The 72,089-nt window shown below is 39.0% G+C and overlaps 1 protein-coding gene across 1 annotated transcript; it reads left to right on the top strand.

The window, feature by feature from the left end:
* The first annotated feature begins 36,305 nt into the window (after positions 1–36,305).
* LOC109436745 (DLA class II histocompatibility antigen, DR-1 beta chain) lies at positions 36,306–45,604 on the top strand. The gene is made up of 6 exons (XM_074332740.1): positions 36,306–36,509; positions 40,162–40,431; positions 43,410–43,691; positions 44,369–44,479; positions 44,961–44,984; positions 45,258–45,604. Exons 1-6 carry the CDS (start codon positions 36,410–36,412, stop codon positions 45,269–45,271), a joined length of 801 nt encoding a protein of 266 aa, XP_074188841.1. The 5' UTR covers positions 36,306–36,409; the 3' UTR covers positions 45,272–45,604.
* The last annotated feature ends 26,485 nt before the right edge of the window (positions 45,605–72,089 follow it).

The following is a 72,089-nucleotide window of genomic DNA, read 5'->3' as shown; positions in this document are numbered from 1 at the left end:
TTCTTATAGTTTATTGTGTCTTTCTCACTCTTGCTGAGGCATCATCCAGTAAGGTATAAATTTTTTAATTTTTTTCTTCCAGTACATTTCCTCTATCTAAATTTTAATTTAATACTAGGAATCCTTTCTGACACTTGAACACTGAAAGGAAGGGTCTCTCTATTGCCTTTTTTATTTACCAGTCTTTGTATCCTTCTTTATTTACTGACCTTCCTCTCAACTGGAGAGTCTGGAGGTCACAAGACCCCCCTGGCAATGGATAAATTTCTCTGCTATTAATAGTTATTTTAGTTACTGATGGCTCCGTAATATGGCAGTTCTTACTATGTCCCTTGGAAAAATAAAGATTGTGACTGGCTTTGTGGGGTTGGTCATGGGCAGATCAGCTGCACTACGTCGTGTAACTCAGTGAAAGGCACTGATGTTTTCCTCCACTGAGCTTTTGGAACTGAATGTCTCCTTCACTTCACGACTCTGTGCATCCCTGGTGAACAGTGAAGAGATTCTGAGAATGTTTTAGAAAACATTTTCCATGATAAAATTTTGGTTATTTCTACTTTTTTGTTGCTGCTGTTTATTTGTTTGCTGTTATAACCTATGCTTCTCTCAACACCTTTGTGCCCGTCTTCTGGTCCACATGTGTAATGTGCCTGTAGAGCATATGCTTAAGGCTAGAACTCCTGTGCATTGTATGTGTATTTACAGTTAACTAGATATAACTAACTGTATGAATTTACATCCTCATTATAACATGTAAATTATTCCCATTAATGAACTTTCTTGCCAATACCTGGTATTGTCAGACTTTTCCATTTTGTCCATCTGTTGAATATTAAATGGTACCTTCTGGTGGTTTTAAAATGCATTTTTCCTGATTACTAATAAGGTTGGGAATCTTTCTCACAAGTATTGGTATGCTGTTTGGGGGTTTTGTTTTTTCTATCATTTAGCTCTAGCCCCTCTAGTCACATTGAGTTCCTTATTATTTTCATAAATATAAAAATAGACATATGTATAATGAGAAATAAGTTTATAGGATTTAGATTTTAGTTTTTACAATCTCAATTTTCTGTGTCAGTTATTTGTATTAAAAATGATTTCTCTCAATTTCTGACATTTTTGAGATTCCATTGTACATATTTCATCGATGTCAGTGCATTGGCATTGTAACCATTACCATTACCCTTCCATGTAATAAAGACACAGCATTCATTAAAGTACCTTAGAATTGGTATAATTTTTAAGAAATGTATAACAAAGGAAATTTATCAATATTTTAAAATGGTTTTTGCTATTGTATCCTGGTTAAGAAATGTTATCTTACCTAAATTCATAAATGTAATCTTCTAAATGTTCTACGAGAAGCTTTGATTTTTTCCTGTTCACATTTAAGTATTTATTCTGCATGGATTTAATTTTTGTGGATGTTAAGTGGTATGGATCCAATGTTAAGTTTTCCCTCTGAATAATCAATTCTCTTGGGATAATTTATTATCCCATTACACCATTTTCTTAGTCAATTCTAAGGCCAACTCCAAAATATATAGCATTTCCAGGTATAAGTGGGCTGGTTCTGGACCCTTTGTTTTTGTTCTTTTGTCTGTATGTCTATCCCTGAACCAATACAACTCTCTTATTATGCCCAAGTTTGATAATGAGCTAATAACTAGCTGGGAAAAATCTTACCAAACAGTTTCTTTGTATGTATAACTTGGTTAGTCTTATTTTTTCCACCTTTATTGAGATATGATAGACAAATGAAAATTGTATACGTTTAAAGTGTACAGTGTGATGTTTAGATATATGTATACATTACGAAATGATTACCACAATCAACTTTAATAATATATCCATCACCTCACATAGTAACCTTTTTTGTGGTGAGAACACTTAAGAACACTTATTCTCTTAGCAATACTGTATTATTAGCTACATGCTGTACAGGCTGTACATAGGTCCCCAGAACTTATTCAGCCTGTATAGCTGAAACTTCGTCCCCTTTGAACAACATTTCCCTATTTTTCCCACTTGCAAGTCTCTGGCAACCACCATAGTACTCTCTGCTTCTATGGGTTCAATTCTTTTTAGACTCCACATATTTTTTGAAGAAAGAAGGAAATCATGCCATTGAAACAACATGGATAAAGCTGAAGGGCATCATGCTAAGTAAAATGAGCCAGACACAGGAAGACAAAAACTGCATGAAATCATTTTTATGTGGAATCTAAAATGTTGGCTTCAAAAACATTTATTCATTTTCTTTGTGTGTGTGTGTGTGTGTGTGTGTGTGTGTGTGTGTGTGTGTGTGTGTGTATCACATTTCCTTTATTTATTCTTCAGTCAAGAGACAATTGGGTTGTTTCAATACCTCAGCTATTGTGAATAGTGCTGCAATAAATTTGGGAGTGCATATCTTTTTGATGTACTGATTTCATTTCATTTGGATAGATACCCATTCGTGAGATTGCTAGATCATATGGTAGTTCTATTTTTAATTTTCTGAGGAATCTCCATATTGTTTTCCAAAATGGCTGTACCAATTGACATTCCTACCAGCAGTGTTTAAGGGTTCCCTTTTCTCCATATTCTCACCAACACTTACGTTTTGTTTTTATTATAATAGCTATCCTAATAGGGTGAGGTGATATTCTGTTTTGGTTTGGTTTGCATTTCCCTGATAATTAGTGAAGTTGAGATCTTCTCATATATTTGTATACAAGACCTGTGGAAAAAAATTGATAAGCTATATTTCATTAAAATGAAAAAAATTTGCTCTGCAAAAATCAAGATAATAAGATAAGCCACAGATTGGGAGAAACTGTTTGCAAAAGACACATTGGGTAAAGGACCATATCCAAAATATACAAAGAACTCTTAAAATTCAACAATAAAAATACAAACAAATGGGCCAAAAGCCTTAACAGACATTTTACCAATGAAAATATACAGATGGCAAATAAGCATATAAAAATATGCTCCATATCGTTTGTCATCACAGAAATGCAAACTAAGACAACAATGAGATACCACTACACACACACTAAAATGACCAAAATCTGTAACAATGACAACACCAAACTCTGGAAAGATTATAAAACAACAGAAACTCTCATTCATTGCTGGTGGGAATGCAAAATTCTATAACCACTTTATAAGACAGTCTAGTGGTTTCTTACAAAACTAAACCTACTCTTACCATATGATCCAGCAATTGTGATCCTTAGTATTTATCCAAAGGAGTTGAAAACGTATGTCCATATGAAAACCTGCACATGGATGTTTATAGTAGCTTTATTTATAATTGCCTAAACTTGGAAGCAACCAAGATGTCTTTCAGTAGGTGAATGGATAAATAAATTGTGGTACATACAGACAGTGGAATATTATTCAGCATTAAAAAGAAACAAGCTATTTGTCAAGCCATGAAAAGACATGGAGGAAATCTAAATGCATATCACAAAGTGGAAGAAGCCAATCTGAAAAGACTACACACTGTATGATTCCAACTACATGATATCCTGGAAAAGGCAAAACTATGGAGACAATAAGATCAGTGTTTACCAGAGTTTGAGGGGGAGAGATAAATAGGCAGAGTATAGAGAATTTTTGAAAATATGCTGTATAATACCGCAATGATGGATACATGTCATTATACATTTGTCCAAACCCATACAATGTAAGAATAAACTACAATGTAAACTATGAACTTTGAGTGGTTATTATGTGTTGGTGTAGGTTTATCAATGTAACAAATACACCACTGTGATGGGGGATGTTGATAATGGAGGAGGCTATGCCTGTTTGGGTGCAAGGAATACAGGCACGTCTCAGAGATGTATGGGTTCCATTCCAGACCACCGGGATAAAGCAAACATTACAATAAAGTGAGTCACAAATTTTCAGTTTCCCAGCGCACATAAAAGTTATATTAATACTATACTGTACTCTATTAAGGGTGCAATAGCATTATGTCTAAGAAAAACAATGTACATACTTTAATTAAAAGTATTTATTTTATTGCTAAAGTATGCTAATCATCATCTGAGCCTTCAGTGAGTCGTAATCTTTTCGCTGGTGGAGGGTCACGCCTCAGTGTCGATGGCTGCTGACTGATCATGCTCCGTGGTTGCGAAGGTGGGGTGGCTGTGGCAATTTCTTAAAATAAGACAATAATGAAGTTTGCCACATCTACCGACTCTTCCGTTCATGAATGGTTGCTCTGTAGCATGTAATGTTATTTGATAGCATTTTTACCCTCAGTAGAACTTTTTTCAAAATTGGGAGTCAATCCTCTCAAATCCTGCCACTGTTTTATCAGCTAAGTTAATGTAATATTTGAAATCCTTGGTTGTCATTTCAACAATTTTCACAAATGTTCACCAGAAGTAGATTGCATCTAAAACACCACTTTCTTTGCTCATCCAGAAGAAGCGACTCCTCATCTGTTAAAGTCCTATCGTGAGACTGCAGTCACATCTCCAGGCTCCACTTCTAATTCTAGGTCACTGGCTATTTCCACCACACCTGCAGTTACTTCCTTCACCAAAGTCTTAAGCCCCTGAAAGTCATCCATGAGGGTTGGAGTCAGCTTTTTCCAAACGCCTATTATTGACCTCTCCTGTATTTTGACTTCTTCCCATGAATCACTGTTCTTAATGGCATCTAGAATGGTAACTCCTTTCCAGGTTCCCAATTTACTTTGTCCAGATTCATCAGAGGACTCACACTCTATGACAGCTATAGCCTGATAAAATGTTTTACCTCAAATAAGACTTGAAAGTCAAAATTACTCCTTGATCCATGGGCTGCATAAGGGATATTGTGTTAGCAGCATGAAAATAACATTAATCTCTTACATCTCCATCAGAGCTCTTGGGTGACCAGGTGCATTGTCAATGAACAGTAATATTTTGAAAGGAATCTTTTTCTGAGCTGTAGGCCTCAACTGGGCTTAAAATATTCAGTAAAACATGTTGTAAACAGATGTGTTGTCATCCAGGCTTTATTTTGTTTTCCGTATATAGAGCACAGGCAGAGTAGATTTAGCATAATTCTTAAAGGCCCTTGAATTTTATGAACAGTGAAGGAGGAATGACTTCAACTTAAAAACCACCAGCTGCATAACCCCTAACAGGAGAGTCAGCCCGTTCTTTGAAGCTTTGGAGCCAGGCATTGATTTCTCTAGGCTATCTATGAAAGTCCTAGATGGCATCTTCCAATATGAGGCTGTTTCATCTACATTGAAAGTTTGTTGTTTAATTGAGAACTCAGAAATAAAACCACATAAATATGCACAGATAATTTTTGACAAAAAGTAGAAAACATACAATGGAGAAAAGACAGCCTCTTCAATAAATGGTGCTGGCAGAACAGGAAAGCCACGTGCAAAAGAATGAAACTGGACTTCTATCTGTCACCATGTACCAAAATTAATTCAAAATGGATCAAAGATTTAAGCATAAGATCTGACACAATAAACTGCATCGAAGAAAACATAGTTACTAAACTTATGGACCTTGGGTTCAAAGAGCATTTTATGAATTTCACTCCAAAGGCCAGGGAAGTAAAACTTAAAATAAATGAATGGGACTATATCAAATTTCAAAGCTTCTGCACAGCAAAAGAAACCATCGACAAAATAAACAGACAACCAACTGAATGGGAGAAGATTTTTGCAAACAGTGCCTCCCATAAGGGGCTAATATCCAAAATATACAAGGAACTCATGCAACTGAACAACAACAAAAAAAACAACCCAATTGAAAAGTGGGCAGACGACCTGAACAGACATTTCTCCAAAGAGGACATACAAATGGCAAATAGACATGAAAAAATGCTCAACATCACTAATCATCAGAGAAATGCAAATAAAAACACAATGAAATATCACCTCACCCCAGTCAGAATGGCTATCATCAAGACAAATAGTAACAAGTGTTGGAGAGGCTGTGGAGAAAAAGGAACCCTCATACACTGTTGGTGGGAATGCAGACTGGTGCAGCCGCTATGGAAGGCAGTGTGGAGGTTCCTCAAAAAATTATGAATAGAATTACCATTTGACCCAGCAATCCCTCTCCCAGGTATCTACCAAAGAATCTGAAAACATTTATACATAAAGACACGTGTGTTCCAATGTTCATTGCAGCTTTGTTTACGGTGGCCAAGACATGGAAACAACCAAAATGTCCCTCGATAGATGAATGGATAAAGAAGTTGTGGTATATATACACAATGGAATACTATTCAGCAGTAAGAAAAGATAAAATAGGACCATTTGTGACAACATGGATGGATCTTGAGATTATAATGCTAAGCAAAATAAGTCAGACAGAAAAAGATATGATTTCACTGATGTGTGGTATATAAACGAAAACAACAAAAGAACAAAACAAACAAATGAGAAACAAAAACTCATAGACACAGACAATAGTTTAGTGGTTACCAGAGGGTAAGGGGGGTGGGGGGTGGGGGGTGGGAGATGAGGGTAAGGGGAATCGAATATATGTTGATGGAAGGAGAACTGACTCTGGGTGATGAACACACAATGGGATTTATAGATGATGTAATACAGAATTGTACACCTGAAATCTATGTAATTTTACTAACAATTGTCACCCCAATAAACTTTAATTAAAAAATAAAAGTCTGTTGTTTAGTATAGCCTCCTTCACTAGTTATCTCAGCTAGTTCTTCTGGATAACTTGTTGCAACTTTTACATCAGCACTTGCTGCTTTACCTTGCACTTTTAGTGGATTTATTAGATTTTTCTATATATACAATACCATGCTACCTATGAATAGAGTTAGTTTTACTTCTTTCCAATCTGGATGATTTATTATTTTTTCTTGTCTAATTGCCCTGGCTAGAGCCGCCAATACAACTTTAAATAGAAGTGTTAAGATGAATATCCCTCCCTTTTTCTTGATTTTAGGGAGAAAGCATCCAGTCTTTCACCATTATGTCTAATATTAGCTATGGTTTTTTTGTAGATACACTTTATCAGATAGGAGAAATTTTATTCTTTTTTTGTTTGTTTGTTGAGTTGTTTGGTTTTTATTTTTTTAACCATGAAAGGGTATTGTGTTTTGCCAAATGCTTTTTCTGTATCTAATGTGGTGAATGTGTGATTTTTTAAATTTTATTCTATTGATATGATATATTTCATTAATTGATTTTTGCATGTTAAACCAATCTTGCATCCCTGGGATAAATCTCTTTTGGTCATATATAATTCTTTTTTATGTTCTTGGATTCAGTTTTCTAGTATTTTGTTGAGGATTTTATAAAAGACATTGGTCTATAATTTTCTTGTGATGTCTTTGTCCCGTTTTGGTATTGGGTATACCAGCTTTATAAAATCAGTTGAGAAGTGTTCCGTCATTCTCTTCTATTTTTTGGAAGAGTCTCTGAAAAATTGGTGCTAATTCTTCGAATGTTTGGTAGAATTCAGTAGTGAAGCCATTTGGGCCTCAGCTATTTTTTGTGAGTATTGTTTTGATTACTGATTCAATCTCTTCACCTGTTATAGATATATTCATATTGCTTTCTTCTAGATTCAGCTTTGATAGTTTGTGTCTTTCTGGAAATTTGTCCATTTTGTCTGTTATCTAACTTATTTATTTCCAATTTTTCATAATATTTTTTATAATCTTTTTTATTTCTGTGAGGTTGATATCAATATCCCATCTATCGTTTATGATTCTAGTAATTTCACTTTTCTCTCTTTTATTCTTGGTCAAACTTATTAAAGTTGGGTCAATTTTGTGTTTTTTTTTAAAAGAACCATTTTTGGTTTCATTGATTTTCTGTATTGTTTTTCTCTTTTCTAGTTTATTAATTTTTCACTCTTATCTTTATTTTCTTCCTTCCACTTTCTTTAAACTTAATTTGCTATTCTTTTTCAGTATCTTTTTAAAGACTTTTAAAAGTAATAATTGACAAATATAATTGTATATATTTAAAGTGTACAATGTGATAAATATATATACATGTATACATTCAGACAATTAAGTACGTGAACTTATTGCAATGATATTGCTAACCTTTTTTGATATCAGAGGGATTAACCAAGTTTACTATTAGGTTGGTGCAAAGTAATTGCGATTTTTGCAATTATTATTAATGTTTTAAACCGCAATTACTTTTGCACCAACCTACTATTTGGAAGTGCTGAAAAGGCTGCATGAAAAAGTTAGACAACCTGAACTTTTTGTTAACAATTCATGGCTCTTGCATCACTACAATGTACCAGCTCACACAGCACTCTCTGTGAGGAAGTTTTTAGCCAGTAAACAAATAATTGTATTGGAACACCCTCCCTACTCACCTGATCTGGCCCCCCATGACTTCTTTCTTTACCTGAAGATAAAGGAAATATTGAAAGGAAGACATTTTGATGACATTCAGGATATCAGGGGTAATACGATGACCATTCCAGAAAAAAGAGTTCCAGAATTGCTTTGAAAGGTGGCTAGGTGCTGGCATTGGTGCATAGCTTCCCAAGGAGAAGGTGATATTCAGCAATGGGGTATGTACCACTTTTTCTAGGATGAGTTTGCGAACTTAATTGTCAGATCTCATATTTCATGAAAATGGAAACAAAATGAAGTAAGCTGTGGTAGCAATACTTATAACAGACAAAATAGACTTTAAAACAAAGGCTATAACAAAGGACAAAGTAATCCCACTTCTGGGTATTTATTCAAAGAAACCCAAAACACTACTTTAAGGGGATGTGTGCATCCTTATGTTCATTGCAGCATTGCTTACAATGGCCAAGATGTGGAGGCAGCCTGGGTGTCCATCCCTGGATAAATGAATAATGAGTACGTGGTAGACACGTACAATGTAATATTGCTCGGGCCACGGAAGGGAATGGGTTCTTGACACCTGTGTCGGCATGAATGCACCTGGAGGATACTGCGCTGAGTGGACTATATCAAACAGAGAAAGACAGATGCAATGTGATTTCACTTATATTGGACTCTAAAGAACAAAATAAACAAACAAACAAAACAGAAACAAACTCATAGATACAGAGAAGATTTTGATGGTCTTTTGATGGTAGGTGTGTTGGGGGTGGGTGAAAAGGGGGAAAGGATTAAGAAGTCCAAATTGGTTGTTACACAGTAGTCATTGGGATGTAGAGTATAGCATAAGGAATATAGTCAACAATATTGTAACTATGTATGGTGTCAGATGGGTACTAGATTTATCAGGGTGATAGATGGGTAGGGGCTTGTGGGGCAGGGTGAAAAAAGGGGAAGGGACTAAGAAGTACAAATTGTTACATAGTTACAAAATAGTCACGGGGTTGTAAAACAAAGCATAGGGAATATAGTCAATAATATGATAACAACTATATATAGTGCCAGGTGGGTACTAGACTAGTCAGGGGGATCACTTCTTAAATTATATAAATGTCTAACCATTACGCTGTACACCTGAAATTTACATAATAATATTGAATGTCAAGACAAAGTGGAAAAAAAATGTTCCTCTTTGACTCTAGTAAGATTTTTTTTTGTTTTAAAGTCTATTTTGTTTATTAATATAGCCATTCCATCTTTTTTGTGTTTGCTGCTTGAATGATATAACTTTCATTCCCATCTGTTTACTTTCAACCTATTTGTGCCTTTGAATATAAAGTGTGTCTCCTGTAGAAAACATAGTTGGATCATTTTTGTGCAGTCTGATCATCTCTGCTGTTTGATTGTTTAACCCATTCACATTTTATGTAATTTTTTTTATATAGCTGGACTTATATGTGCCATTTTATTTTTTGTTTTCTGTGTGTCATATCTTTTCATTCCTCTTTTGTACCTTTACTACACTTTTACATTGAGCAAATATTTTCTAATGTAGCATTTTAATATAATTATATATATGATTGATCTAGGGTTTACCATATACATGCTAACTTGCAATAATCAGTTTCAGTATTATGCTAGCTTAATTCTAGCAATATGTAGAAATGTTCGTCCTCCATTCCCTTTCCCTCCATTATGTGGTATTGCAGTTATATGTATTACATCTATTAATGTTGCAACCCAATAATACATTTTTATAATTATTATCTTATCATCTGTCATCATTTCCTTAGCTCATTATAGCTTTGCTCCCATTGCACATATATTTCTATATATTATAAACCCCATAGGACATAATATGGATATTATTTTATACAATTGATTTTCAAATCAGTTAAGAGAAGAATTGAAAGAAAAAGCTTTTATAATGACATAATTAATTTTAGCAGTGCCCTTTGTTATATGGATTCAAATTACCATCTCCAATTCTTGCTTTCACCTGAGGAACTTCCTCTAGTATTTCTTGTAAAGCTATAAATATATTTGTCTAATTAGAACGATGTGTTATTTTCCACCCAAAGAGTGAAGGTCCCTTCCTACAATTCTATGTTAGGTGGCAAAGAGTACTCGCAGTGTACAGGACAACTCCCGAGTTACAGTGAGCACAGTTACCCCAAAAATAATCTCAACAAATAATGTCGCTGTCTTACCTGTAAGAAATGCTTGCAGAAGAATCCAAAAAGGAGTAATATTTTTATCAGTTAATGTTGTTTGGCCATATTGAGGAATTATTTTTGTCTGGATAATCAAAATTTTGATCCTTATTTTTGAAGTAAGTTTTCTAGCCATTCCCTTCTCCTTTCCATAATTATTTTCAGTTACCGAAATGATTAATTACAATGGAATAAATATTAATTGTTTATTAAAATTATCACATTCCAAAGACCAATTAGGTGTTAATGTGGGAAATCATGTCATTCAACCCTTTAATGTTAGTGATGAAGAAATACAAGCTGACAGGTTGGGCTGATGCAAGGAAGAAGCCGTGCGTCAAGGATGCAGGCTGCCTCCGGAAGATGAAAAAGACAAGGAATGGTTCTCTGCCGAACCTCCAGGAGGAAGGTCACTCTACGGACACCTTAATCTTAGACTTCCAGCCTCTAGAATTCTATGAGAACCAATTTTTGTTGTTTTAAGCCATCAAGTTTATGGTAACTTGTTATGGTAGCAATAAGAAACTAATACAGAGCTACTAAAAGTATTATTATTATACTATTGTTACTGTTGTATTATTTCTGCCTTGATATGGAAAATAATATTTACATTCCTTTCTGTTAAAAAGAAAGAAAAAGAAATATAAACTTGAAAGAATAAATCATTGGATGAAAATATAGATCAGGTGCAAGAATTCTGATCTCATGACAGTAAACACAATGCTTTTTTACACTGTATGATAAATATTCACTAACTGAGCTCCAGAGTAACTCTGATTAAGTGAAATATTGCTTTGTATTGGAGGGAAATATTAAGTTGAGGTATGTGGAATCCATAGAGTGAAGTTTCATTCAGCTTTTATTCCAGATACTCTTCTGATTTCACATAAACTAATATTTTTAATTCCTGGATTTTAGGTTGAATCCTAATAATTATAATCTTATATCCCTTAAACTCACTAATTCTTAGTAACCTACTCATTAATTAATTGACCATATATTTATTGAATTCTACGAACTATTCTGGATGCTGAACATTCAGCATTTAACAAAAATACAGGTCTGCTGAGATGACTGAGAGGTAACACATCTAGAAGTGTTGCTTTGCTAGAGCAAAATAATCAGTATGTGATAATAGGACTCCCTCAAATTGTCCTGTGACAGTTAGCAGGTGGGATCATGGACTTTTTCACAATTTCCATCTATTCACCACAGGTACTTAAGCAACACTAGCAGGGAGAGTTCTGCATCACAGCCACTTTCTTCTCTTATAAAACTAAGCAGGGACTTCCCACAGATGCTTGAAAAATGCCAGGTACCCTCTCCTCCCCAACTCAACACTAAATACTTAGATCCTCATTCTCTACTTCACAACTATCAAGTGTGGATTTTTGGCTCTTTAAATGGCATATTATTATTTCTTTCCATGAAATGAGGTTGTCAGTTGCTCCACTCACCACATATTGGTCACCCCGCCTCTCTTCCACCTTCTCAAGACCTGGGATCAGATCAGACCTTCTTAGTAGATACATCAGCTGGAGACAAGTGACACTGTTTCACTCTCTATTCCTATTGGTTGAAAAGAAAGGTCAATAAAGGGAGGGGGTTTTCCAGAAATGCTTTTGTTTCTTAAAATGCCTTAGTGCAAAAAACTGGAATGCCTTCCCAAAAAGGAATTAACCTGAACCTGAATTAACTGATGTGGCAGATTTTGGGTTTGAGGGCTGAGTCTGTAAGTGCTGTCTCTTAAAGGAGAGAAGATGCGTTTCTTCTAAAGGATTCATCCTTCCCTCTTCATCAAATGATTTTTCCTCTCACGATTATGAGACTATTAGTGTTCAGTAAATCTAAAACCTCCATTCTGTCACTACCTTGCCTTATAACAACACTGGGATTAACAAAATGACTTCTTGGTTCATTTTCCCTTCTACATGCAGATATATAATTCTTTTGCTTTGTTGGTGTGTTCCATCCTATATGTCTCCAATTCCTAAGACTTTTCTGTCGGCTGGGACTCTTCTCCCTGCCTGCATCTTTCATTCTTTGTTGTCCCTGCATATCATTTTATTATATTTTCTTTGCCCTTTCTTTCCCTTAATCAACTTCAGTTATACTCCCTTTCCCCTTTTTTATGAGTCTTACTATTTCACCTACATGTAGAACTCCAATCTTTAATTTGTATGGTTCTTATAGATTTGTAAAACATTTTAATAATTTTGAAAACTAATGGTTCCACCCATTTAACTCTCATTGTATGTTATAAACAAATATATAGAAGCTCTTATATAGTGTATTATAGCAAAATTACGTGAGCTTTGAATTCATAAGAAACAAGATCTACAGATCCCATTCATCCGTGTAATGCCAGCACTCTGAAGAATGCCTTACACAATTGTCGCACTAACACATTTTTACTAAATTTATATTCCCAAAAAAGGATATCTTTTTTAAAGTCAGGATATAGTTCATGTATTCCTACTATCATTTTCAAAATGGTATGAAATATTACTTTCACAGTTGTTATAAAGATTAAATGGGATAGTTGAAAAATCGGGGCCTAGAACTATTGATTTCATTTTCTGTCATTTTCCCTTCACTTTGTCGTGATAACCAGAAGGTGGAGAGATGGCTCTTAATATCTTTCTATCTCCCTCTCTCTCTCTCTCTCTCTCTCCTTTCCTCTGTCTTTTCTCTCCTCTCAATCTTCTCTCCACCACAGAGATTAATTTTCTACCAGCAATGAGATAGCACTCTCCTTTCCACTTAATCCTGGCCTGGGGCTTCCCAACAATGCCTGAAAATGAACAAGTATCCTGATTACAGTACTCTACACCCATCTAAATCATGGTTGAAAACCCAAAGCAGGCAAGGAGTGGGGGAGGTTCTTGGCAATCCTCATAGCCATATCCTTTTTCTTCCCATAAACTCCAGACCTTCCTCTTACCACGTAACTCATAACCTGCCCCTACTACACTTTCTCATAGGATCTTGAAACCAGACTAATGCTACGACTCTTTTAGTAGCATTATTTTGTGGAGGCAAGTGATCTTACTTCACCGACTGGTTGTATAGGAAAGCAATTGATAAGTACGGGGAATTTCCATAATGTCCAGCAAATCGACCTGCTTTATCCTACAGGAAAGAGTCTAGAGAAGCAATCTGGGATTCAAGAACTGAATCTTTGGCTATTACTCCTGAAAGAAGAAAAGAGACAGTTCTAAAAAGCTCTCCATTTGCTTTCCCTATTCATGCAATAGTGCAATTTGGTGAAGACACAGGACATGCAACAATATAGCTCTCTAGTCTCACTGTTACCTCCCTAGTCTCGATGCTCTTCATGTACTTATATGGCATCTGGGTTAATAACAGTTTGTTTTGCTGCTTTGCATTTGTACATTTCAGTTCATCACCTTCCTGAAAAGGTGACTCCTCCACCCAGCCTCCGGGGCCTTTCCGACAACAGGTCCTCTCTGCATATCTGCCCTGATCCCAACTGTCCTTTAATCTGGACGTTCACCCCTTACATTATTTCACCCCCACCTGCTACTGCTCTTGCTCATGGGACTCATGATTGTTCCTTTTCCTCTGAGTAACATCCTGCTCCTTCTCTGCTTCAAGTCTCACTTCTGTAAATGAACTGCGTTTTCAAGTTTCCTCTAAATACTCCAACCTATATGAATATGCCCTTTTCTACTATTTTTAAATCTTTTACTTTCCAATTATACCCATTTGTTTACTCATTGTAATTCATAATGCCTGTATTCATCCTTAAAGTATTATTTATTGATTCAACAACTATTAATGATTACAGGCTCTGAGCCAGGAGTTTCTCTAGGAACTGAGAGAGGATGGTGCACAAAGAACATAGTCTCTGACTCATGCAGTGGACGCTGTCTGTGCGTTTCTCTCTTCCCCAGTAGGTAGTGATCCTCCCGAGATCTTCATCTGGGTATTTCCAGCCCCTGGCACACTCTTCTGAGCACAGGAGGTGTTCAATAAGTGTTTGCTGTTTGAATTTCCCCAGTTATATTCCATGCTTCTATAGTTCACGAAGCACTTAGCATAACTCTTGACATTCATAGGTGATCAGGTGAATTTACTGTTTAATTGGTATCATTGCATCAGGAAGAACTCAAGATGGACATTAAAGTTTCCTTTTCTGACTTTAGAAGTGCTTAGGGGGTTGTCGCTCTCGTGCCACTTCCTCTCCCATCCCCTTTGCATTTGTACATTTCAGTTCACCACCTTCCTAAAGTTCACCTTGTTCCCCACGTTTAACCGCCCTTTTCCCTTCAGTGATTTCCAGAGTAGCTGAGGGTGTGCTCCTCTATCATTCTTACTTCTTTTCTTCCCAAACACAGATACCGGAGCCCAGCTCGGGAGAGGCTTCTGGCATCCGCATGATATGCTCCTTGAAGATCCTTGGGAGTTTTTCTGTGCAGCTCAGGACACTCACTAGTCGTGCCCAATAATTTCTTACTGTATCTATTTAAATGTTATACTTGTGACCACCAGTTTATCTTTTTCTTTTTTTTCTTTCTAATCCCTTCACCTTCCCCTCATCCCCTAACCCCCCTTCCATCTAGCAACCATCAGTTGTTTTCTCTATCTCTGAGACTATTTCTGTTTTGTTTGCTCATTTATTCTGTTCTTTAGGTTCCATATATAAGTGAGATCATCTGGTGTTTGTCTTTCTCAGCCTGACTTATTTCACTTAGCTTAATATTATCTAGCTTCATCCACGTTGTTGTAAATGGTAAAACTTCATATCTTTTTCTTTATGACTAGTAATCTTTGGATCCTATTTTAAAAATATTTTTCTACTTAAATGTTATAAAGATATTCTTTAGTATTGTCTTCTGAAGGTTTTCTTGCATTGCTTTTTGCATATAGAAATACAATTCAGCTGGAATTAATTTTGTGCTTGGTGTGACATAGGTGTCAGATTTCACTTTTTTTCCCCAATAAGGATCCCAACTGATCCAACAGCCTTTATCAACAAGACAGTTCTTTCCCAGCTTTTCAACTGAAAACAGTTAAGGTACAAAAGAAGCACAAAAGAACATAATGGGGCCGGCCCAGTGGCTCAGGCGGCTCAGGCGGTTGGAGCTCCATTCTCCTAACTCCGAAGACTGCAGCTGCAGTTCGATTCCCACATGGGCCAGTGGGCTCTCAACCACAAGGTTGCTGGTTCAACTCCTTGAGTCCCACAAGGGATGGTGGGCAGCGCCCCCTGCAACTATGATTGAACACGGCACCTTGAGCTGAGCTGCCTCCCAGATGGCTCAGTTGATTGGAGCATGGGCTCTCAACAACAAGGTTGCCAGTTTGATTCCTCAACTCCCGCAAGAGATGGTGGGCAGCGCCCCCTGCAACTAGCAATGGCAACTGGACCTGGAGCTGAGCTGCGCCCTCCACAACTAAGACTGAAAGGACAACAACTTGAAGCTGAATGGCACCCTCCACAACTAAGACTGAAAGGGCAACAACTTGACTTGGAAAAAAAGTCCTGGAAGTACATACTGTTCCCCAATAAAGTCCTGTTCCCCTGAAAAAAAAAAGAAAGAAAAGAACATAGAACATACTGTATGATTAAATTTATATAATGCTACTAAGTTTGTTCAGAGATGAATATCAGGTTGGGAAGATACACTGAGAGCAGGGAAATCATTGCTATAGGAGTCTGGATTGTGAATAATCCTGGTGACGAGGGAGAGGAGTGTGGATGGGAAGAGGCACATTACGGGCTTATGGGGTGTTGCCCAGTGTTTTGTTTCTTGATCTGGGTAATGGTCCCATGCATGTTGGCATTAAAATAATCAAACAAGTTGTACACTTATGTTTCATGTGTTTTTATATGTGTGTTCTATTTCATTATAAAATGTTAAAAATGTAAAATATTTAATTTCCTGACCAGATCCTAGTAATCAATCTTTACTGAGTACTATTAAGTGATCAGCATTTTTCAATGTGCTGTTAAGAGAAAATACAGTGGATGCAGCAGTTAACTGGAAATATAGGGGGATACAAAGTACCCCTTGCAAGGCTATGATGAGAATTAAATGAATAAAGAATCTGGAAGTACATAACTCAGTGTTCCTGGTAGTGTCCCTTTGTCTGTGCATGAACCCATAGAGCTCTCTCAGGGTGCCCATCTCTTCTATGACAGGAATAGCAGGGAAATACCGGCATCATAGCTTGTTTATTTATGCTTTTTAATCATAGCCAAGGACTTCCCTCGTAGGTATGAAAAATCAGGCATCATGCCACTATCATTCTAAATGCCCAGCTCCTCCAATCCTCACTCCATGCTTTGTTTTCATCAGCAAATACTCCTTCCTGGCTGTCCACCTAACGATGCCCTAATTTCCATTAAAGGAAATTTTCAGCTTTCTTATCGTCTACCTTAGTCATCCTGTCCTCTCTGACTTCTAACCAAGACTTTAAATGAGAACTTCTGCTCAGATGCATCTGCTGGAGACAAGAGGTGCTGTCTCACTGTGTATCCCCATTGGTTATAGAAAAAACAGTTGTCTGAGAATGGATGGGATTTCCAGCATATCTCTCTCCCTCTCTCTTTTTCCTTTTTCTCCAAAGTGTCTCATCCAGAAAGAAAGAACCAACGCCTACACTGATATAGGATTGATCCTTTGGTGTTACCCTTATTCATCCAACAGCGGGTTTTAATGCATATCTGGAATCCAAAAGATGCACGGTCTTCTTATCATCCATCTCTGTAGGTCTATTCATATTGTCATCACACTAATCTCTGTGCTCAATCCTTCACATCTAACCTTGGATTGCTAAAAGTTTTCCTAGTTAACACTTTGTCTGCTCCCATTTGCACCTTTCTAAAAGATGTCATTTCTTTACTAACTTTTTAATGCCATCCTCAGCATAGTTTAACTCTGCACATCCACTCTGGTCTTACAGCATTATTTAAGGAGGAATTTCAATTGCTATCAAACAAGACCCCTCTCTATCTACCACCTCCTGACCACCCCCGACCTATGCTTTTCACTGCTGTTCCTGTCCCCAGCTAGTCCCTAATCAACCTGAAACATAACCCCTTCCTCTATGTTCTAAGTCTCACTTCCTCCAAAACTCACATCTAAATACTTCCTTTTTATTGTAAATTATAAGTTTGTACTTAATTTTAATCATTTTAATTCACCTTGAAAATTAATGTCACCAATTTGTGTTTTGACTTTTTTATAGATGCATCTATTGTAGATCTTCTCATGTTGCTTTATATTTATTTTAAATGTCTATCTTTACTTTGTATTTTAGCTTCTTTAAAAGTAGGATCTAAATCATATCTTAGTATCCCCAGCATTAGAACAATTCTGCACACATAGGAAGTACACAGTAAAGTTTTTGTGAATTGAATACACCCAACTACATTATATATGTAGGTACATATACGTGTGGTAGGTTCTCAGCTAAAATTTACCAAATGTTGAATGAATAGCATAACTGAAGCAAAAAGATATGAGGGATAGATATTTGAGAACATTTTTATGACTGTGAGGATATTAGATTTGTAAATATGTGAAGAGGGACAATCCCTTTCACAAAATTATCTTTTCATCAAATTACTGCTTACTGCTGCCACCCTGTGTGGCTCCAACAATTTATCCTGTGTAGAAACAGATGACTTTTCCTCCTATAAAATGGGAGGATAAACTGACTAGTGAACAAGAATTAACCTGTCCCAGGATCATGTCCTGGATGACACCTGATGCTCCTCAAGTTACAATTCAATTATCAATCACAGATGATTTTTTGGATGTTGGATGTTTGGATCTTTTGGCTGTCCTTTATTTCTACTTTCTCCCACTCCTCAATATAGCCAGTCTTGTCAAAACTGGATCCTGATATTTCACAGAATTATTTCTTTCTAAGTAAAGATTCATCTCTCTCATTTCCTCATTCCCCAATGCCAAGGGCTGGAGTCCATCCAGTAAAAACAGGCTAGCATTAGCCATGTGCTTATTTTGGGGCCCTGGTTAAAAGCTTTTTTACAATATCCTATGGGAATCAGTAACCTTGCCCCAATATTTCTCATTATTTTCCCATTATTCACGATCCCTATTCAACGCTACTGCTGAGGTACTACTTCATTTTTTAACTAGACTTTGGTAACCCTGGCCCAGGGTGCCATCTTGGTTCATTCTCCGTATCTTATTGTCTTTCTGTAATTCACATCTGCTACTTCACATGAATCATGTTCTTTGCCACAAAACACAATGACCAGCTTTTTCCCAGGTCCCACTTCTTTTCCTCAACTTGTGCACCCATTTGCTATCCATCGCCCCTTTCCATACTTGCCCTCTTTTATCTGCCCCAATATCAACAAAAAATCCCCAGTTTTCCTGAAGCCTTTCGTTAAAATTTTCTATTTTATTTGTTATGCATGTATATACTTATGAATATATACATTTATATGTTTATTTATTTACAAATATTTGGGAATAAATGACAGGTTAGTGCCACTCTTCAGTCCTCATCATTCTATTTGGTAAAGCTCTGCATTTATGTGGGAGCAGTGAGAAGAGTGGTGAACAGCTGGTGAACAGACACATGTTCAACAAACACTCAATTTTCAGTCCCCAGCCTCCATTTCTGCCTTTGGCACATGTCTCATCTCGGCTGTGCCTCTACAAGTAACTGGAAGTATTATCAGTATCTTCTTCCTTGCATGCATCTGAAAGTTCTCTTCAACCCCTTGCTTATTAATAACTTTAAAAATTTTTATCAATGAGCTCTGCAGTCACCCTCCCCCAAACACAGAGCAGATAATATTCTTTCTTTATATGACTTTATTAAATTGCCTTTTAAATGGATTCTTGGTATTAAAATTAAATCTTAGGAAAAACAAAAAGTCCAGTGTGTGATTCCTGGACATGATCGTGAATAAGAATATTTTAGATATATTAAAAAATGTAATTAAGGTTCACATACTGTATCAACCAGGAATTTAATTCACTTGTTAATAATCTCAGACATGAAACCCAATAATAGTTATGTTTTAAAATTATATATTTTATTGAATGGTTTTGCTTTGTATCACATACATTTTGTAACAGTACTTAAGCATCATGTGGTTTACATTAATTTAATCTATTTAATAAGTTTCATTATTATAGAAGAAAAGTATCTCTATCTCAGGATTCGATCAATAGAACATTCTGTCAAATGTCTTGACCGAATTATATTTTCATTTCACATGCTGATCTTTTGTCAAGGGTTAATAAAGGACACGGCCATTTTTAAGTCTGTTACTTCTAGAAAACAGGTATGTAGCTCTTCAACATTTGTGTATCATTCACTGTGACTGTAACATAGAACCATGAAAATTTTAACTGGAAGCATAGAAAGTATCTCTTCAAGCTCTAATATGCTTTCCCTGATACGATGAGAAAAAGGTCATGATCTGTCATATTTTCCTATTTCACTGGGTCCCAGAAATTCAGATCTAAAGGTAAGGTACAATCAGTAATTCTATTATCTTTGGTTTTATTGTATTTATTAATAAGTCTTCTCTACTTCTTTCTATGTACCTTTCTTAATGACAGTTCAATCATAAAAATAATACACGTTCATTACAATAATTAAGCATCTCAGTAATGTATGATTTAAGACATAAATGCCTCATCCTGCAGCTTCTAATCTGCTTTTTCAGAGGTAAAGATGGGTAATAGCTGGAGAGAATGTCCTTTTAGATATTACATACAACACTCTTATGAGCTCCTCCTGCAGCCAGGATTAGTTTTTTGTTTGTTTGTTTGTTTATTTTTAAGATTTTATTGGGGAAGGGGAACAGGACTTTATTGGGGAACAGTGTGTACTTCCAGGACTTTTTCCAAGTCAAGTTGTTGTCCTTTCAATCTTAGTTGTGGAGGGTGCCGTTCAGCTCCAGGTCCAGTTGCCATTGTTAGTTGCAGGGGGCACAGGCCACCATACCTTGGAGGTTGAGGGGTTGCGCTCCAACCAACTGAGCCATCCGGGAGCTCAGTGGCAGCTCAGCTCAAGGTGCCATGTTCAATCTTAGTTGCAGAGGGCACAGCCCACCATCCCTTGTGGGAGTTGAGGAATCGAACTGGCAACCTTGTGGTTGAGAGCCCACTGGCCCATTTGGGAATCGAACCAGCAGCCTTCGGCGTTAGGAGCATGGAGCTCTAACAGCCTGAGCCACCGAGCCAGCCCCATAATTAGTTTTAAAAATAATTTAAATCTTTAGCTTGCCTCTCTGAAAATAAGAACAAAACATATTTAATTCATGATATTTATGCTACTTTCTCATTTAACCTCACTTTCTTACATTCGGTAGTGTATGTAATATTTACTTTCCAATATCCTTTCACAGGACTTTTAAAATCTCATCCTCTCCCCTGTCTCCATAATTCCTTCATTACCTTAGTTGGCTAAATGCTCCCAGCAGCCTCTGGAGTTTCATTCACAGTATCTCTCTGCTAGTTTCTCTTATTTCCTATTGCCAAACCCAGAAATGTGATTTAGTAACACTCCTCAGAAGCCAGGGCAAAGGGAAAGGCACACAGAAGGATGTGTTCTCTTCCAAAGACAGTCAGATTTCCCAGGCACCATGGTGACTCCCCTGGAAGGGAAAGCGGTACAGCTGTGGCTCTAGGACAGGCGGTCACAGAGATCAGGCCTTGCCTGTGAGCTGTGAAATGCACAGTCCATACAATTAGACAAGCAACTTCAGGTTTCTACAATGTCACTTGTTACATTAAATACTGTACCCTGGATTCTGAAATACAGATCCATTTTCTTATTTACACAAAGGAAAGGAATTAATCTAACCAAGTTGTTTGTTAGTTGAAATCCTTAAATATCACTTGCAAACAAAGAGAAAAAAAATCTATTCTTGAACTAATTTCTAAATAGTTTGGTAAGTCCTATTTTTTGAGGAAGTAGATTGAACCATGAAAAAAATGTTACCTTGTGGTTGAGAGGATGCGCTCCAACCTCCTGAGCCACGGGGCCGGCCCCATTACCTTTCTAAATGGTGCATTATAGAAATGTATACTTGAAACATATATAATTTTACTAACCAATGTCACCCCAATAAATTTCATTTTTTAAAGAAAGAAAAGTTACCTTATTTCTCCAAAAGAGTTTAAAAAGGGAAACGAGTTTCCAATTTCATTTTTTTGTATTGAAATTGTCAGTCACAATTGTAAGTATTTTGATAATCTTTTATATTTTTCTAACTTAACATTCTATCATTTATTCTCCAAAAAGAAAAAATTGTGAATTATAATAGGGTATTAAACTTGTGAGATACATACTTATTCCTCATTTTTTTGAGAGTACAGACCATTGAACAAAGGTAAAAGACTGAAACAATAAAGAAAATGTGATCTATGTAAGCTTCTCACAATTGGTATTCAGATTGGCTAAAGTTATGTGATGTTTTTCACTGGCAATGTCTAGCATTAAGTGGTCCACAGAGATGTAGAATGTGGACAGGAAATACTATAACTAAGTAATATAAATATTTATCTTCCTGTTTGTTTGTTTGTTTGTTTGTTTGTTCTTTATTTTACTTCTGCAAGTTTGGGAGTTCGACACTGTTTCTATTATTTGGTGATCACTCTAGAAATGACAGCATACATACTTAAGTCCAAATTGAATTTGTATCTTTACCCAACTCTTGGATAACAGATGGATCTTAGAATGATTTAAGACCTCACACTCTCAAATTTATATTATAGTTTTGGGGTATTTAACTATATGTTACTTTTAAACTCCACAGGATAATTTTAATATTGTTTTATTGACTGATACATTTTAGAATGGCCCACCTATTTACCCCTATTTGTTCTTCATTTCTCATTTCATCCCAGACTTTCTATCTAGGGCTACTTTCCTTTGGCCTGAAACATATCCTTCATAATTTTCTTCATTAAAATTTACTAGTGGCAAAGGATCTTGATCTTTGTTCATCTAAAAATGGTTTCCTTGTTCTTAAAAGGCACAGTCACTGGGTATAGAATTCCAGGTGAGCAGTTATTTTCATTGGGCACAAGGAAAACATCTCCATCTCTGCACTGTAGCTGGTTTCCGTTATTACCGCTGAAAGTCAGCAGGTAGTCTAATTTTTACTCTTTGAAGATAAATCTGTTTAACACTCTGGCTGCTTTTTAGATAGTCTCTTGCATGTTATTTCACCAGGGTATGTGTACTGTGTTTTCCTTTTTATTTATACTACTTGCGTTATTTTGAGCCTTATTAATTATGTGAATTGGTGTTTCATCAGTTCCAGAAGATATTAGGTTGATGCAAAAGTAATTGCAGTTTTTGCAATTATTTTTCATTGCAACAACCACAATTATTTTTGCACCAACCTAAAACTTTTCACAAGAGATGGCATCATCACCAATGCTCAGGAAGCATTCTCCAACATCTTCAGTATCTGGTATTAGCATCTGGCTGGCTGGCAGTGGCATAGGTTCAGTTTTTACTAGAGGGACAATTGATTTTTCACCAGCTGATGGTGACTATGGTTACCACAGTGCAACTAAGCACCTTCTAGTGAATGGTGATTGTATATAATTGTAGGATATCTTTCTGTACAGCAGGTTTTTCAGGCCACTGGGAGGGCTCCTGGCTCCTGTTTGGGGGATGGTGCTATAATGACTAATGGCAACAAAATTGCCTTTCAGGTTAATGGCTATTTCTTGTCATGTTCGTCAAATGTGCTGCTGTGAAGGTCAGAACATTGCAACCCTGATACCTTTGGGCAGTTTTATAACATAAACATTACCAAATGTTTTATCTCCAGGATTCCATGTTTGAGAAGGGAAAATGAATTGAAGATGATGCTAAAAGACAGCTCTTAACTTCTGACTTTCCATAAGAGCTGGGATCCAGAGATGCTTCTGGAGGTACTTATACAAAAGGCTTTTTTTTACATAAGATGTCTTAACCTAGAGACCCTTTCATTACTGCCCTACTGTCAGTCTTAGAGATCATTGGTTTTGTGGATTTGGAGATAATATTCAGACACCGTAAGGGGTAATGTTACACCTACCAAGGATATTGTCCATGTTTCTGATCAGCATATGTGGCACACTGACATTCTCTCTGTTGAACCCACGTAGAGACGACTAGAAGGCACCTGTGGACTCAAGGACAGTAACCTGCTTTCTAGGGGAACTCATGCATCTCTACGCAGAGGTTATAGGGTCTTCAAGGTATTTGAAATTTGGTGTTTTAAGGACGTCCTCGCTGAAATCTTTGGAGATGGTATCAGACTGCATTCTAGAAGGCTTCTGAGTTTCTAGCTGGATTGTAAACTTCAAATCTAGAGGTCCAACCCAGAAAGGACTACCAGTCTGCTCCCCATGAGATCAGCCTGAATTGTACTGAGTTTCCTGATTTCATTGTTAGTTGAATGAAATTGCAACAGATATTGCAGTCACAATTTCCAACACTTTTTGGTTAAGAAATCTATGAAGAGTTTGAGCATATTTCCTCACTTTCCCAGAAAGTTTTATATTTAGACTTCACAGGTGATATTTTAAGTGATCTGCCAGAGGTAAGCCAATGACTCCTGCATGCCACAAATTTTTCCCATCATTTCATGGCCTACTTGAGCTTTCTTGAACCTATCTAGAATTTTACAACTCACTTAATAGTTTAAATCTTTATCGTGGTAGTGACTGTCTTTAACTAATAGAGAGGGTAAGTAGAGGCTCACTTAGAAGCCTATCTAGGTAAACACTCCCGTGAATTGTCCACATGAGAACACAACAGAGTTTCTTTCTAACAGTCTTAAGTCACATGGCTATAAAACTATAGGCAGAGAGACAATGGTCAAGATTAATGATATTACAGTTACTATCAGCAATGTTACTAAAAGGAAAATAAACCAACTGCTATGTATTTTGCCTAAATGGCAGAACCAATCACCTATGGGACTGATTCTTGTTATGCTTTTGTATTTTTCATAGCTTAGAAATTGTAAAAGCAATAAAAATTTCTCACTTCTGGAGAAGTTTAAAATTTCTAAGAGTCCCTACGTTATCTTCTGTTGCGGTTATTAGAAAGCATTTTTCTTCTGGTTCACAATTTTTAGATAACTTTTTATTTACTGGCTCCTTTGATCTTATTTTAACAACTGACCAGACCCCCTGAAAGCTTTTTCTTTAAGGTCAGATCCCAAATTCTGAACTATAGAGACTAAAAGGGTATTTTTTGCACCCAAACATCTATAGAATCTCTATACGGGTGTGTAACATCACCAAGTTTTGCTTCTTTATCATGCTCGTGACCAAAACAGGAAGTCCCGCAATAATTAGTAAGGGTCATATGCTCCAATGTTATCAAAATTGCTCTACAATATTGAAAGAGTTGGTTTGTTTGGCAGGTACCCACCATGTAGGAAGAGATGTCAAGACAAAGGTAGTAGCTTGTTCTTTCTTGGGGAGAATAGTTACTAGTAAGTTTATTTTTTCTGAGTAGTACTTGTTTATAAGGCTGGACTATTAGCAAAATAACTACCAAATGATTTTATTATTTATTTTGAATAAAACATTCCAGGCACACAACTGGATCACTGGGCATTTGCTAGTGAAATACTAAATTTTGAAAAATAAGTCTGCCTAGTATTTGTGCTGGATAAAGGGGTAGATTCTTTGCCTCAGCACAATGAACACAAGGTCTAAAACAAAGCCAAAGAAGACTAAAATGCTTCCTACATACAATACTAATGGATAGGCCCATGAGAATTCTAGATTTTCTCTGTGCCTACTAAATGGCAAATATTGGTTTTAAAACAAGTGCCGTGCTAAAGTATTATGAAACAAAGATAAGTTGAGTCAAAGAATGACATTTGGAAATTAAAGAAGCCCTGTCAACTGACATTGCAATGGTGTAAAGATAGGCCCCATCCAAAGTTCCCCAATGGAGGACATGGTCGAGATCTCACTGGGAAGGGTGTCATCAAGCCTGCTGAGGGCTAATATGGCTTTTAAATGGCAGTCTTCTGTTGAGATGCATGTCTTCCATAGTACGAAGAAATTGGATCTTTTTTTTTTTTTTTTTTAAAGATTTTATTGGGGAAGGGGAACAGGACTTTATTGGGGAACAGTGTGCACTTCCAGGACTTTTCTCCAAGTCAAGTTGTTGTCCTTTCAATCTTAGTTGTGGAGGGTTCTGTTCAGCTTCAAGTTGGTTCTTTTCAGTCTTAGTTGTGGAGGGCGCAGCTCAGCTCCAGGTCCAGTTGCCATTGCTAGTTGCAGGGGGCACAGCCCACCATCCCTTGCGGGAGTCGAACCGGCAACCTTGTGGTTGAGAGGACACGCTCCAACGAACTAAGCCATCCGGGAGCTCAGCGGCAGCTCAGCTCAAGGTGCCGTGTTCAATTTTCGTTGCAGGGGGCGCTGCCCACCATCCCTTGCGGGAGTCGAGGCATTGAACTGACAACCTTGTGGTTGAGAGCCCACGCTCCAACCAACAACTGAGCCATCCGGGAGGCAGCTCAGCTCAAGGTGCCGTGTTCAATCTTAGTTGCAGGGGGCAGAGCCCACCATCCCTTGCGGGACTCGAGGAATTGAACTGGCAACCTTGTGGTTGAGAGCCCACTGGCCTATGTGGGAATCGAACCGGCAGCCTTCGGAGTTAGGAGCATGGAGCTCTAACCGCCTGAGCCACCGGGCCAGCCCAATTGGATCTTTTTATCCATTGTTTGTTATTAATATTTTTTTCCCTTATCTATAGGGACCAGAGACCTATTTCTCATTTTGAGTTCCAAATTAGTAGTGGTAACTTTCTGAAAACCACAGAGAATAGTCTGTGGTAAAAGACAGACATTCTACACTAACTGTGGCTTGCTGATAACAAAAAGAGCCCATTTTCACCCAGATGTATGTGGTTGGACAATTAAGTTTGCAAATTCATCCTAGAAAAAGTGCTACACACCTCATTGTTGAATATCACTATGGTCACCTTCGAAGCACACCCCTTGGGAAATTATGCATTGACACCAGTGCCTAGTCCACTCTTCAAAGCAATTTTGGAACTCTTTCTGGAATGGCCATCAGAGCTGTTGTCATATTATACTTGATGTCTTGAATGTCATCAAAATGACTTCCTTTCAATATTTCCTTTATCTTTGGGTAAAGAAAGAAGTCATTGGGGGCCAGATCAGGTGAGTAGGGAGGGTGTTCCAATATAGTTATTTGTTTTCTGGCTAAAAATTCCCTCACAGACAGTGCTGTGTGAGCTGGTGCATTGTCGTGATGCAAGAGCCATGAATTGTTGGTGAAAAGTTCAGGTCATTTTTGTCTAACTTTTTCACGCAGTCTTTTCAGCACTTACAAATAGTAAACTTGGTTAACTGTTTGTCTAGTTGGTACAAATTCATAATGAATAATCCTTCTGATATCAAAAATGGTTAGCAACACTGTTGCAACAAGTTCACAGACTTAATTGTCAGACCTCGTATGGCAAACATTTGGGCTTACTACCAGTAGGTCCCATTCTATGATAGTTGGTAGTACTCAGGACATTCTGTAATGGTACAAATCTCAACCTGATCGTTCAAAAAGAGTCTGTGCTTCTGATGTCACTTATTTGTTGTTCTCAAGAGTGTTGTGATTTATTTCATATAAAAGCAAACCTATGTTTTCATGCAAGAAGAGCAGAGACTGTAGAACTTCTGTACTGATAAGCACTTTCTTTCAGAAACCAATTTAACTACTTTTTTCCTCAGGAAATAAGCTCTTATTCGATACTTCTCATACACACAGGATTTCTTCTCCTCTTGCTTTCAGTAAAGAGTTTCAGCCTAGAGATCACCTGCAGGATTGATGGTTTGATGACAGTCGCTACTACCTGAGCTATCCTATATTGTATTACTATTGAAGAAAAGAGTGAGATATGTAATATTTAAAGCAGCATATTTTTGTCACTTATAAATGTATGCAGCATACAGAATAACATCATCACCTGTCATAGTTGTTGGCCTATTGTTTTTAAAATAGATTTGTATGATTTGTAAATTGTATGTCAAATTTATAAACACAAGTTTTGATAGTGTTCTCTTAACCATATTGCACTATGTCCTTGATTTAGAATTATTTTTCTTTTCCATTCCTTTCATTATATAACACGAAGATGGAATTTACTTGGCTTTGTCAGATTATCACATGTCACAATTAGTTAGTTACTTTCTGAGTAAATTATATTTTTCTGTTTGTCAAATTAAAATCCCCTGGTAACAGTTGTACAACTTCTAGTAGTACTGAATTGTCATTGAGATTTAAGGACATAGTTTCTTTCAGATCTGGGGGCAATAATGATTTCTTCCCAACCTGTTTAAGAAAATTTGACCTTTCCATATTAATAGAAATATATTTTTCCAAACTAAGTGAGATAAAATTACTATTCTATTGTGAGATTTCAAGTTTGCACTTACATGCTGAAAAACCTAAAACAATGATTGAGAACTATAGATTGGATTTAGAAATTTGGAGGCCACAGTTATCTTTAATGAGAAGGGGACTTGTGCAGGAGCTATGAGTGTCATTAATAAGATAAATGCAAAATTTGTCATTTCCAGGGAAGGGTAACCAGTGATGTGGGAATCCTTTGGAAGAACTAGAATTGCTATACAGTAGCCGTCTTAAATTATATAAAATGTTGTCATTCATTAAAAGGAGTAGTCTTATTGTTATGTATATCCATGAATTAAAGTGATAACTGTTTTTTTTTTAATTAAAGTTTATTGGGGTGACAATTGTTAGTAAAGTTACATAAATTTCAGGTGTACAATGCTGTAATACCTCATCTATTTATCACATTATGTGTTCACCTTCCATCACCATATATTTGATCCCCTTTACCCTCATCTACCACCCCCCTCACCCTTCACCCTCTGATAACCACTAAACTACTGTTCATGTCTATGAGTTTTTGTTTCTTCATTTTTTTGTCTTGCTCTTTTCTTGTTTTCAGTTTTATATACAGTATATCAGTGAAATCATATGGTTCTTTACTTTTTTTGTCTTACTTATTTCACTTAGCATTATAATCTCAAGATCCATCCTTGTTGTCACAAATGGTACTGTTTCATCTTTTCTTATGGCAGAATAGTATTCCATTGTGTATACATACCACAACTTCTTTATCCATTCATCCATCGAAGAACACTTTGGTTGTTTCCATGTGTTGGCCACCGTAAATAAAGCTGCAATGAACATTGGAGCACACGTGTCTTTATCTATAAATGTTTTCAGATTTTTTGGGTAGATGCTGGGTCATATGGAAGTTCTAGTCATAATTTTTTGAGGAACCTCCACACTGCCTTCCATAACAGCTGTGCCAGTCTGCATTCCCACCAACAGTGTATGAGGGTTCCTTTTTCTCCACAGCCTCTCCAACACTTGTTACTATTTGTCTTGTTGATGATAGCCATTCTGACTGGGGTGAGGTGATATCTCATTGTGGTTTTGATTTGCATTTCTCTGATGATTAGTGATGTTGAGCATTTTTTCATATGTCTATTTGCCATTTGAATGTCCTCTTTGGAGAAATGTCTCTTCAGGTCCTCTGCCCATTTTTCAATTGGATTGTTTGTTTTTTGTTGTTGAGTTGTGTGAGTTTCTTATGTATTTTGGATATTAGCCCCTTATCGGAGGCACTGTTTGGAAATATCTTCTCCCATTTGGTTGGTTGCCTCTTTATTTTGTCGATGGCTTCTTTTGCTGTGCAAAAGCTTTTTAGTTAGATATAGTCCCATTCATTTATTTTAGTTTTTACTTCCCTTGCCTTTGGAGTCAAATTCATAAAATGCTCTTTGTAACCAAGGTCCATAAGTTTAGTACCTATGTTTCTTTCTATGCAGTTTTTTGTGTCAGGTCTTAGGCTTAGGTCTTTGATCCATTTTGAATTAATTTTGGTACATGGTGACAAATAGCAGTCTAGTTTCACTGTTTTGCATGTGACTTTCCAGTTTTGCCAGCACCATTTATTGAAGAGGCTGTCTTTGCTCCATTGTATGTTTTTAGCTTCTTTGTCAAAAATTACCTGTCTGTATTTATGTGGGTTTATTTCTGCGTTCTCTATTCTATTCCGTTGGCTATGTGTCTGTTTTTCTGCCAATACCATGCTGTTTTCATTTATTGTTGCCCTGTAGTACAAGCTAAAGTCAGGGAGTGTGATACCTCCATTATTGTTCTTTTTTCTTAAGATTGTTTTGACTATCAGGGATCTTTTGTGATTCCATACAAATCTGATGATTTTTTTGTTCTATTTCTTTAAAAACTGCCATTGGGATTTTGATGGGGATTGCATTAAATCTGTATATTGCTTTGGGTAATATGGCCATTTTAACTATGTTGATTCTTCCAATCCGTGAACATGGAATGTCTTTCCATTTTTTTGTGTCTTCTTCAATTTCTCTTATAAGTGTTTTATATTTTTCAGCATAGAGGTCTTTCACATCCTTGGTTAAGTTTATTCCTACGTATTTTATTTATTTTTTTGTTGCAATTGCAAAATGAATTATTTTTATTTCTTTTTCTGAGATTTTATTGTTAGTATATAGGAATGCCGTGTACTTTCGTATGTTGATTTTGTCGCCGGCAACTTTAGTGTATTCGTTTATTGTTTCTAAATGGCTTTTTGGTGGAGTCTTTAGGGTTTTCTATATATAGCATCATATCATCTGCAAAGAGTGACAATTTAACTTCTTCATTCCCAATTTGGATGCCTTTTATTTCTTTCTCTTGCCTGATTGCTCTGGCAAGGACTTCCAACACTATGTTGAAAAGCAGAGGTGATAGGGGACAGCCCTGTCGTGTTCCTGAACGTAGAGCAAAGGGCTTCAGTTTTTCACTGTTAATTATGAGATTAGCTGAGGGTTTGTCATATATGGCCTTTATTATGTTAAGGTATTTTCCTTCTATACCTATTTTATTAAGTGTTTTAATCATAAATGGATGTTGTATCTTGTCAAATGTTTTTTCTGCATCAATTGATATAATCATATGATTTTTGTCCTTTATTTTGTTTATGTGATGTATCACATTGATGGATTTGCGGATGTTGAACCATCCTTGTGCCCCGGGAATGAACCCCACTTGGTCGTGATGAATAATCCTTTTAATGCATTGTTGCATTCGATTTGCTAGAATTTTGTTTAGGATTTTTGCATCTGTATTCATCAGAGATATTGGTCTGTAGTTTTCTTTTTTTGTGTTATCTTCACCAGGTTTTGGTATCAGGGTAATGATGGCCTCATAAACTGAGTTAGGGAGTACTGTCTCTTCTTCAATTTTTTGGAAGAGTTTGACCAGAATTGGTATTAGATCCTCTTTGAAGGTTTGGGAGAATTCACTAGTGAAGCCATCTGGTCCTGGACTTTTGCTTTTGGGAAGGTTTTGGATGACTGATTCAATTTCATTACTGGTGATCAGTCTGTTTAGATTTTCCAGTTCTTCATGGTTCAGCCTAGGAAGGCTATATGTTTCTAAGAACTTGTCCATTTCTTCTAGGTTATTGAATTTGGTGGCATATAGTCCTTCATAGTATTCTTGGATGATCCTTTGTATTTCTGTGGCATCCGTGATAACGTCCCCTTTTTCATTTCTGATTTTGTTTATTAGTGTCATCTCTCTTTTTATCTTAGTGAGTCTAGGCAGTGGTTTGTCAATTTTATTAATCTTTTCAAAGAAAAAGAAAAGCTCTTTGTCACATTAATTTTTTCTATTGCCTTTTTGTTCTCTATTTCATTTAGTTTTGCTGTGGTTTTTATTATTTCCTTCCTTTGCTGACTTGGGGTTTCATTTGTTCTTCTTTTTCTAGTTCTTTAAGGCACAACATGAGGTTATTTATTGGGATTTTTCTTCTTTCTTGAGCTAGGCCTGTAATGATATAAATTTCCCTCCTAAAACTGCATTCACTGCATCCCCCAAATTTCGGTAGGGTGTATTTTTATTCTCATTGGTTTCTATGCATCTTTTAATCTCTCCTTTTATTTCTTCTTTGACCCAGTTGTTTTTTAAAGTATGTTGTTTAATCTTCACATATTTGTGGTTTTTCTTGCTTTCTTTTTGCAGCTGATATCCAATTTCATAACCTTGTGATCAGAGAATATACTTGGTATGATTTCAATCTTCTTAAATTTGCTGAGACTGATTTTATGTCCCAATATATGGTCTATCCTTGAGAATGTTCCATGTACACTAGAAAACAATGTATAGTCTGATGTTTTAGGATGAAGTGCTCTATAAATGTCAATTATGTCCATTTCATCTAGTGTGTCATTTAAGGCTGATACTTCTTCATTTATTTTATGTCTGGATGATCTATCCATAGTTGTCAATTATGTATTGAGGTCCCTTACTGTAATTATGTTTTGGTTAGTTTCTCCCTTTAGTTGTTTAGCGGTTGCTTGGTATATTTCAGTGCTCCCCATCTGGGGGCATAAATATTGATGAGTGTTATGTCTTCTTGTTGTATAATCCTCTTTATTGTTATGAAATGTCCATCTTTGTCTCTTGTTACCTTTTTTACCCTGAAGTCTGTTTCATCTGACATCATTATGGCTACACCTGATTTTCTCTGAATACCATTTGCTTGGAATGTCAATTTCTACCCTTTCCCTTTGAGTCTATGCTTGTCCTTGTAGCTGAGATGTGTCTCTTGGAGGCAGCATACGGTTAGGTTTAGTTTTTTGATCCAATCTGCTACCCTGTGCCTTTTTATTGGTGAGTTCAGTCCATTTACATTTAGGGCGATTATTGGTATATGAGGATTTCTTGTCATTCCATCTTTGGTTTTCTGGCAAGACTGTGTCTCCATTGTTTCTTTGCCTTTTTGTTGCTGTCTATTATTTCTGTGTGGTGGTATTCTATGATTTTTCCCTCTGTTTCTTCTTTTATTTTGTTATATATTTCAGTTCTGGATTTTTTTCGGAGTGGTTACCATTAAGTTTATGTAAAAGAAAGTATCGTATTAGAGTATTCCATTTTCTTCAGCACGCTTACTTTCTCCATTCCCATATTTTGGTTCAGGCCTTTACTCTCCCCCTTTTTATGTTTTTGTTTTCACAAATTATCCCTATTGATGCTGTGAGTTTATATCAGCACTGTAGTAGCAAGCTGTCTTTTTCTTCTTTTTCTTTAAGTGCTTCCCCTCCCCCATTCTTTACCCTGTATGTTATGTTTAAGTGTACAGTGTCTTATTCGGTGTATGGGTTGCCATTTCCTGCTTCTGTCTGTCTGTTCATAATACTCTCATTGTTTTGTATTCTTTTACTTTTTCGTTTCAGGTCAAATAGCCTCTTTCAGTATTTCTTGTAGTGCAGGTCGTGTATCAGAAAATTCCCTCAGCTTCTCTATGTCTGGAAAGGTCTTTATTCCTCCTTCATATCTAAAGGATATCTTTGCTAGATATATTATTCTTGGCTCATAATTTCTCTCTTTCAGTACTCTGACTATTTGACTCCACTCCCTCCTGGATTGTAGAGCTTCTGCTCAAAAATCTAATAATAAGTTATAGGTTACCATCTTCTTTTTCCTGGCTGACTTAAGGATTCTTTCTTTATCATTAATTTTGACAGCTTCAATATAATGTACCTTTGAGAAGGCCTGTTGGGGTTGAGGTAATTAGGTGTTCTATTTGCTTCTTGGATTCAAGGATCCAGTTCTTTCCACAGTTTGGGAAGTTCTCATTGACTGTTTGAATATACACTCTGTTCCCTTCTCTCTTTCTTCTCCTTCCGATATGCCCATTATTCTTATATTGATCTTTCTGATGGAGTCAGAAAGTACTTGTAGAGTTCTTTCATTTCTTTTAACTCTCAAGTCTGTCTCTTCCCCCATTTGGGTCGTTTCCAGATTTCTATCTTTGATGTCACTGATTATTTCTTCCATCTGGTCAACTCTACTACCTAAGCTGGTTATTTCATTCTTCATTTCTTTTATTGAGTTCTTAATCTACAGAAATTCTATTTGGTTCTTTTTTTAAATTTCAATCTCTTTCGTAAAACATTCATTTTGTTCTTTGATTGTGTTTCTGAGTTCATTAAACTGCCTGTCTGTGTTTTCTTGCATCTCGTTGAGTTTTTTCAGAACTGCAATCTTGAATTCTCTGTCATTTATGTCACATATTTCCATGTCTTTAAATTCATTTTCTGGAGACTTTACATTTTCTTTCTGACCTGCCTTGCTACCTTGTTTATTCATGGCAATTAGTGAATTATTATTGCTCTTCCTAGGCATCTACAGGAGTGGGTTCTGCAACAGGTTGGTGAGAGGAGGGCTTTCTTTTGCTTTCCAGTAGGTTTGGTAGAACACTTTATTTGCTTTCTGACTGCAGCCTTTTATTCTCTCTCATGCTGTAGTGTTATATTTTATCTGCACTGTTCTGGCTTCTCACACAATGCAGCTATTCTCTGGAAGGTGGGGTTCTCCTCTGTGAGCAGGTTGTCTGGGTCTCAGGGCACTGCCTCCACTGGGGAATGTGGAAAGTTTCTGCAGTTATGAAGCTCTTCCTGCACTAGATTCAGGGCCTGTATGTTTCAGCAGCTCTGTTTACCATTGCAGAGATCTGTCCAGATAGGTGGTGGCAGAGACAGGGTGGGTTGTGCAAAGTGGGTGTGAAGATGGCGGCCACCACCCGTACTGCCCATCCTGCACCCAGGGCTCCCTCCCCTTTGCCGGAACTAGTTGGGCTGTGAATTGGTGTCTGTGGGCCACAGTTCTCAGAACAGCAAATATTCTGTTCTTTGATCTGACACGGCTGCTGTTCCACTTCTAGCACCGGGCAGGTGGGGGCGGGGCGAGCTCTGGGAGGGGAGGGAGGGGGCGGCTAGTCTCAGTGCCTAAGGCTTCAGTTCTCTGCTCTGCAGTGAGGGCTTAAACCACCGTTTTCAGCCTTTTTCCCTCAGTCTTTGCTCCGAGGTCTCTGCCGTGAGCGTTGGGTTCAGCCGTGTTATATGCTGTCCCCTCAGCCCTGTGGGCCATAAATGGAGTCCTAGCAGTTTGAGTTTTTCCCTCTCCCACAGCTGCAGTAGTTCCGGAATGCAGGGAGCTCAGAGCTCTACTGGGGCTGTCCTGTGCCCACGCTTCTCGCATCTCAGCACTACCCGCTTCCCTCCTTCCCTGCTCACCCAATTTGCCCACATTTAGATGATTTCAGTTGCACATCTCTTTGTCTTGCCTGTCTGCTGTGCAGGGAGTCCTTTGTGGAGTTATAGTTGTTCAATTTATTGTAAATTCCAGGGGATAGTTCAGGAGGCTTACGCTGCCATTTCTATGACATCATCTGATAAGAATAGTTTTAATATAAGATACTATTCTCTTCAGAAATTGAATACGAGGTGGTAAGATGCAATGACTAAGCTTGTGGGGTTTGGAAACACAATCACTTGGCTCAATCTGGAGTGTCCTATTTACTACTGTAGCTGTGTATCCTTGCAAAGGTTGTTTAACCTCCATCATTTTATTCTCTCCATCAGTAGGGATGAAAAGGGTGAGCATTTCAGTTTGTGCCCAGAATTATACAAGGGATTTTTACACATCATATTTTATTTAATCCTCACATCATCTCACTTATCTCACTGAGATGATGTGAGGATTAAATAAAATATGATGTATTAAAATCCCTTGTATAATTCTAGGCACAAACTAAAATGCTCAAAAATTGCTCAATAAATATTAATCATTTTCATTGCAGCCTGGTGAGAACTCTGTCACTAGAAATATCAAGGCACATAAAGGAGAACTTCATATCAGAACTGATGGAGTGTAAGTTAATGCAGACTTTTAGATATATAGTTGTTATTTAAAGTCCATTCTAAATCTGAGATATACAGTTATATTGATATAATTATTAATAATTATTTAAACGTAGAATTGTGTGATTACATCAAAGGATATAACTCATAGTTTTTCCATAGTATTGTATTCCCTGAACACTCTATAATGCATTAATTTGCAAAGTCTTCTTATATGTTTCCTTAAGAAAAAGCAAGGGAAGGTGAATAATAAGGGGCTATATCTCCCAATAAAATGACAAAATCGTAATGTGGACCAGAAGTAAGGAATTGAATGTTTTCCACATGAAATGTTAATTATTCTAAAGCAGAGCTGCTGTGCCAAAGGCTGACTTTGAAACTATCAATTTCTCAGCCCTCCAGATACTTTGATTTGGACAATTGGCTTTATCACATTGTTAAGTGTTATACAAAGATACTGTCAAGACTCCTTTCCACAATCTTAGATGGCCTTCCCTAATCCCCTTTCTTTATGTATATTCTGGAGGTGCCACTAACTCAGTGACAGCATCAGGAGACAAACCTGGAAAACCCTTTCTCAGGTTAATTTATTGATCAACTTTCAATATACTTCATTTGATCAGAGACCTCCCTTCCCGTGAGGAGGTGCAGACTACACTCTCCAATCCACAGCTGTAAGTCTGTCACATCATCAGTTACTAGGGGAGGCTGCTCCGCCAGGTGTCCACAGAATCACAGAATGTTCCAGTATTGAAATACCTGAGAGACCGCAGTGCCTTCATTTAATCTATGAGAGGTTAAGTAATTTCCCCAAATCTACAACTGGATACAACTGGATCAAGCCTTTAAAGCACTGAGTTAAAACAATCTTTTTAATGTAGGAAATTCTAATTTTCAGAAGGGGACCTTCACATTGAATCTCTGCCCAGCAACTGATGATGCTATTCATATCTGGTGCTGATTGGTTCTCCAACACTGAGGTTACTCAATTCAGGAACAGAAAAATGAGTGCCTTGGTTTCTATTATTTGGGCTGAGACTGGAGTAAGGCCACAGTCCCCTCTGACTGAGACTCGCCTGCTCCCTGTGCCCTGTCCTCTGCATTCTCCAGCATGGTGTGTCTGTGGTTCCCCGGAGGCTCCTGGACAGCAGTTCTGACCGTGATACTGATGGGAGTGAGCCCTCCCCTGGCCTGGGCCAGGGGTCCCCCAGGTAAGTGCACACCTTGGGGGGTGAGCTATTGTGTGGTGGGGGAAGGGAGGAAATTAGCTTTGTCACTGTGTCCAGGCCACATCCCTTAGAAAATTGTGACACTTTCTTTGGTGATGACATATATTTATCATATGGATCCCCAATTCTTTCCAAAACAAAAGGAGTCTGGCTGCTTGCCCTCTAGAGAGCTGTGTAAGGGCCTGTGTGTGTGTGATTTCTTCTCAACTCTCTTCTGATAAACCTCTGAGACACTAAGAAGATTTAAAAATAATGATGTCAAGATAATTCCCCATTCACTGATTCCCTTTATTATGTTGAGTTATGCCAGAAAAAAAAGTTTCTCTGAAAATTTTATGGGAAATCAAAAGGAATCAGAAGGGCCTCTCGAAGATCCTGTGTTGTGGCCTCAGCAGGACTGTGACGTTGGTGCCTCTCCCTAATACGGGGGATGGATCAAGAGGCCTCCCCAATATCTTTCCTTTCTCCCTGAACCCCAATGTTTACAAGGCCTGTGTCCCTTCTAAGGGAGGCTCTCGGACAGTAGGTGGGGTTAGTGCCCTCTGTTCCTCCATGGAAAGCACCCTGCAGCGGAAGCAGAGACCCTTGCGACGTGGGCTGAGCCTGTAGGTGAGGAGCATCTGGGGGCTGTTCTCTGAAGCCTTAAAGGACTTCAGGCACCTTCTGAAAGCCTGGCAGGTTCAGGTTCATTATGAATCTATTTTGAACCTTTGTATACTATTAGTTTCTCCTACGTCTCCCATTTTTCTGGCCTGAGCACAGAAAAAGATTCAACTAGTAGAGCATAAATTATATGAAATTCTGTTTGTGTAATAAAAAAAATAGTCAAGTATCAGCAATTTCTTATGGTTCAAACTCCATACCCTGAGTACTGAGGGAATGTGAAGTTTTCTTATGTCCCACAGGCTGAAAGCCAGTAAGCAAGTCAATGGAACTCATTGGCCTCCTGGGGTCTTGGCCCCAAATTCCATAGGTTCACTTGTCATATTTTCTCTTTTCCTTAATTAGCCATGCTTGGTTACCTTTACTTCCAGTTCCTCCCTATTCTTTCCCCAGCTATGTCATTACTTTTCCCAAGAATCTCCGAAGTTTGCGCAGCCCTCAGCGCTATAACAGATGTATCAGATGAGATGAAATTTACTGTTTCTTAAAACACCATTTCCTCACCTGTGCTATTTCTTCCAACTAGTAGGAGGAGAAAGAGGAAGTTTGTGTAAATTTCTCACATGAAGAGGAAGGGATATAATGTGTCATCAGAATAAAGACTCTTGGGGCTTGAGCCCCTTCTTGCTTCCAGGATCCCCACAATGACCAAGTCCCAGCACCCCAGGTTTACTCACGTGGACCACAGGTACCCATCTGAGCAACAATTCTGTACTGGGCTGTTGTAGGCTCAGATAATTATTTCTGAATAAGATAGAAAAGTCTCCTATTATGGAACTTACCTAATGTTAGGGGACAAAGTACAATAAACATTTAACAAAGAAAAAAATTTCAGGAGCAATATGCACTCTGAAAAAAAAAATCAGGATTATGGGACAGAGAGAATTGGATTTACTTGCTTCAGTTCAAGTGTCTGGGGAGCTCTGCCTGAGAAAGTGACATTTAGAGACATTTGACTCATGAATGATGAGAAGCCAGCCATGTGAAGACCTAAGGGACAAGTGTTCCAGAGAGAGGGACTGGGGGAAAGGGCAAAGTGTGGAAGATGTGTGCTGTGTCTAAGGGACAGGAAGGCTGAGGCGGCTGAAGGGGAGCAAGCCCGGTCTTCACTCCCCTGTTTCCACAACTCGGAATCCCCCACAGAAGCATCACTGTCAGTGCTCAGTATACATATATTTTATGTCAGCCTCTGCCTTGTTTAAATTTTTAACTGATAAGCTTTTACATATATGGAGTTTGATATGATTTTCTTCTCATAATGACATGATAGTTTCCAAAGTCTTCATCTGCTAGGCCATTTGAAAAGATGGATATAGCCTAAGTCTGTGCCAAACATTTGTTCAAGTTGATTTATTAATTATTAGCTTCATAATAAACACTAGCAGCTGACCTCCTTCAGAAAGCTGTGGATTTGTAGATATCTGTAAACCTCAGTGAGAACAGAATTTAAAAGATGTTTATAACTGCTCTTCAGGGGATAAGAGTTTCCTTGGTTCTAAAATTGCAACACAGCTCTCATACCGGGGGAAATGAAAACCCAGAACTTTACTTGTTACAAGAAGCTCACGAGAGCTGTATGTGGAGCAATTGTACAGGGACAGTCACGTTTTACAGGTTTCTCACAGCCCAGCTCGCCTGCACTGAACATAAGCCACTGACACAAGGCGGTTACTGAGCCAGCTAGAAAATATCTGTCTGATTTTTCATGTTTCCTTCTTTGAACATAATGCACACCTAAAATGCTTACCCCTTTCAGGTGTCCTGGATTTGGGCTTTTTCCAGTCACAGCCCACTTTTAACCACAGAATTTTTTTTATCACTTTCTGAAATCTTCTTAGTTCAATTGAACATAAATTGCGGAAGCACATGTGGCCAATTGACCAATAAGAGCTCTGAGACATGTCTGACTGACTCTAAGTCAGATTTACCAAATGAGGTTGGCACCACAGATTTGATTGTCTAAGATTTCTGGATTTAGAAATTCAAATAGGGGATTGTGGGCCTGTATTGCATCACAGTTCTAGTCTCCTTAAACTCATCAGTAGCTTCCTGTTACATTCTGTATAAAGTTACACCTAATGCCATCCACAGGCTTTTCAGCGCCCATTCCACCTGCTTCTCCAGTCTAAGCTTTCCCCTCCTTCCTCCCACTGCCTGTGCTTCAGAGAACTGTTTGCTTCCGGTTCCTGGAGGAAGTTGATCAGTTCTTTCAGGCTTTTGCACATGGTATTACCTTTATCAGAAATGTGCCTCCCTTTTCCACACACACACACACACACACACACACACACACACACGATTCTCCAGCTCACACCAACTTAACCTTTCATGTCACATCTTAAATGTCACTCAGGGACCCCTTCCCTGCACCCTAATGTAATTTAGATCGTCCTACTATTCTCTGTTCTAGAACTTTTCCTCTGACATTTCTCACTCCTGTGTGAATTCTGTGTGGTGGGTTTTGTTCCTCACTTGCACTGAATGTTAAGCTGCAGGAGTAGAGACGTTGGGTTTCCTAACTCGGGTTCCCAGGCGCAGCACGGGCCTGTCACCAGGTCGGTGACAATGATATATTTACAGAATGAAGGAGGCAGTACATGTACATGGACCCGCTGTGGGATGAGAGGAGGGGGCGGTGTGTTTAGTGTGGAGGCTTCTAGAAGGAGGTGGCGCAGGAGGCGGTGATGGGACACATCCCTGCCCCGCTCCCCCATGGGCGTCAGCAGCGCAGCACGGAGCCAGTGGATCCCAAAGGCTCCGGGTCCGAGGGGTTTTCTCAGCCCCGCCGGCCCCCCTCCCGCACCGCGCACCGCGGGCGGATTAAAGATGAAGCGGCGGGTGCTGGTGTGGGGGCGCCGCGGGGCCAAAAACGGGGGCGTCCTCGTGTCCCCACCCCACCTGGGCGCCCCGCTTTGGGGGACGTCGTGGTCAGTGTGTAACCAGTGTGACCGGACCCTTCCTGTCCCCACAGCACATTTCTTGGAGCAACTTAAGGCCGAGTGTCATTTCACCAACGGGACGGAGCGGGTGCGGCTTGTGAGCAGAATCATCTACAACCGGGAGGAGTACGCGCGCTTCGACAGCGACGTGGGGGAGTTCGTGGCGGTGACCGAGCTGGGGCGGCGCTCCGCCGAGTACTACAACAGCCAGAAGGACATCCTGGAGCGGAAGCGGGCGGAGACGGACACCGTGTGCAGACACAACTACGGGGTGTCAGATAACTTCTTGGTGCATCGGCAAAGTAAGCGCGGCGGGGGCGTGTGTGTGTGTGTGTGTGTGTGTGTGTGTGTGTGTGTGTGTGGTCAGTGGGGTGAGTGTGTAGGATTGTGTGTGAACGTGCGCAAGTTCTGAGGGGACGTGTGAGGGCGTGATGTCCAGGACACAGTGTGTGATTTTTGTCCGTGTGTGTGTGATTGTGAGGCGAGTGTGTGAGGGGTGCGTGTGCGCTGAGGTGGGACAGAGAGTGTGTGTGGTGGGGGGGTGGCCTGGGGTGTGAGGACCCCGAGGGAGGGTGGGGGTGTGAGGACCCGGAGTGGGGACTGTGCTGGAGGGAGCCTTCAGGGGACCACGGTGGCCGCTGTGGACAGGTGACATGGGGGAGAGCGGCAGTGCAGGGACAGGAGGTGGAGGAAGCATGGATGGGGGCTCAGAGGTGAGGGAAGGGAAATTTATGGTGGTGTCTGTGGTTGGGTGGAGGTTTAGGGGAGCAGAGATGAGGAATGTGAAAGGTTGGGGGGAATGTGAGGCAGCGAGTCACTGTCTGTCTTGGCTACACGGCTTCTTAATTCTGAAACCTTTGGAATAAGGGTGATGTGTTTGTGCATAAACCTTTCTTTGAGGAAAAGTATTAGACTAATTTTGAGGGGTGGGGGAACCTCTGAGACACCTCTGATCTTTCTGAGGCTCCTTTTAGTTCTAAATTTCCTGGGGTTTTTTCTTAGTGTATTTATTTTTACATAGTTGAAATAATTGTGAAACCAGCTTTTTGAATTATAATTTTGTTATTTAACATACTGATGTTACTATTTATATAATGCTAGTAGTTTTTAAGTAGTTACATATTATTTCTTTATATAGTTGTAACAATTTACCTCACATTGCCTTTAGTTAGATCTTGTTTCAATGTTGCCACTCAGCTGAAAATTAACAGACTTTTTAGTTTTAATTTATGTTTCTTTGATATCTAAACTTCCTAAACATTTTGCACATATTTTTGGCTAATTGTTGTTATTGCTTTATGAATTATCTATTGTCTTTTATCTCTGACGTCCTCCTGTTTTTTTTGGCAATTTTATGGGTTTCCTATCCAGCAATGATTAACACTTTGCTGATACTTGATTCAGCATTTTTTCCAGTCTGTGGTTTATATTTTGATTTGGTTCATTATTTTCCATGTTATGAATTTAAACATTTTTACTTAATGAAATATACTGCAAAGTTGTGAGCAATGATTGACTATCAATCTAAATATATCATTTTGTGGTACTGTAAAAATGTTTTTCCCCTGGTTTATCCATCTTTGTTATTTATTTTTTAATTAGTTTCAGGTGTACAAAAAAATGTAATAGACAATTATCATTTATATCCCTCACACAGTGATAACCCCCTTCCCCCATCCACTATCCCTCTGACATCTCATACAGCCATTATATTTCCACTGTCTCTATTCCTAATGCTGTACTCCACTTTTTATAAGTATATATATATATATATATATATATATATATATATATACATATATATACATATACATATACATACATGTATATAAAATTGTAGTTGACATTCGTTATTATTCATCTTCAGCTTCAGGTGTACAGTGCAGTGATCAGGCATCTACATCATCCCTGAGGTGGTCTCCCTAATAAGACAAGTGTCCATCGGATACCCTACAAAATCTTTACAACATTATTGATTACATTCCCAAAATTGACTTTCGTATCCCTGCGGCAATCTCGTGGTTACCCACTGTTCTTTCTAATCCTCTCACCTTCCCCCTCATCCCCACCCCTCCTCCCATCTAGACACGCTCAGTTTTTCATCTATGTCTCTGAGATTGTTTCTGATTAGTTCATTCATTTATTCTTTTCTTTAGATTCCACATATAAGTGAGATCCTATGGTATTTGTCTTTCTCTGTCTGACTTATTTCACTTAACATAATGTTCTCTAGGTCCATCCATATTGTTGCAAATGGTAAGATTTCATTCTTCTTTATGGCTGCATAATACTCCATTGTATATATCCATATTTTTTATAAAAACAAATTGTATTTATTGAGGCTGGTAGTGCCAGGGATTGCCTAGGGCACTAAACACACACAGTATTGAGTTCCAGACCCTGTCCTGAACCAAATGTCAGCTGAGAAAGAGAGACAATTATAAAATAACAATTCCAATAATAAATCTGCTTGTTTGCAAAGAAGAGAGATGGATCAGCTGAGTGTAAATATAAGAACTTTTTAAATGAATGACTTCCCTTGCTCCTTTCCCTCTCCTCCAGGACTCAGGCTTTTTGGGCACTGAGCTCACAGAGAATCACCTGTGTCCTTCCTGCTTCCCAGGGTAGAACCATTTCTAGGAGTTCTAAAGTGTGAGTGTAGCATTCCCAGGATGTCATATTCTATCTCACCATCTACCTGCAGTTGTCCCCTGTTCATCCACATTGCTTTGACTGATATTTTCTCTCCAAATAAACAAGGATAATAAATAGCTAACATATATTGAAGGCTAAATTTCAGTTATTGCTTTACATATTTGGGGTGCATTGATCCTCACATAACCCTAAGAGGTAAGTTAGTATCCCCTTTATAGGTGAGAAAGCTGAGGGAGAAGGGAATGTAAAAATTCTCCCAAGATCAACCAGTAAGAGGCAGAGCCTGGATTTGGACCCAGGCAGCCCTGCTCCAAAAATCACACTTTGAATTAATGCATTAGGTGCCTTGCAAAGATTTGTAAACACTTCAATTCAACAATGAATAACTACTTCACACTAGGAACAACATACCCACAAGTCCTCAACATCTCTCAAATCTAATGGCCCTATGCTGTAAGGACTAGACCCAAGGCTCATGCTGACTCCTGGGGGCCACATGGCCAGCTGTGAGGGAGGCCTGCCCGAGACCTCATCTGGGACTGGAGCCTGGAGACCGGACGGCAGCCAACCAAGCAGATGTCCTCTGTCTTCCTCACGTACCTACCTCCCCCCTTTTCTCTCCCAGCGGAGCCTACAGTGACCGTGTATCCTGCAAAGACCCAGCGCCTGCAGCACCACAACCTTCTGGTCTGCTCCGTGAATGGTTTCTATCCAGGCCACATTGAAGTCAGCTGGTGGCGAAATGGCCAGGAAGAGGAGGCTGGGGTCGTCTCCACAGGCCTGATCCGTAATGGAGACTGGACCTTCCAGACCCTGGTGATGCTGGAAACAGTTCCTCAGCGTGGAGAGGTCTACACCTGCCAAGTGCAGCACCCAAGCCGGACGAGCCCCATCACAGTGGAATGGAGTGAGAAGCTTTCTGACCTCACAAGTGCCTCACCCACCATGAGGGGACTTTCTTATCCCTGGGCGTCAGGGTTCTCTTCTCCTCCACCATGTTTTCATTGGCTCATGTTCTCCTGTCCTTCAGTACAGGTCATGGGGGGACAGTGATAGTTTCTATAAATCCTGTAGCTCCTGGGCAGGCCCGATGCCTGGCAGGCAGAGAGGACATGGCCCCTACTGAGTCCTCTCATGATGTCGCAGCTCATGGTTCTCCCTAGGCCCTGGGCACCCGTCCCTGCCTCGGGCTGGGCTGGCACTTCTGCTCTGTTGCTCTGAGTTGTTCACTGTGACCTGAGAAGAGGTGCATCCTCTACAACGTGGGGACCTTCCTGACACGAGGACAGTCCAGTCTCCGCTCTGCCTTCTATGAGCTCTGTCGCTCTAGACAAGCGACTCAACCTCCCTGAGTCCCAGGCTCCTCGTCCCTCAGATGCTGCAGTAGTGACACATGTTGGGGCTGTGATGTTTCAGTGAATTCAGTGCCTGGTCCTTGTATCTGCTCAGTGATTTTTAAATCTCTTTTCCAGAAATGGCCAATTATTCTAGTTCTTCCCCATTCTCAAAGCTCCCGATCCCTAAGTCTCAATGAGAGAAGTTGCATTTGGGATAAAAATCACTAAAAGGAGCTTCTTGTCTCAGGGGCACAGCCTGACTCTGCACAGAGCAAGATGCTGAGTGGCATCGGGGGCTTCGTGCTGGGGCTGCTCTTCCTCGGGGCGGGGCTGTTCACCTACTTCAGGAATCAGAAAGGTAAGGAACCTGTGGGCAGCTGACACTCCCCATCGGCTTTATGGGGGAGGAAATGGGACTTTGCTCAAGTTAGTTCTCTGTGTATCAGAGGCCTTGTATGAGGACTTTCTTCCCCCAATTGACCTCAGATTCCCTGGCAATTCAGAAATCAACAGCCCATGGTTGGTATATGGAAGCATAAGAAGTGATGGCCTGTAGAAATGAGAAAATGGTTAACATGCATGGAGCGCTTGGCTGAGGATACGGGGGCAAATGAAGGAAGAGCCGTTAGGCTGATGAATTACATGGGATCTGGGCTTGGGACAGAAACTCCATGGGCTCAGGCTCTCGTTTCTGCTCTCCTCTTTATTCTGGTATCAGGCAACGTGGGTTGTGATGTTGGACAAATTTTAGGAGGGGTTTCGGGGGCTGGGAACATTGTGTTTGGGGACAGATTTACCTTCATATCTTTTAAGTATATATTCTGCCTTCTCTTTCTCAGGACACTCTGGACTTCAGCCAACAGGTAACTCTGTTTAATCCTCTTTTAGAGACATAATCAGTTTCCCAAGAATAGAAGTTGGAGGTGGCAGACAGGAGACAGAAATAATGGGAGGCATTTGAACCTGACTTCTGGTCAGGCCGTTTACACTAAAACTTCTTCTCCACTTAATAAAAGGCTCAGGGAGACCTAGGAATCTCCCCTCCTTACTACAGTGTTACAACACGAGGCCCTGAGAGGGGAAAGGGAGCTGCTCGTAGTGTTAAGTCTGAAAACAACACTGACCTCTGTCTGCAGGACTCCTGAGCTGAAGTGAAGGAGGGGACACGCAGAGAAGAGCCTTCTGGCCCAGCTTCTTCGCAGCATGAAAAGGTTTCCTGCTTGACTCTGATTCCACGAAGAGAGGGCTTCCTCACAGTCTGGTTTGCTCCTGGTTCAGTGACTCTGCAGAACACGTGCCCCCTCACGTCTCCCTCAGTCCCCACCCTTGACCTGGACGTCCCCAGTACTGAGTGCAGTACCTTCTCCTCATTCATTCCTGGTCCCCTTTGTATTCAGCCCTCACTGTCCCCTGTGCATCTGATCTCACCTTCCGCGCACATTACTTTAAACATTTTTCTGAAATAAATATGGAGTGAAAATCACCTGCTTCATACAGCTTTAAGGACAAGAAGTAGAAAGAAAAGAAAAAGGGAGGATTTCATCACAACTTATTGGTTTTCATTTATAATCCTGAATTTTGGTCACATGTGCTATGGAAGGTTTCTCTGCTTTCTTCCCTGTTTTTTCTTGGGTTTTTGCCTCCTGTAATTAGCCATATTGAGCTGAGCTAGGAGAAAGCCCCTAATGACCCCATATCATGGTGGCCTCTGTCTTTGCATTCTCGAAGCCAAACACACAGGTCCATTCATCCCATGGGATAAGAAAGGGGACAACAAATATAAGAAATGCAGATAACTTGTAAGTTCATGATGCCTTCAAATTTTTATAATCACATTCTTTTGTCTCTGTTGCTGATTTTTTAACGAGTGTATCTAAACCTGAGTACTTCTTGAACACCTTTTATTAGATTAAGGGCGGGCTTTAACCCCTCAATCTCTTTTCGGTCCAGATAAAAATCAGTCGCATGCTTACACTTTGGCTTCAGATGCACCCTTCCCCACAAATAGATTTCAGGCCATCAGGACAAAATCGCAACTCTAGTTGAAAATAATTTCTGAGGGCCTCTGAATTGTGTGACAACCTATGTGTCACAGGAGAATCCTGTATGGATCTTAGCAGAAACCAGAGACAATGCTGGGAAGCAAGGGGGAAGGTATGAATACACAGATGTATATCCAAACAATGAAATACTCTGCAGCTGGAAGAAAATTAGAAACTACTCTGCCAAAGAATAATTTCCAAAATATGTTTGGAGGAAGGTGCAGGAGTTTGTATATATGCAACCTTTCCTTTAACAAGATACAGGAGGAGAAGAGAAAAACATGGCTATGTCCATTTACTTTAGCTACCTAGCTAGCTACTCATATGTGTAAATAGAAACAATGGAAAAAATTATAAAAAATCATTGCCTATAGTGCAAATTAAAGATTGAGGGAGATGGAGATGAAAGCTGAACTTTCCTGAATATATCTTATTTAATAGTTTTATCTTGAGAAACATTCAAATATTTTACATAATAGAAAAATTAAGTCAAAAGTTTAAAAGGACAATATATACAAACTGAAAATAATAACAATTGAAACAAACTTGACAAAAGGTACATGATGGGGAAAAAAGCTAGAAATGTAAATCAAAACATTTTTTGACCCTTGCATAAAACATTCTGGAGCTATAATTGTTAATCAGTATATAGTTCTCAATTCTATGAACTTCAATAATACAAAGGAGTTGGATAAGTTTCAGAGAAAGGCAATTAAATTAGTTAAGAACATGATGGGTTCTGCTATTACGTTCCATCTGAAGTCAACTTCAAATGTAAATCAAATCTAAAGAGCAGATCATTGATTCAGAAATTAATTTCAAAATAATATTCATTTATAATTTCTCCACCATCAGAGACAAGTATTTTATTTTCAAGCAAATTCAAAGCTCATTTTATGCATATTTTAATTATATTTTATATTATTTGTGCAAAACATTATCATCCTGGAGAATTTGGTAAGCCAGTGGTAATGTCTGCAGTGTGCATACAGCTGGGGAAAGTTCTGTTTGATCCCAGGGTGGCAACGTCACTCTTGCTCGGTTCTTTGAGATGAAGAAATGAGATGTCTCGTTTCATTTGAGAACTGTGATGTGAAATTATCAGGTAGAATTAAGGTGCATGGCATGAATATTTCAATGAAAATGCTTCCTGCTACTAGTAGCAGAAAAGCCAACCAAATTTGCTTTTTTTGTATTTAACTTATTGTCTTTTTTTCTCCCCCCTCTTCTGCCTCCCTGCTCTCCACCCACTCTGGTTCAAGCCATTGTTTCTCAGTCTAGTGAAGGGTGCAGCTCCCTGACCCATGCTGGTGTTATGAGCCTTGTGCTCCCTACCCCCTCCCCATGCTGAGGTAGTTGGTCTCTGGTCATCAGTCAGCTGCTCACAGCAGCTCTCACTGGCTGCCGGCCGCTCACAATGGCTGCCAGCCAGCGTGGCCACCAGCCTCTCATGGCAGCATACATGGCAACCCAAATTCAATAACCTAGAAGAAATGGACAAGTTCTTAGAAACATACAGCCTTCCTAGGCTGAACCATGAAGAACTGGAAAATCTAAACAGACCGATCACCAGTAATGAAATTGAATCAGTCATCCAAAACCTTCCCAAAAGCAAAAGTTCAGGACCAGATGGCTTCACTAGTGAATTCTACCAAACTTTCAAAGAGGATCTAATACCAATCCTGCTCAAACTTTTCCAAAAAATTGAAGAAGAGACAGTACTCCCTAACTCATTTTATGAGGCCATCATTACCCTGATACCAAACCTGGTAAAGATAACACAAAAAACGAAAACTACAGACCAATATCTCTGAGGAATACACATGCAAAAATCCTAAACAAAATTCTAGCAAATCCAATGCAACAATGCATTAAAAAGATTATTCATCACAACCAAGTGGGGTTCATCCCAGGGGCACAAGGAACATCCTTGTGCCCCTGGGATGAAAATCCATCAATGTGATACATCACATAAACAAAATAAAGGACAAAAATCATATGACTATATCAATAGATGCAGAAAAAAACATTTGACAAGATATAACATCCATTTATGATTAAAACACTTAATAAAATGGGTATAGAAGGAAAATACCTTGACATAATAAAGGCCACATATGACAAACCCTCAACTAATCTCATAATTAATGGTGAAAAATTGAAGCCCTTTGCTCTATGTTCAGGAACATGACAGGGCTGTCCCCTATCACCTCTGGTTTTCAACATAGTGTTGGAAGTCCTCGCCAGAGCAATCAAGCTAGAGAAAGAAATAAAAGGCATCCAAATTGGGAATGAAGAAGTTAAATTGTCACTCTTTGCAGATGACATGGTGCTATATATAGAAAACCCTAAAGACTCCACCAAAAAGCTATTAGAAACAATCAACGAATACAGTAAAGTTGCCGGCTACAAAATCAACGTACAAAAGTCCATTACATTCCTACATACTAACAATGAAATCTCAGAAAAAGAAATAATAAAAAAAAAAAATTCCTTTTGCAATTGCAACAAAAAGACTAAAATACCTACGAATAAACTTAACCAAGGATGTGAAAGACCTATATGCTGAAAACTATAATTCATTTTTAAAAGAAATTGAAGAAGATACAAAGAAATGGAAAAACATTCCGTGCTCATGGATTGGAAGGATCAACATAGTTAAAATGGCCATATTACCCAAAGCAATATACAGATTTAATGCAATCCCCATCAAAATCCCAATGGCATTTTTTAAAGAAATAGAACACATATCATCAGATTTGTTTGGAAACACAAAAGACTCCGAATAGCCAAAGCAATCTTAAGAAAAAAGAACAATAATGGAGGTATCACACTTCCTGATTTAGCTTGTACTACAGGGCAACAATAACCAAAACAGCATGGTATTGGCAGAAAAACAGACACATAGACCAATGGAATAGAATATAGAACCCAGAAATAAAACCACATAAATATGTACAGACAATTTTTGACAAAGAAGCAAAAAACATACAATGTTGAAAAGACAGCCTCTTGAATAAATGGTGCTGGCAGAATTGGAAAGTCACGTGCAAAAGAATGAAACTGGACTGCTATCTGTCAACATGAACCAAAATTAATTCAAAATGGATCAAAGACTTAAGCATAAGAACTGAAACAATAAACTGCATAGAAGAAAACATAGGTACTAAACTTATGGACCTTGGGTTCAAAGAGCATTTTATGAATTTGACTCCAAAGGCAATGGAAGTAAAAGCTAAAATAAATGAATGGGACTATATGAAACTTAAAAGCTTCTGCACAGCAAAAGAAACCATCAACAAAATAAAGAGTCCACCAACTGTCGGAGCCTGCCAACGAGACGAACGGTTCCTGAAGTGGGGAGTGAGGATTGAGAAAAAAATAGACAAGAGACAAAGATGGGATCGGGAGGGCTAGCAGTTCTAATTAGACTGCAGCGCCTACTTTATTTTTCTGCTTTCTTTTATACACACAGAAACAAGAAGGTTACATAAAGCGGCTGAGGCAGCAAGTACAGATTAGTTATGTTTTCTCAAAGTTTGGCCCTGATTGTCTTTAGACCTTTTGATATTGTCCCATTCCCGGGGCAGCTGGTGTCTGTTTGTTCTTTATGCTTATCGGAGTTCCCCTTAGCGATCCCCCAAACTCTGCTTGAAGTTACATTTTCTTAACCCTTAATGCTCCAGCTCCCTACAACCAACTGAATGGGAGAAGATTTTTGTAAACAGTGTCTCTGATAAGGGGTTAATATCCAAAATATACAAGGAATTCATGCAACTCAACAATAGAAAAACAACCCAATTAAAAAATGGGCAGAGGACCTGAAGAGACATTTCTCCAAAGAGTACATACAAATGGCAAATAGACATATGAAAAAATGCTCAACATCACTAATCATCAGAAAAATGCAAATCAAAACCACAATGAGATATCACCTCACCCCAGTCAGAATGGCTATCATCAACAAGACAAATAATAACAAATGTTGGAGAGGCTGTGGAGAAAAAGGAACCCTCATACACTGTTGGTGGGAATGCAGACTGGCACAGCTGTTATGGAAGGCAGTGTGGAGGTTCCTCAAAAAATTACAAATAGAATTGCCATATGACCCAGCAATCCCTCTCCTGGGTATCTACCAAAAAAATCTGAAAACATTTATAGATAAAGACACGTGTGCTCCAATGTTCATTGCAGCTTTATTTACGGTGGCCAAGACATGGAAACAAACAAAATGTCCTTCGATAGATGAATGGGTAAAGAAGTTGTGGTATATATACACAATGGAATACTATTCGACGGTAAGAAAAGATGATATAGGAACATTTGTGACAACATGGATGGATCTTGAGAGTGTAATGTTGAGCGAAATAAGTCAGACAGAAAAAGCAGAGAACCATGTGATTTCACTGATATGTGGTATATGAACCAAAAACAACAAAAGAACAAAACAAACAAATGAGAAACAGAAACTCATAGACACAGACAATAGTTTAGTGGTTACCAAGGGTAAGGGGGGTGGGGGGTGGGGGATGGGAGATGAAGGTAAAGGGGATCAAATATATGGTGATGGAAGGAGAACTGACTCTGGGTGATGAACACACAATGGGATTTATAGATGATGTAATACAGAATTGTACACCTGAAATCTATGTAATTTTACTAACAATTGTCACCCCAATAAATTTAATTTAAAAAAAATTGTGAATAGATTTACCATATATCCCAGGAATCCCTCTCCTGGGTATCTACCAAAAAAATCTGAAAATATTTATACATAAAGACACGTGTGCTCCAATGTTCATTGCAGCTTTGTTTACGGTGGCCAAGACATGGAAACAACCAAAATGTCCTGCGATAGATGAATGGATAAAGAAGTTGTGGTATATATACACAATGGAATACCATTTGGCGGTAAGAAAAGATGAAATAGGACCATTTGTGACAACATGGATGGATCTTGAGATTATAATGCTACGCGAAATAAGTCAGAAAGAAAAAGCAGAGAACCATTTCACTGATTTCACTGATATGTGGTATATGGACCAAAAACAACAGAAGAACAAGACAAACAAATGAGAAACAAAAACTCATAGACGCAGACAATAGTTTAGTGGTTACCAGAGGGTAAGGGGGGTGGGGGATGGAGATGAGGGTAAGGGGGATCAAATATATGGTGATGGAAGGAGACTGACTCTGGGTGGTGAACACACAATGTGATTTATAGATGATTTAATACATAATTGTACACCTGAAATCTATGTAACTTTACTAACAATTGTCACCCCAATAAACTTTAATTAAAAAAAAGAATTTTATATGTATAACGATTGAATTTTATGGTATGTAAATTATATCTCAATAAACCTCTTAAAAACAATCTGTTTGAAAAAGAGATCTTCCTAAGCAAGACAAAGTGCAAAATACATAAAGGAAAAGCATGTTTGATAAAAATTAAAAATTTCTTTGCATGGAGAAAATAAAATTAAAAGAAATATATAAAGCTCAGGAAAAAAATTAGCAACACACGATAGACATTGGGTCTTCTTGTTATGTAAAATTTCCAACAAGTCAATAAAAAGATGAACAAAAACCCAACAGACAATTGGGCAAAGTGTAGACTATTTATAGAGAATTTAGCAATAGTCAATAAACATAAAATACTTATTCAAACTAATAATCAGAAAAATGCAAATTCAACTAAAAGTGCAATGAAATATTTCTTCTTCCAAATTGACAAATATGATAGTTTTTAAAAAAAAACTCAGTACTTTAGGAGATTCTATGGAAATGGACTTTCTTCTATACTGTCATTGGGATTGTGAGTGGGTGGCAACAGTAGCCATTGAATTTCAAAATGTAAATGCTACAAGATCAACAACAACAAAAATTCATTTCTAGAGTTTTATCTTAAAAAACATACAATATAAGCTGAAGGAGATATAAAATTAAATGTTTATTGTACCAGAGTTTGGAATAATAAAAGCATATCCAAATTCTAAAAGAAAAACTGACAAATTTGTCTCAGTTGTAAAAAAGCTGTACGTCAAAAACTTGTAAAATATGTAAAATACAGCATGCTGCAAGATGGTACATGGTGGTATGAGCATAAATTGGTACACCCCTTTGGGTATTTTGGATAATGTAATACTTCCATCCTAGGTCTTTACCCTCCAGATAAATTCTCACATACATGCGCAAGACTACATATAAAAAATGTAACAGAACAGGAAAAATGTCCGATAGAGAACAGGTAAATTAATGAATAGTCATATTAGGGAATAATATACAAAGTTTTAAGTGAATGAACTAACACTATGAACATAGCTAAGAAAAATAATCATAAATCATAGTACCAGATAGGACAATAAAAGTTATCAGGGCCATCATTACCTGCCACTATAAGAACCAAAATATGTGTAAACTAAACTAACTAGGTAAACTGGGAAAATCATTTATTTTTATTTTTTTTATTAGTTTCAGGTGTAAAGAACAACAGTGGTTAGATATTCATATACCTCAGAAAGTGATACACCAATAAGTCTATTACCCATCTGATACTTTACATAGTTATTAGAATATTATTGACTATATTACCTGTACTGTATTGTATATCCCTGTGACGCTATGCATCTTAAAATTAAAGTTGACATTCAATATTATTTTATATTAGTTTTAGGTACAGTGTCAGGTGGGTACTAGAAAAACATTACTTTTAAAGAATTTGAAGAGCTATAGATACTAAGAATTCTAACAATGCCAAATGCTGGAGATGGACATCTTCTGCTTAGGTGAGCAGGGACATCCCTCGGGTCCTCTGCTGAACATCAACATGGGTGGGAGACTGGGCTTGGCACAGAAAGGGAGGTTGTGATGGGGGAAGGAGAAACCAGCAAAGTTTTATATAGCCATGTGGGATTGTGTGATGGATTGGATGGATCTGTAGAGGTTCCTTGTCAAATGATTCTCCTTCCAGAACTTTGCTGAGTTCCTGGTGGTGGTATGGGAGATTGGGAAGTAAATAGAAGGGAGAAAAACTTTTCTATAATTTCATACAAATAAGCATCAGTAAGGAAATCAAAGATATCAACAATACATTTCATGATCTTTACCTAACTGACATTTATAATTGACATGTGTATTGACTACATCCAATAACTACAGCATAAATATTTCCTTAAATGTCATAAACAAATCTCTAATCCATGAAGCATACCAATCCATGAAAAAGCTCATAAAACAAGTATCAGTAAATTTCACAGGATTAAAATCACATAAATATATATATATGTATATACATATATATATTTATATGTACGTATGTATGTATGTATGTATTTTGGCTACTATCTTATTAAATTACAAATCAATAATACTGAGACAATAGCCAAATTTTTGGAAGCAGGGTAATGCATTTCTCAATAATCCATAACTTATCAAAGAATAAATAGGATGAGAAATTAGAAAATTTTTTGAAATAAGAGAATTTGAAAACAGATTTTCAAAATTTAGGATATGCAACCAAGGCAGTTCCTAGAGGAAAAATATTTTTTAACTAAATTTATTGGGGTGACATTGGTTAGTAAAATTATATAGGTTTCAAGTGTACATTTCTATAATACACCATCTATATAATGCATTATCTGTTCAACACCCAAAGTCAGTTCTCCTTTCATCACCATATATTGGGGGTGCCATAAAAATGTATACGTATTTTAAGAGATGTTATCTTAAAATGTGTATACATCATTTTGTTGGCACCCTATATATTTGACTCCCTTTACTCTCCTCTATCACTCCCTCCCCCCTTACCCTCTAGTAACCACTAAACTGTTGCCTGTGTCTATGAGTTTTTGCTTCTTTGTCTTGTTCCTTTGTTGCTTTCAGTTTTATATCCCACAAATGTGTGAAATCATATGGTTCCTGACTTTTTCTGTCTATTGTGCTTAGCATGATAATCTCAAGATCCATTCATGTTGTCACAAACGGCAGTATTTCATCTTTTCTTATGGCAGAGTAGAATTCCGTGGTGTATATATACCACATCTTCTTTATCCAATCATCTAATTGTTTCCATGTCTTGGCCACTGTAAATAATGTTGCAATAAGCATTGGGGTACATATAGCTTTACAGATAAATGTTTCCAGATTTTTTGGGGGTAGATACACAGGATAGGGATTGCTGGGTCATACAGTAATTCTATTCTTAATTTTTTAAGGAACCTCCATACTGTTTTCCATAGCATCTGTACCAATTTACATTCCCACCAACAGTGCACAAAGTCTGACAATTAAGTTCATGAACTTGTTGCAACAATGTTGCTAACTTTTTTTCAATATCAGAGGGATTATTCATTATGAATTCGTACCAAATGGACAAACAGTTAACCAAGTTTACTATTTGGAAGTGCTGAAAAGACTGCATGAAGACGACCTGAACTTTTTGCCAACAATTCATGGCTCTTGCATCACGACAATGCACGAGCTCACACAGCACTGTCTGTGAGGGAGTTTTTAGCCAACAAACAAATAACTGTATTGGAACACCCTCCCTACTCACTTAATCTGGCCCCCAATGACTTCTTTATTTACCCAAATATAAAGGAAATATTGAAAGGAAGACATTTTGATGACATTCAGGACATCAAGATTATACAACAGCTCTGATGGCCATTCCAAAAAAAGAGTCCAAAATTGCTTTGAAAGGAGGACTAGGTGCTGGAATCGGTGCATAGCTTCCCAAGGGGAGTACTTCGAAGGTGACCGTAGTGATATTCAGCAATGAGGTATGTAGCACTTTTTCTAGGATGAGTTCGTGATCTTAATTGTCAGAGGGTTCCTTTTCCTCCACAACATCCAAGGAGAAAGTTTATAGATTAAAATGTTTATATAATAAAAAGAGCTACATATAAAAAACAGAGATCTAAACTTTCAAGAATCAAAGAAAAGTAAATTTAACTCAAAAAAGTAGAATAAAGGAAATAATAAAGGTGAAAGAATATACAATTGAAAATAGATGTATATGCCGAGGACATCGACAAGGGCGAGGTGTCCTCCGCCAGGAGCTCAGGCAGCGGGCCCACTACCGGCGGAGAAGTACCAGTGGGACGTGGCCGAGAGCCGCAAGATCTGGTGCTTTCAGCCCAATGGCACTGGGCCCTCACCGACGTCACGAAGCGTGTGGGGCGCCTCAGTAAGATCAAGGACAGCGTGGTGGCCGGCTTCCAGCGGCCACTAAAGAGGGCACACTGTGCGAGGGGAACACGCGGGCTGTGCGCTTCCATGTCATGACTTAAGGCTGTGTGCTAATGCCACCCACTGCGGGGGTGGCCATCCACTGGCCCAGGCTGCCTCTATGCCAGCGTGCCGACCACCCAGCCCGGGCTTGTGGAGTCCATCTACCTTGTGGCGAGCTAGTGTTCAGAACAAGTGGTCGGTGGCATCTGTGTTGTCTTGAACAGGAAGTGGGATCACGTCTTTGAGGAGTCCCAGGTGGCTGGCACCCCGATGTTTGTCGTGAAGGCCAACCCGCCTGTCAATGGGTCCTTTGGCTTCACCGCCAACCTGAGGTCCAACACGGGTGGCCAGGCCTCCCCTCAGTGCGTGTTTGACCCCTGGCAGATCCTTCCAGGAGGCGCCTTCGACACACCAGCAGTCCCAGCCAAGTGGTGGCCAAGGTGCGCAAGCACAAAGGCCTGAAGGAAGGCATCCTGGCCCTGGCCAACTTCCTGGACTGCCCTTCCTGCAGCCTGCCACGCGGGTGCAGCCCCTCGCTGGCCCACAATCAACCACAAAAGCAAGCCGTCACATTCTCAGGACACCTCGGGACTGTCCAGACCAATGACATGCACCTGGCAGGCTCTGGGGCCACTCTGTGCCATCGCTCAACATGAACACTTGATGCCGTTTCTTTCGATATTTATTTCAAGATTTCAGAAGGAACAGAAATGCCCTAGCCATGGGGATTTATTTGGCTGGTGGGGAGGCGGGATGGGGCACCCAACACTGTTTTCTTTTCTTTCTTCCCCCCCCCCCATTTCAGAGGGAAACTCTTGTCCAAAAATATTTTAAATAAATGCATGAAGAGCTTTATTTGGGTAAATGACCACTCGTGGATTTTACCCAAGAAAAGGGGAAGGAAGGAGTAGTAGACATTTTTCTTTGGACAGAAGCTAGAAAGGCAGGAAATATTATGCAATGTTATGAGCACCTCCAGCTGTATTAGTGCCATTGGTATAATAAATCTGATTATGGTGGTGAAAAACGAAAGAAAAGAAAATAGATGTACAATAAAGAAAATCAGTTGAGCCAGAGCTTTCCTCTTTCTCTTTCTTTCTCTCTCTCTCTCTCTCTCTCTCTCTCTCTCTCTCTCTCTCTCTCTCTCTCCCCCCCTTTTCTTCCCTTCCTTCTTTTCTTTTCTTTTGATAAACCACATATAAGACTGATAAAGAAGAAAAAGCAAAACTACAAATTATTAACATCTGCAATGAAAAAGATGACATTTCTACAAATCTTACAGGCATTAAAAAGATACTAAGAAGATACATTAAAGAATTTTGTATTAGTGCTTTTGATATTTTAGATGAAATTCCTTTAAAAACACAATATTTTATTATCTATTTCTGGGTATCAAATTTCTCCAAAACTTAATGGCTTAAAATTCTAGCCATTTAATGATTTTTCTCAGTTCTGGGTACTGATTGAGCTTAGTGGGTGGTTCTCACTTCAGATCTTTCATGGAGTTGTAGTCAAATGGTAGCTGAGTCTGAGATCCTCCGGAGGTTCACCTGGGGCACTGAGGCACTTTCTCTCTCTGCATGAAGTTCCAGTGGCTCTAACGTGGCCTGTGGCCCCACCAGCAGTGAGACAAACTTCTTACTTGACATCTTGGGACCCCAAAGAGAAAAGTGAAAGCTGCAAGACTTCTTTAGACCTCACCTTAGAACTTGTGAGGTATCATTTCCACCACATACTAACAAGCAAAGTGAGTCAGGGCTTGTCCAGATTCCAGGGAAGGGGAAATACAACCTACCGCCCCATGAAATGAATGGCAAACAATTTGTACCCTTCCTTAATCTGAACCCCATAATTTACCAAGACTGACACCCACTCACACAATCTGTATAGTTTTACATCTGATTAAAAAATTGCAACTATTAATAAAACCATTCCTCCACAGAAATTCAAGGCCCAGTTTGCTTCAATGTTGAATTTTATCTAAATATTTTCAATCCATCTGGAATTGATTTTTATTGATAATTTGAGTAGGTATCACAGTTAATTTTCTGAAAGGGACATTCAAATGACCTCGCAGCATTTATTGAAAAGACCATCTTTTCCCCATTGCTCTGCATTGCCACCATAGACCAGAGCATTTTATTTGGAAGGGGATATGTTTGTAGAGTTTCTATTTTGCTCTGTTGTGCAGTTTGTTTACACTTGAGGCAACACCACACTGTGTTAATTAATATACCACATTATGTTAACAAATATAGCTAATACCACACAATGTTAACTCCTATGCCTTTTGTTATCTTGTACTAAATCTTTCCAGTTTGTTCTTATTTTTCAAACGCTCCTTGGCTAATCTCAGACTACAGTATTTACATGAATTTTAAATTCAGTTTGACAATGCTCGCATACTAAAAAAAGAAACAAGAAACAAGAAAAAAACAAAGCAAGCGAACAAGCAAACAAAAATTTTTGCCATGATCTTTTTTTTTTAATTTATTGGGTGACAATTGTTAGTAAAATTACATAGATTTCAGGTGTACAATTCTGTATTACATCATCTATAAATCCCATTGTGTATTCACCACCCAGAGTCAGTTCTCTTTCCATCACCATATATTTGATCCCCCTTACCCTCATCTCCCACCCCTCCCTCCCCCCTTACCCTCTGGTAACCACTAAACTATTGATCTTAATGAGATTTTTACTGAATACAGATTAATTTGGAAAGAACTGACATCTTGAAAATATTTACTCAAGATCTCTAAACTGTATTCTCATCATTGATGTAGGTCCATTAATTTTTCCCAATGATGTTTTCTAGCTTACAGTATAGAAATTTTGTTCATCTTTTGTTAGAATTATTCCCAGATACTTAACATTTTTACTGCTACTGTGAATACTATCATTTCCTTTTTATAATTAAAAATTATTTTTAATTACAGTGATCATTCAGTTTTATATTAGTTTCAGGTGCACAGCATAGTGGTTAGATGTTTATGTAATTTGAGAAGTGATCCCCCTGATAAATCTAGTGCCCATCTGAAATTGTACATAGTTATTATAATATTATTGACTCTATTCCTTATGCTGTACTTTATATCCCCATGACTATTTTGTAACTCAAATTTTACTTCTTAATCCCTTCACCTGTTTTCATCCAGCCCAACAATCACCTTTCCATCTGGCAACCTTCGTTTTGTTCTTTGTTTCTATGAATTTGTTTCTGTTTTGTTTGTTCATTTATTTTGTTTTTTAGATTCCACATATAAGTGAAATCATACGGTATTTGTCTTTCACTGTGTGACTTACTTCACTTGACATAATACACTCTAGGTCCCTTCATAGTGTTGTAAATTATAAGATACCATTTTCTTATGGCCACGTAATAGTCTGTTGTATATATGTACCCCTTCTTCTTTATCCAATTATCTATTGATGGACACTTAGTTTGCTTTCATAGCTTGGCTAATGTACATAATGCTACAACAAACACAGGGATGCATATATCTTTCTGAATTAGTGTTTTGGATTTCTTTAGATAAATACCCAGAAGTGGGATTGCTGAGTCATATGGTACTCAATTTTAATATTTTGAGGAACCTCCAAACTGTTTTCAACAGTGTGTGCACCAATTTGCAGTTCTATCAACAGTGCATGAGGGTTCCCTTTTCTCCTCATCTTCATTAGCAATTGTTTGTTGATTTAGAGAAGATAGCCATTCTGACAGGAGTGATGTGGTTTTTCATTGTGGTTTTAAATCGTATTTCTCTGATAAGTGACATTGAGCATCTTCCCATATGTCTGTTGGCCATGTGTACGTCCTCTTTGGAGAAATGTCTGTTCAGGCCTTCTGCCCATTTTTTTAATTGAATTGTTTGTTTTTTTGGTGTTGAGTTGTATGAGTTCTTTATGTATTTTGGATACTAACCCATTACTAGATGTATCCTTGGCAAATATCTTCTCCATTCAGTAGGATGTCTTTTTGTTTTGTTGATGGTTTCCTTTGTTATGCAAAACTTTGTAGATTGATATAGTGCCACTTGTTTATTTTTTCTTTTGTTTCCCTTGCCCAAGGAGACATATCCAGAAATATACTACTATGAGAAATGTCAATGAGTTTATTGCCTATGCGTTCTTCTAAGAGTTTTATGGTTTCATGTCTTATGTTTAACTCTTTAACCTATTGTGATTTTTTTCTTGTATATGGTGTAAAACAGTGGTCCGGTTTAATTTTTTTGTCTATATCTGTTTGTTTTCCCAACAGCATTTATTGAATAGACTGTCGACCTCATTGCCTATCCTTGCCTCCTCTGTCAGATCAACTGACCGCATAATCGTGAGTTTAGTTCTGGGCTCTCTATTCTGTTCCATTGATCTATGTGTCTGTTTTTATGCCAGTACCATGTTGTGCTTTTTTAAAGGTTTTTTTTTTAATTTATTAAATTTATTGAGGTGACATTGGCTAGTAAAATTATATAGGTTTCGAGTATACATTTCTATAATGCATCATCCATGCATTGCATTGTGTTCACCACCCAGAGTCTGTTCTCCTTCCATCACTGTACATTTGACCCCCTTTTCCCTCTTCTATCAGCCCCCCACCCCCTTAACTTCTGGTAACCACTAAACTGTTAGCTAGTATACAATAATATATTAATTTCAGGTGTACACCATACTTATTCAACATTTATATACCTAGAAAAATGATCGCCGTGGTAAATCCAACAACCAACAGAGATCATTCCATGCTATCACAATATTATTGACTATATTTCCTGTGTCGTATGTTAATTACATTGCCAAGACTTATTTGTTTTCCAACTAGAAATTTGAACCTCTTAATCCACTGTTCCTTTGGATTTATGGAAACTTTGCAGGCCAGAAGAGATTAGCATAAAATATTGAAAGTGATGAAAAATAAAGACCTACAACCAAGATTACTCTACCCACCAAAGCTATCATTCGGAATAAAAAAACAGATACACAGCTTCACAGACAAGAAAAACTACATTACCACCAAACCAGTATTACAATGAATGTTATAGGGATTTCTTTAAGATAAAACAAACTAAAATGGCAAAAGATAGAGTGGCTGAATGGATAAGAAAACAATACCCTTACATATACTGTCTTCAAGAGACTCACTTCACATAGAAAGATACACGCAGACTAAAAGTAAAGAAATGGAAAAAGATATCTCATGAAAATGAAACAAACAAACAAAAACTGGAGTAGCAATACTTATTCAAGATAAAATAGACTTTAAAACAAAGGCTATAACAAGGACAGTAAGGGCCTAGTAATCCCACCTCCGGGTATTTATCTGAATAAATCCAAAATGGTACCTCGAGAGGTCATGTGCATCCATATGTGCATTGCAGCATTATTTACAATAGTCAAGATATGAAGGCAACATGGATGTCCCTGAATTAATAAATGGATAAAGAAAAGGTGGTACATATATACAATAGAATATTACTCATCCATTAACAAGAATGAAATCTTGTCATCTGCAACACCTTGGATGGACCTAGAGGGTATTGTGTTGGGTATAGTAAGTCATACAGAGAAAGACAAATGCCATGTGATTTCACTTATATGTGGAATCTAAAGAACAAATAAACAAATAATAAAACATAAACAAACTCATAGATACAGAGAACATTTTGGTGGTTGACCAGAAGTCTGAGGAGCTCATCTTTGAATAGGATATAGTGTCTCTCTATCAGTCCAGCTGCTTGGATCCTGTAAGCTGGTTGGAAATTCCACAAGATTCCATTTTCTGAACAACTTAGAATGTAACATGGATACCTTGATCTGAATCTATGACGTCTGGTGGACCAAGGAGATTAATATTTACCTGGCTAAAAGGGAGATTACATAATGGGAAGCAACATTTCTGGAAGAAGAAGCCAGCAGAAGTCCAGTGAAGGTATTGATGATGGTGGTTGCATACCTACTAGCTCCTGCAGAAGGCAGCAGGGGCCCAATAAAATCGTTTTGTCATACCTAGTAGGGTAAGTTTTCCCAGGGCAGAAGTCTCCATCTGGGAGCCTTCCAGAGTTTTGTTTGGGAGTGAAAAGGGCAATTATCTACCAGCACTTTGGCCAGAGCTGGTTGAGGGGGTTGCCACAACGATATACTCAGTCAGTGAGTACTGTCACTCCTCTATTTCCTGATGTAGTATGTGCTCACTGTGCTAATAGGCATAGCATGTCTGGTGGAATAGTTGTGTCTGGGGGCTGCGTCTGGTACTCTGGGAGTGGCTTGTTCAGGGCCTTGGAGCAGGCATGTAAATTGGATAAGGCGTCTACAATGTTACTACAATGTGCTTCTTTTGGAGTGTGTATACTGAGATGAGTGACCACAATTGGCAAATGTGAGTTGCCTATTTCTTTCCAAATGGAGGCATTCTAGACATGCTTTTACTTCATTGTGAAATTATTCTTTTGCCATTGTCCAGACCAGACTCTAAGCTCTATGAGTAAAATGTCAGATGTCAGTAAAAATGTGCCCTTAAGAGTGTCATTTTTATGGCCTGTTGTAAAGCCAGCTCTGCCAGTTGGGATGAACTTGAAGAACCATCTGGACTAGGACTGTGTCACTGCAGGATGATATTCTGCAGCCTTCCTGTGGGCTACATTGTGTGCAGTGATGGAAAGTACAACAGCTCCCTTTCCATGTCAGATGGTTGGTCCCTAGGGGCTCTCCGAACCTCTAGAGAGGCCAGCATGGGGTCACCCCAGTAGTACCTCAGTGTCAGTGGGCAAGGGTTTGAGCATGGGGGAAGCCTAATCCTCCTGTGATTTGGAAAGGCCTTTGACGTCAGGTTTAGCCCTTCCTGAAGACACCATTTCCATTTTAACATTTCATGTTAACAGGGAATTCTCAGTGTCTGTGCACAGCTCCTGATATGCTGAATCCCTGACTCAAGGCACAGCGGGGACTTGTGTGTGAAGTAGTATGAGCTGTAAGTTTGTTATGGTCTCTGTCTGTAAAGGGGCCCAGCAGGCTGCCAAGATTTGGTGCTTGAGTGGCATGTACCAGCTTGACATCTGGAGCAGACATTTGGTCCAGAACTCAATGGCAGCCAGGTACAGCTTTGCTTAGTTCAGAGACTCCATGAGTTGTAATCAGGCATCTCCAGTGATTCAATTCAGAAGGCAGAGCCCAGAGGCACAAAGGACAAGGCCTGTTGTGTGGTCTTCTGAGCCAGTTGTAAGGCAGTTTGTAAAGGTCCTTCCCATTGGAAAGAAGCCAGTGTGCATGTAACAGGATAAATAGGCCTAAGTAAAATGGATAAGTGTGGAATATGTTGCCTCCAAAAGGTAAAGAGGCCTAATATGTACATACTGTGCCGGACGTAGTGTACTGGGAAGATCGATTGTGAGGAGCTGGTGTTTTACAGTGAGAGTACTTGCTTGGCTCTCAGGTGACCACGCTATGCTGAGAAACTTAACAGAAGTGGCCAGACCTTGGATCTTTTATTGGGCAAGGGCCCATCCTCTCTGCTATAAATGTGTTACAGGTGCGAGTCTTCCCAGGTATGATATTCAGAGGGTCCTGTAGTACAATGGCACTTATATAATGCCAAAGGTGGAAGGGCGTTAGTGTGAGTGAATTTAGCTGTTGGCTGCGTAGGTTATATATAATGGCGGGGCTATTTATTTATTTATTTTTAAGTAAATTTTTTTATTAGTTTCAGGTGTACAAACCAACATAACAGTTAGACATTTAAGCCTCTCATAAAGTGATAAGCCACCCCCTAAGATACTACCCCTCTGACATCTCATATAGCTGTTACAATACCATTGACTATCTTCCCTATGTTGTGCTCCACATCCCGTGACTATATATACCTATATATTTATTTATAGTTGACATTCAATATTATTCTACTTCAGCTTCAGGTGTATCATGCATTGGACACAGTCTATAAAGTGATCCCCCTGATAAATCCAGTGCCCATCTGGCACCTTACATGATCTTTATAACATTGTTGATTATATTCTCCATACTGTATTAATTACCAATTTGTATTTCTTAACACCTTCACCTTTTTCACCCTGCCCCCAACCCCATTCCCATCTATCACCCTGATAGGTCTAGTACCCATCTGGCACCATACCTAGTTATTACAATATTGTTGACTATATTCTTTATGCTATACCCTACAACCCTACATCCCCATGACTACTGTGGAACAACCAATTTGTACTTCTTTTTTTTTTTTTTTTTTATTAAATTTATTGAGGTGACAATTGTTAGTAAAATTACATAGATTTCAGGTGTACAATTCTGTATTACATCATCTATAAATCCCATTGTGTGTTCATCACCCAGAGTCAGTTCTCCTTCCATCACCATATATTCGATCCCCCTTACCCTCATCTCCCACCCCCCACCCCCCCGCCCCCGTTACCCTCTGGCAACCACCAAACCATTGTCTATGTCTATGAGTTTCTGTTTCTCATTTGTTTGTCTTGTTCTTTTGTTGCTTTTGGTTTATATACCACATATCAGTGAAATCACATGGTTCTCTGCTTTTTCTGTCTGACTTATTTCGCTCAGCATTACACTCTCAAGATCCATCCATGTTGTCACAAATGTTCCTATATCATCTTTTCTTACCGCCGAATAGTATTCCATTGTGTATATATTTGTACTTCTTAATCCCTTCCCCTTTCACCCATCCTTAGGCCCCATCCCATCTTAAAGCAGTTCCTCTAAGATTCCTTGTAATACTGGTTTGGTGGTGATGAACTCCTTCAGCTTTTTCTTGTCTGGGAAGCTCCTTATCTGTCCTTCAATTCTAAATGATAGCTTTGCTGGGTAGAGCAATCTTGGTTGTATGTCATTGCTTTTCATCACTTGGAATATTTCCTGCCACTCCCTTCTTGCCTGCAAAGTTTCTGTTGAGAAATCAGCTGCCAGTCTTATGGGGGCTCCCTTGTAGGTAACTAACTGCTTTTCTCTTGCTGCTTTTAAGATTCTCTCTTTGTCTTTAACCTTTGGCATTTTAATTATGATGTGTCTTGGTGTTGGCCTCTTTGGGTTTATCTTGTTTGGGACTCTGTGCTTTCTGGGCTTGTATGTCTATTTCCTTCACCAGGTTAGGGAAGTTTTCTGTCATTATTTCTCCAAATAGGTTTTCAATTCCTTGCTCTATCTCTTCTTCTTCTGGTACACCTATAATGTGAATGCTGATACACTTGATGTTGTCCCAGAGACCCCTTAAACTCTCCTCAATTTTTTGGATTCTTTTTTCTTTTTGCTGCTCTGGTTGGGTGTTTTCTGCTACCTTATCTTCTACATCACTGGTTTGATCCTCCATGTCATCTAATCTACGATTGATTCCCTATAATATATTCTTCATTTCTGTTATTGTATCTTTTAATTCTGACTCGTTCTTTTTCATGGTTTTGATCTCCATTTTTATGTTTCTTATCTCTGTTGAAGTTCTCCCGAAGATCATTGAGCAATCTTATAACCAGTGTTTGGAACTCTGTATCTGATAAATTGTTTATCTCCATTTCACTTAGTTCTTTTTCTGGAGCTTTGTTCTGTTCTTTTATCTGGGACATGTTTCTTTGTCTCCCCATTTTTGCTACGTCCATGTGTTTGTTTCTATGTATTAGGTAGGGTTGCTGTGTCTTCTGGTCTTAGTAGAGTGACCTTATGTAGTGTGCTGTGGGGTTCAGTGGTGCAGTCTTTCTGGTCACTTGAGCCACGCACTCCATGTGTGTCCCTGGTGCGGGCTGTGTATGCCCTCCTCTTGTAGTTGAGCCTAGGTTGATAATTGCACATCAATGGGAAGGACTTACCCTTGGGCTCACTGGTTGTGAGAACTGCCCTTGACTGCAGTGGAAGAGTTGCTGTACAGATCCTACAGAGCAGAATCTGCCTCAGCTGAACTCTGGTGTCTGCCGGATCCACCCCTTGGGTCTGTCATACTTGGAGGTGGCTTAGTAATGCTCCAGCTTGTTTTGAAGAAGGCCAATTGGGCATCAGCCCCAGGAACACGTTGGAGGGAGATCCACTGTAGGTCAAGTTCAGCCACAACCCATGCTCCACCAGGGGACACCTGGCAGGAACCACAAAGAAATCCGCAGATGGCCACCACCCGTGCTGTGCTTGGAAGCGCCTTGAGAGGCCAAGCCTTGAACCAAGGCTGACTGCTTCTAGTGCCGGTTTAGGGCTGCTCAGCCAGAGGTACAGGACATGGTCAAGCCAGATGCTGCTTGTCTGGGTCCTGTGAACCTTTGAGAAATCCTAGGAAAGTCTGCAGCTTGAGCCAAGGAAGGCAGTCTCCATGAAAAAGTCACTGGAAGCAGCCTGGGTGGGCCTAAAAGTTGGACAGGGTGGGGTCTTGAATCACTATGGCCTGGCGAATGAACAGCGGAGACTCAGATACGGTGGCTACCTGTGCTCGCAAGCTGGGAAGTGGGAGGGCTCAACAAAGAAACAATGGTCTCCAGCAGCTCCCCCATCCGGGAGAAAGCCGCCTCTCCAGCTCCTGATACAAGCCAGACAACTCAGTTCCCCACCATATGTCCCTGTCACCTCTCCAGCAGCTGCCCTAGCACTGGAGCTCAGAGCAAGTGATTTCATTGGTAGGTAAGTCTGTGCATGTTCCCTTTAAGAGGAGTGCCTGGGAGGGTAGTTGCTGTCACTCTCACTCAGTCACAATCTCTGCTGGTTTTCACAACCAGAAATTATGGGGACTTTTCTCCCTGGCACTGGAACCCTGGCCTGGTGTGGGACTGGGATCTCTTGCTCCTCTCGGGGATGCAGGGGTGGGGGGACCCCCCACAGCTGAAATAGCCCAACCGATCTTTAATGGTCACACGCGGGTGTGGGACCAGCCCATTCCTCATCTCTGCCCTTCCTACCAGTCTGGAGGTGGCTTTTTCTGCACGTCCTTAGTTAAAAGACTTCAGTTCAGCTTGATTTTAGGCAATTCTCAATAATAGTTGTTTTGCAGATTAGTTGTAATTTTGATGTGGTCATGAGAAAAGGTAAGCACAGCATTTACCTACTGTGTCATCCCGTGACTACATATACCTATATATTTAGTTATAGTTGACATTCAATAGTATTCTACTTCAGCTTCAGGTGTATAACGCATTGGTCAGGCATCTACACATCTATGACGTGATCACCCTGATAAGTCCAGTGCCCATCTGGCAGCTTACCTGATCTTTACAACATTGTTGATTATATTCTCCATACTGTATTAACTACCAATTTGTATTTCTTAATACCTTCACCTTTTTCACCCTGCCCCTAACCCCACTCCCATCTATCACTCTGATAGATCTAGTACCTATCTGGCACCATACATAGTTATTACAATATTATTGACTATATTCCTTATGCTGTACCCCACATCCCCATGACTACTGTGTAACAACCAATTTGTGCTTCTTAATTCCTTCCCCTTTCACCCATCCTTAACCCCCCTCCCATCTTAAAGAAGTCCCTCTAAGATTCCTTGTAATGCTGGTTTGGTGGTGATGAACTCCTTCAACTTTTTCTTGTCTGGGAATCTCCTTATCTGTCCTTCAATTCTAAATGACAGCCTTGCTGGGTAGAGTAATCTTGGTTGTATGTCATTGCTTTTCATCACTTGGAATATTTCCTGCCACGCCCTTCTTGCTTACAAAGTTTCTGTTGAGAAATCAGTTGCCAGTTATAACTCTGGTAGTCCACAGGAACAAAGGCAATAACCAGACATTCCTGGCTGTATTAGACAAAGGAGCCAAATTCATATTAATTCCAGGTAACCCTTCTAAATCCCCCCAAGGAAATCTCCTACAGACTACAAGGCATAGCAGGTAAAACTGTAAAGATAGTACAAATTAAGCTAGATGTGTCTACTGGCACAATATTTCTAAAACAGTTGTCAGTTGTGGTGCCCTCTCCAAAATCTCTCTTTTCCTTCGATAGATATTAATGCCCGCACTGAGCAACACACTTGGTGGAATAAACCACCTCCAGGTTTTCTCACAGGAGTTGTCAAATGCGAACCTGTCCAGTTGCCTGCTCCAGTCAAAACAGTAAATACACCAAAATATCAGGTGAAGCAAGGTACAGAGAGTCCGTCATTAAAGATATGCTTGACACTGGGGTTATTAGGTCCACCATCTTACCCTTTAATAAAGCCAGCCACCAATCAATGAAGATTAACAATTGCCTATCAAAACTTAAATACACAGGGGCCAGCCCGGTGGCTCAGGAGGTTAGAGCTACAGAGTCCCTAGCGTAATGCTCTGAAGGGTTGCCAAGTCTACTGGTTAGAAAGTAGGAGCCTTGAGACCATCTGAATGCTTCTGGGCCATTGAGATTGGGCTTTGTAGCAAGGTAATCGCTTGATTTAAAGGGAGGAGTTTATGTCAGAGCTGTCCAGATATTAGATCATTCAGGACCCCCAACTGGTGGAACTGCGAGTAGAAGGCCCTCTGCTGATTTTAATTGTCCCAGGTACTGTTTCCCAATAGGATTAGCATGGGAGTTCTGGGACCAAGTGGTGGGAAGAGTGCTCTACAAAGTGGGTTGCAGGACCTGGCACCCCAGGGCTTCCCTTGAGGTTGTGGGCTGCCTTGGTGCTGTAAATTCTGGGAGTTGGTGAGCATTTCTTTCTGGTGGGCCTCCTCAATAGTATGGTAAGTCTTCACAAAGGGGAAGAGGGAAGTCCTGTAATTTGGGGGGGCTCCCTGTAAAAAAATGCTTTGGATTTGGGGTTGATTGGGGCCTGTTCAGGATTGGAGATGAAATCCAGTTCATCCAGGTACTTATGTTCAAAGAAGTGAGAGACCCATTGAATTACATCAACCATATGGAGAAGGAGTTGGGCTTCATCTAATGTCTTCCTGTCACATCCAGCGCAACACGGGCAGTGAGAGAACGAGAAGGGGCGGCAAAGGGTTAAGAAAGAAACAGAAGTCAAGAGATTTATGAAATAGGGGCAAGTGTCTCACAGCCTCAAAGGACTGAGAGTCCCGAATCAGGCCACCTTGTGGATTTTATTGATGTACACACAAGGAAGTAACACTGTTTTCTCCACGGTCTGTGAATTTCATACATTATACTAGGAAACTGATTCAAACTAATCACCCTTGCCTGCAAGCAGTAGAACCATAAGTCTCAGGATGTACTTCCCCAGGGACAAAACCTTTATGCTGAAACTTACTGACATGAATAGATGGAGAACTGATGTTATCACATCATTGAATCTCTTCCCAAGCAGGTTGAGGGAAGGAATACAGCCACAGAGGCAGACGCTCTCCTTAGTCAGGGGAATGTGGGGGTCTATGCCTACCTCTATCAGCCCCGTGAGTTCTCCTGATGGTCCCCACGTAGCTGCGCCTGACTTAGGTCATTCTCCCCCTGGGGAATCTTACCCGTCATTGGCTAACCAGCCATCCTTTGAGACCAAACAGGGAGACATAAGGTGCAAGCACAAAGGTGAAGCAAAGTCCCTGTAAGGATCCGTCTCACAGACTCTCCTTTCTTTATGGGTAGGTACGAGCGGAAAGATGGGTAGGCTGCTATGTGACAACATCTTCCAGTGACTGGCTTTATACCTTTGCAGTAATAAACATGATAGAAGAGTGGTCTTGATTCCAAGCCATAAATATCCAAGTAGCAAGGGAAGGGATTCTTCTTCTATATCTTTAGAGCTGGTGCCTTTGGGTTTGGATTCTCCTTTGTCATAAAAAGTCTCAACTATGATGTTGGAGCAATCCACTGGTGGTAGCTTTTGCTTTGATTCTAGTTCACTTAGTCCTGGGGTGGCCCCTCATGGATGGGGATTGGGGTCACTCATATCTCTGAAAAATTTGCCCTGGGCTCCGGGGATCTTTCAAAGTATTATGCATTTGGGGATCTCTGGAAATCTGGTAGTTTCCTCATTTCAGTAGTGCTGAGTAGTAGCTTAATGCTAGTGGTATTAAACACTCTCAACAGCCAGTCAACCTCTTGCTGTTCAGTCTTGTAAAGCATCTTGAATCTTGAGACACACAAAGTTTTGAGTTTCAGTTTCTACTACTTTATTATCCCTGACTGATCTGACTTCCTTGCAGGACATTTGGTCCTGTCGAAAATATCCACAGAGACATTTGGTCCATGTAAAAGGGTCCTTAATATTTGTTTGTATTTCATCCTGAAAGGTGATTATTGGCAATACAGCCACAACACACTTACTTATTGAACCACTAGAGCATGATAGTATTTTTAATGTATATTTTAAACCAAAAGTATAAATAAACATTATGATATCTTTGAACCCCGGGACTTTTGTAAGAGTAGACATTGTTTTGCATAGAACCAAATATTAACAACCATTTGAAATCTGAATCTACATTGGCCTGGTGAAATGCACTTGCTCCACCATGGTAATTCCCTGGGACCCTGCCCCACCCAAATCCCTCAACACCAGGAGGACTTTCTCAGCAAAGGGCCAGCGCCACCCACATTGCACTATTTCTTGGAAAACTATGGGAGTCCACAGACCCCAGGGAGGTGACAACTGGCCTTGGTGTGCTCTAAGACTTTTGTTGAGTAGCTTCAGTCTCAGCACTGGCACCAAACTAGAATCTACATTAACCTGGTGACCACAACTCTTTACACTCTAGTGACTCACTGAGTCCTGCTTCACCCAACCTGCATACCAAATAAGACTTTGTCAGTGGCTGAACCTTAAGGTAGTCAGCAGTTGGCAGCAGGCGTTGGGGTGCCCTGGCTTTTTGTGGAGCTACCACAGGCCTGGTACTGGTGGCATGCATCCTCTGTTCACAGCATGGCCTCTTACACACACCTCCAACTTTAGCACTGGCAGTGAACAACCACAATGGCTTTGTAGCTCCTACCAGGTAGTCCCCAGCCAGTCATAGGCCATCATTGACATGGGCCTGTAACAGAGCCACTCCCAAGAGGCCCCAGAACCAAAATTCTTGGAGGTTGGCTTCAGACCACAGCAGAGCACCTCCCAATTAGTCCCACAAGCAGCACACACAAAGGGCAGTCTCAACAGGCACAAGATTCCACTGGGGTGAATCCCATTTAGTAGGGTAAGCCCCCTGCAAAGCCCATAGATTGTGGACAACACCAAACACCATAGCCAATAAGCCTACGGGAGAATCCCACCCACTGATGTGCCAATAGCAATCAAGACTAAACTATAATAGGAGGGCACACACAACTCACACAGGGGACACTCCTGGAGCACCTCAAGCAGGCGGCCAAGGAGACTGTACCAGGGCCCCACAGGGCACCTACTACATAAGGGCACCCGGCCAAGACTGGGAAACCTAGCAGGTCTACCAATACATAGAAACAAACACAGAGAGGCAGCCAAAATGCAGAAACAAAGAAATACGTCTCAAATGGGAAAAAAGAAAAACAGAAGAAAACTCCAGAAAAAGAACAAAATTAAATGGAGGCAAGCAACCTACCAAATACAGAGTTCAAAACACTGCTTATAAGGATGCTCAAAGAACTTAATGAGAACTTCAACAAAGACACAGCAAGCATAAAAAAGCACATAGAAACCATAAAAAAGAACCAATCAGAAGTGAAGAATACAATAATTGAAATGAAGAATGCAGAAAAAGGAATCACTAGCAGACTATATGAAACAGAGAATCAAATCTGAATTAAAAGACCAGATAGCAGAAAGCACCCAATCAGAATAGCAAAAAGAAAAAAAGAATTTTAAAAAACGAAGATAGTATAAGAGACCTCCAGGCCAACATGAAGCATATAAACATTCACATCATAGGGGTATCAGAAGAAGAGAAAGAACAAGGGATTGATAACCTATTTGAAGAAATAATGACTGAAAAGATTTTTAACCTGGCAAAAGAAATAGACATAAAATTCCAGGAAGTGCAGAGTATTACAGAATTGTACACTTGAAACCTATGTAATTTTACTAACCATTGTCAACCAATAAGTTTTTAATTTAAAAAAAAGTACTACAAATGCATCAAAGGTAATTTTTAAAAATGTTTAAGTAACTTACAGGAGGCAGAAAAAAGAAAACATCGAAATGAAACATAAGGAACACAACAAAACAGAAAACATAAAATAACAGGCTTAAACTTTAACATATCAATGTTACATTAAGTATAAATGTTTAATACACTAATTAAAATAGATGTCTAATCATTATGTTGTTTTATACTAATAATTAAAAAACTGAAACTAATAATGAAAAAAGAAAAAAAGACTGACAGATGGGGAAAATAATGATTCAGTTTTTAAGGTCTACAAGAAATTCATTTCATTTGTTGCCATATAGGTACATTATAAAATGATGGAAAATAGATACCATGAAAATATGAATCAAAAGAAAGCAGAATAGACAGTATTAATATCAGATAAAGTAGACTTCAGAGCAAAGAGAATTACCAGAAATAGAGAGGAGCATTGCATTAAAATAAAAGTGTTCTCCACCAAGAAGATAAAGCAATTCTAAATATATTGCACTGAACAGTAAAGCTGCAAACTAGGTGAGGCAAAAACTGGTAGGACTGAAACGAGAAATGGACATATCCACAATTATTCTTTTTCCTTTCCCCCCTTTTTTAATTTTTAAATTACAGTTGATATTCAATATTATTTTATACTAATTTCAGGTGTACAGCTTAGTGGTTAGACATTTATATAATTTAAGAAGTGATCCTTCTGACT

This window comes from Rhinolophus sinicus, linkage group LG05 (genome assembly GCF_036562045.2).
Source record: "Rhinolophus sinicus isolate RSC01 linkage group LG05, ASM3656204v1, whole genome shotgun sequence".
In the NCBI taxonomy this organism is placed as follows: Eukaryota; Metazoa; Chordata; class Mammalia; order Chiroptera; family Rhinolophidae; genus Rhinolophus; species Rhinolophus sinicus.
This window is presented reverse-complemented; position numbering and strand designations above follow the sequence as displayed.

Excerpts from the sequence above, each read along its gene's own strand:
- LOC109436745 (XM_074332740.1), top strand. The coding sequence starts at position 36,410 with ATGGTGTGTCTGTGGTTCCCCGGAGGCTCCTGGACAGCAGTTCTGACC. Across the intron at positions 36,510-40,161 it reads CTGGGCCAGGGGTCCCCCAG|CACATTTCTTGGAGCAACTT; the intron begins GTAAGTGCACAC and ends CTGTCCCCACAG. Across the intron at positions 43,692-44,368 it reads CCCCATCACAGTGGAATGGA|GGGCACAGCCTGACTCTGCA; the intron begins GTGAGAAGCTTT and ends TTCTTGTCTCAG.